The 71,477-nt window shown below is 45.0% G+C and overlaps 1 protein-coding gene across 1 annotated transcript; it reads left to right on the forward strand.

The window, feature by feature from the left end:
* The first annotated feature begins 850 nt into the window (after nt 1-850).
* TBX19 (T-box transcription factor 19) lies at nt 851-29,312 on the forward strand. The gene is made up of 8 exons (XM_074349087.1): nt 851-1,047; nt 9,158-9,422; nt 10,755-10,889; nt 13,750-13,811; nt 15,047-15,108; nt 19,206-19,397; nt 21,628-21,763; nt 24,576-29,312. Exons 1-8 carry the CDS (start codon nt 851-853, stop codon nt 24,859-24,861), a joined length of 1,335 nt encoding a protein of 444 aa, XP_074205188.1. The 3' UTR covers nt 24,862-29,312.
* Nucleotides 29,313-71,477: the final 42,165 nt, after the last annotated feature.

Here is a 71,477-nt window from a genome sequence, read left to right on the forward strand (position 1 = left end):
GAGAACAAGGTTCAGAGCTCGCCTGCTTGTGAGAGGCAGTGAGGGCCCTTGAGATGAGCTGGGTGGGAGTGTGGGACCCCTCAGGAGAGAGGTGGCCGGTAGAGGGTGCCCAGGGAGAAAATGGTCCTTAGCTCTTTCCTCCTGATCTCTGACCCTTGAGTGAGTGGCACACAGAGCATCTTCCTTCATTCTGTGCTACATGTATTCCTTGGCACAGCGCCCCAGGCCTTCTATACATGCCACTCTATTTGGGGCTAGCGGATTGCTGAGGGATTTAGGCTCTCAGCTGCATCAGGAAATCCTGCACTGGCATCAAGTTTGTCAGTTCTCCCTGGGACCTCTTTCCCTATAGGTGCCACATGCCATGATTTATACACAAACATGATTTGCCTGATTGTTGCAGTCTGAGCCTGGAACAATTTTAATTAACGAGAAAATGGTCCTCAATACACCGATTAGACCTCTTCAGGTACAGCAAGATAAAAGCCTGATAATTTGGATGGAGTACTCTTCTTAAACGTCTACTCTGTGCACAGCAGCCAATGGGAAAGCCAGGCTTTCTCCCACCTGATCCAATGAGTAATTAAGAGAGGCCTTTTTCCTCCCCATCTCTCCCCTCCCTCTACCCCGCCTCCCCCCCCCCCCCAAAGCTTAACAGGTTGGTGGTATAATTTGGACTTTCAGGGGTGTCATGCTGGGAGCTGAGGCAGGAGACAGGGCCTCTCCTCTCGAGCTCCCCGGCTCCCCTGTCCAGCTGGGCTGGAAAAGCAGGCAAGTGAGAGCAGGAAAGAGGGGGAAGTAGGTAAAGTAGGTGACATTTCTCAGCAAAGTTTGAGAGGGGCCTGGGGCCATGAGTGAGCTGGACCCTCCGAAGACCAGCGATGGCACTGTTTCTCGCCTGCTCCACGTGGTGGAAAGTGAGCTTCAGGCCGGGAGGGAAAAAGGCGACCCTACAGAGAAGCAACTCCAGATCATCCTGGAGGACGCCCCTCTCTGGCAGAGGTTCAAGGAAGTCACTAATGAAATGATCGTGACCAAGAACGGCAGGTGAGTGTATCTACGACCCTGCTGGGGCTGGCAGGGCTTGGCGAGGAAAGGGAGGCCCCCTGAAAATTGAAGAGGCTGCCGCTCTTGGCTCAGAGGCAGCAGGGTCTGATTAGCTGAAGGACAGTCTCTCATGGCTTTCCCCCAGCCAACTTAATTAACTTCTCAGACATCACCAGAAAAGAGGAGGGTGAAGCCACCTGTCCTGCCCACATTTTAAATGAAGAAATTCTGGGAAATTACTATAAAGGGGCGGCATGTCCCGTGGGTTTGGGGAATGCACTCCAATGTCAGAAAATAATGTTAATTTTTGACTGACTGCCTGTCCTGGAGCAGATGATTATTCTTTGAGCTCCAACTCCATTCAGATAAGGTAAAAGGCAACTTTATTTGGAAGCTGCATGGTTTCCTCTGAAGTACAGCAAACTTGCTAGACACTTCTAACTAGTTGAGGATTCGAAGGCAAAAGGCCAATTTAATCCCACTGCCTAGCCCTACATCTGCTTCCTTCCTCCTGGGTGTCTGTGGTGAGTGTTCACTTGAGATTTTGTGTTTGTGATGACCTGAGAGCTGTTGCAGTAATAGTTAATGAAACCGTAACATACTGCCCGAGGAAAGAGAAGATGACTTCTTTTTTCTCATTGCAACAAATTAGGAATGAACTGAAATGGATCTCTGTTGGCATGTCTTGGATTTGATTAAATTGAGCCCCGCTAAGTGGCTCTCAAGGTAACATTAGGAGCTTCTATTTAGTAAAGGAGAGAAAAATATTTAGAAAGAAAATCTTAGTGCTCCCAGCTTGGCCAAACTGGTCCCGACATTCAGCCGATGTTCGCTGATCTTTCTGTTCACACGGCCACAAAAGTACAAAACGTCGAAAGGCACTTTCAGTATGGTTAGTTTCAGCAGAATTCTAATTGTGACCCTTGAGAGAAATTCCGCTCTCTAATGAGAGAAAAGTCCAGGCTGGCTGAACTTCTGGCAGGCTGTTGTCCTTGTGAAAAATGCTTCCATTCCTAATGTCTTGCTTTCCCATTTCTGAATCAAGTGCACAGTATAGAGAATGAACTGTTCCTTGTCTATCTGGGAAAACGATGAACTTGAGTGCTGCTGTGTGACATTAAAGTGCTCTGTAAGTGACAGGTGTTCCAGAAATAAGGGTGTTTCAATGAAGTGTGACGATGAATCGTAGCAAGAATATCAACCTTGCTGGATGCTCAGATTTTCTCTCTCTAGATGAGTCCCATATTTATATTTATTTCATGTATAGGATTTATTTTTAACATTTATAATTATAATTACACCTGTTCCTATTCTTGACCTATATTGACATATTATTTTTGGTAGAAAGAGATAAGAAAACATGTCTTTAATTTCAAAGAATCACCCCAAATTCCTCATTGGATTTATTTTCTTTCCTTTCAGAGATGAGTGATGATACACTTGTAAAACTTTTATACTGTTTGATAACAGGTAGAACTTTCTATTTGTTTATTGTTTTTTGTAGTTACTGGATAGTAGCTACACCAGCACTTAGCCTCTGTTTGGCTTTCAAAGTGGTCATATACAAAAGTAGAAAAAGTACAATCACCTAATAAAAATAGAGTTCTTCTATCTCAATAAGGAATAAGTAAGTTTCCAAAATCATTGTAAAATTCAATTTAATACTATGTCATATTGGTGTTTACTTCCATCATTTAAGAAGAGCTTTTTCTTGCCTTTTTGCACCTATATAATTTTTATCCACATTTAAAGTTTTAAATTCTTCACTTGTTTGAAGTTATGTCATATTAACTATGTAAAAATTATTCCTTGGAGAAAAAGTGTAATTATGGTCAACTTGGTTATTTTTATTTTCTATGGAGGCCCTGCTGCCCTTTCACCTGCTCAGTGAACTGAATCTTTTCTTAGGATTCTCTTAAGGTCTCTGAACCCTTTGGGGTTAAGATTTGGCAGGAGATAGAAAGTTCCTTTATACTTCAGATAAAGAAGGGAAGACGAATCTCTAAGAAACTGATGTGGCTGAAGATGAATGATCATGGTCTGGATGACCCTCAATCTCTTAGTTTCACAGAATACAATGTTAACAACACTTCCCTGTTCTTGATACAGACACACCTTTCATGTTTCATTGTCTTCTTTACTCTCCTCTTCACCTTTTGTTTTCCCTTCTTTTTCTCCTAACCATCTATTCCTGTATCTCTCCTTTTTACCCATTTCCCTCTGGCTGTAGACCCACTATGTCTCCACCAGATGCCCCGTCTCTGCCGTTCACACCAACTCCTGAGCCTGAAGCAGATGGATTTGAGGCCCTTCTCTGGGGAGAAGAAAATTCCTGGTTGTTAACCCCCAGCCCTAGCCCTTTTCATTTATGTTGCCCACCTGCCCCTGGAGGCAGTTGACTTTCTGACTTTTGTAAAAGCTTCGGGGCTGGGTGGGTGAGTAATCAGCTCCTGTACCCTTGAGCATAATTGTTCTGCGTTAATAGCAAGTTTTGAAGTCGCCTAGGATGGGTGGATGAATTAAAAGACTCATTTTCAAATGGAGACCAATTTATATATATATATTTTTTGTGTATATATATATATGTGTGTATATATATGTGTGTGTGTGTGTGTATATATATATATATATATGACTTGCTTCTGACATTGAGCAGAAGTACCAAAGTGAGATTTTCCCCTGAAAAACACTGCATTATCCCTAGAAAGTGGGATTATGGTGGCCGCCTTCCCTCTGCCTGTCCCTCCCTCCTCCCTCGGTTTTAGTGCTGCTTTTCCCTTTCCTCTTTTTTTTTTTTTCTTCCCTGGTTTTTTATTTACAACGATTGGTTATTCATATTCAACAGTCATTCAGACATAACAATAATAATTATAATACCTCCCTGGAGTGCATTTGAATCATTTCCAGCGCATCCAGCTTGTAAGTACTTCCTTTCATCTACATCCTTTAGGCGAGGAACTAATATTTTAAGTTGCTGAAAAAAAAATTGTTTCAGGTTTCAGCGGCCAATAAATGAAATCTCTTATGCCTTGTATTTTCTCTGCTATAACATCTTCACTTTAGGGGAAGATGTTGTATTTCATGTGTATTTCCATGCAGTTAACTAATTTGACTTAAGTCTGTTTAAATTTGCCTTGAGGAGATTTTAAGAAATTGGAAGGATTTCTAATGTAATTAGGATTTCTATGTAATGTGTGTCTATTTATTATCATAAAGTAAGTGTTGATATCGCTAAGTTGAACTTGCCAATGAAAGGAATGTTGGTGCAGTGAGCTCATGTTCATAGTTTCCAGGGATGGCGGTGCAAGAGGAGAGAAAATCAAGGCTGCACATCAGGAAATAATTTTCCATGCCCCTGTGGTCCATGCGTATTTTTTTTTTTTTTTAAATCTCCGAAGTTTACAGTGGCAGTTCATGAGGATCGTAGGAATTTGTGTGACCTGCCTCTACCTAGGCTGCTTCGGTGTCCAGCCGCCCTTCTCACGCCTGCTCACTGTCTCATAAACCCCAACATCCACACACGCATGCGCACACGCTCCGCAAGCTCGAATGCGTGTTTCCTGATGGGAGGTGGAGAAAGGAGTTTACAAGTGACACTTCCTGAGTTTTGCCTTGAATCGTCTGTACTGTTCTCCCACCTAGAAATTCTGCCTTATCTCTGCCCCCTTTCTTCCCGCAGACATCACTCCTCATAGCCTCCTTCAGCAGTGCGGGCTGTCAAGATCTTCTGTTAGGGAAATAAAAACCGAAACGCTAGCCTTATAGCAAAGCAACACAGATTCGTGGGTCAAGCTCAAGCATCTGGTTCCTCGAGTATGGTTTTGGGGAGTGCTTATCCCCCTGGCACATTTGTTCCTCCGTATCTCCCTGCCTCTCTCTCAGGTATAGAGGCTGATTTACGTATTTCTCAGTTCAAAGAGTTCAAAGGCTCTTGGCTATCTCTGTGGTGAGCCACACCTTGGGAAGAAAAGGGAGAAAAGATCAAATTGATGAGAAGTGCAGTTCATCCCTGAAAACATAGCCTGGTTATGAGTGCTGTCCACAAGTAAATAGACAAGATAACCCAGTCCTGGCGAGGCTGGAGAAAGAGGCAGAGGGGAGGTAGGAGGAACTGAACTTGGGTTAGAGGCAGGGTATGTTCCAGTTCCAGTTACAAAGCTTCTGTAGGTTGACTGACTTTTATTTTTTCCGTTATTTATTTACTTCATTAGAGGACTGACAATACGTAGCATCTCTTAGTTGATTCATCTAGTGATGAAAAAGTTAAAATAATTACAAAATCCTTGGCAGATGAAGTACTAGACAATAAAGCAACAATTGATTCTACCACGTTTTATATGAGCCTGGATGCTATGGCTTCTTCACTTCTTTACTTTCTTTAATTTTTTTTGTTAACAGCTTTATTGTGGTAATTCACATACCATTCAATTCACCCATTTAAATACACAATTCAGTGGTTTTTGGTATGTTCACAGAGTTGCGTGTATAATCCCACAAATAATTTAAGAATATTTTCATTATTCCCCAAGGAAACTTTGCATCCCTTAGCCATCACCCTCTGGTCCTCCATCCTCCCCAGCCCTGGCAACCATAATCTCCTTTCTAGCTCTATAGACATTTCATATGATTGGAAGCATACAATATGTGGTCCTTTGTGACTGCCTTCTTTCACTTAGCATGATGTCTTCAAGGTTTATCCATGCTGTAGCATTTTTATTGACAAATAGTATTTCATTGTATAAACATACCTCATTATGTTTATTCGCTCATCAATGAACATGTGGGTCGTTTCCACTTTTTGGTGATAATGAATAATGCTGCTATGAACATCTATATACAAGTTTTTGTGTGGGTGTGTATCTTCATTTCTCTTGCATATATACCTAGGAATGGAATTGCTGGGTCATCTGGTAACTCTGTCTTTTGACTCACTGAGGAACTGCAAGACTTTTTTTCCGAAGTGGCTGGACCATTTCATATTCCCACCAGCAGTGTATAAGGGTTCCAATTTCTCCACATCCTCACCGACGCTTGCTGTTGTCCACTTAAAAAAAAAAATTGCAGTCATCCTAGTGAGGATGAAACGGTCTCTCACTGCGGTTTTGATTTGCATTTCCCTGATGGCTAACGACACTGAGCATATTTTCACGCGTTCATAGTTTCTTTAGAATATCAGTGTAGAGCTCCCAAAGGTAGCACGAAAGAAGAAAAGCCATTATACATTTTCTATTTTAGGATGCTGCATTCTTTGTGAGACCTAGCAAGATTCAGTTGAGAGAGAGATGAGGGCACGCTATTAGCAGCAGAAATGAAAATCTGAATTTTTGCTTCATTTTCCCTTAGCCACACTGGTCTTCTCTTTCCTCTATAATCCTCAGTCGTCCAGGCTTATATGGTCCTTGGGAGCTTTGGACTTGCTCTTCCTTTAGTGTATAGGTGTGTTCACATCACTCATTTCTGGCATTTGCTCATTTCTTCTCATTATTTAGGTCTTAGTTTAAGTTAGTTCACCCCTGGACCTACCTAAGATCTGTCTAGAATACTTCCTTACTCTTTAATCTCCTTATACACCCATTTTAGTTCCTTCATGGCACTCTTGTGATCTAAAATTATCTTATACATTATAAAAACATCTGTTGATATTTTTGTTGCCTGACTTCTCTGCTAAAACGTAAGCTTCATGGATAGGACACTGGGTCTGCAATTTTTTTTTTTTTTGCCATTGAATCCCCATCTAGAGAAGTTCCTGGCATAGAACAAGCACTCAAAAATAATTTGTTAAATAAATAAATGAATCTTTAATTAGGTATTAAGATTTAGGAAAGCATCGAGGGGGCTTTTCCTTTCAGTGTAGCCCAACCATATTTACTTTCTAGAAGGATCAACAAGGAGAGAGAGAGAGAGAGAAAAAAAAGATGTGGTGAATGTAATAAAAGAGGAGGCAGTGGGGGCGGGGTAAAGGGGCATGGGCTTGTGCTTCCAGAGCCTCAGTGTCCTCATCTGTAAAATGGACATAATAACATTCACCTCCTTGGGGTGAAGTAAGACTTCAATGAGATATACATACATTAGGTATCCGTATCTAATACTTACGTACACACACATAGAGATTCACATACATTAAGTCCTAGGTGCAGAGTAAAACTCAGTCTGTGTTAACTATGATCATTTGGAAGACCATCTTGCATTAAATCATCCCTTGAATCTTGAGTCAGAATTATGTGAAACTTCCTAACATGTCCCATCATGAAGACAACAGCCGTGCTGCCATGCTTGCGTGGCTGTGTCACTGTCCCGGCAGTTCGGCACGTGGGGAAGATGTGCTGCGTGAGCTTTCTCTTCTTTCTTTACTTTCACGTGCACTACATATTTTTACTGAGACTACTATTAAACTTTAACGTGTGAAATGACAATTAGACACATTTCGCTCCTGCGTTTTCCTTTAAAAAAATAAAATGAACGTGACTATTTCAGAAAAAGCACTGGACCAGAAATCAGACCCTCTCTCTGTGTACCTCATACAAATAAGCCAGGCTCCTGGCTCTCAGAACGACCCTATCTGACCCGTAAGATCACTTCTGATGCCTGCTTTAATAATTCTTTGCAAATGGCATTTTGTGCTTTCAGAGAGCTTGTTTTCCACACGTGGCTGCTACTATTAAAATAATTGAAAACGTTGAAGTATTTTGTAAAAGGGAACCATTTAGTCTGATATAAAGAGAAAGGATAGATAAAAAAACTTCTGTCGAAGAAAGAAGAAAAGAATGTGTAACTGGAAGAAGTTAGACGACACGAACAGCCTCCCTAGGGGAGAACTGTCATTTTTTTGTTAACGTTCCCGTCTAATCGTGTCATTAAGGAAGGGGAGCGATGATGTAAGTGATGCAACACTCAGGCAAGACCTGGATTTGGGATGCATCATGTGGTGCACCTTTCCCCTGAAAAGTGTCATTTAATTCACATACTTGTCTTAGCCTTCTATTTAAATTAACTTTCTCTCCTTAAGCACACCCAGACAGAGGGAGGGGAGAAACAGTTCTGCTGGGAGTCAAGGGCTGGAGGAAGCCACCAGATTCTGACTGAGTAGGTCTGGAGTGAGGCCCAAGGTTCTGCATTTCTAATAAATTTCCAGGTGAGACTGATACTGCTGATTCCTGGGCCACTCTGAGTAGCATGTGACTAGACCCTAGATTGTTAGCGTCTCAACTTGGGGATTCAGATTTTTAAAAGATGTATTGACAGACAGGACTGTCTGGTCATGATGAGGGTGTGCCTGGAAATCAGGTCTTTTGAGAAGGTTGGAGCAACTCAGAATGGGGAAGGGAAAATAAACTAAAGAGAGTCAGAAGCTTGGTGAGATAGCTTCTCCAAATATTTGTGAGGGTAAATTTGCTGGTGCCATTCTAGAATGTGGGAGAAGGACCAACACATCCAGATCAGAATGAATAAAGGCATATTTTTTTAACACAAATTCCCACAAAATGCTCAATGAAACGATGGTTCCACTGTTACATTAGTGCAGAGCATGCACAACCCTAGCTCCTTCTCAAAGGCTCATGGTGCACACTGGTGTATTAAAGCCTCTGACAAGTCCTGCAGAAAAGGAAATTTGTATAGTCAAAGGTCCCATTCAGTTACTTTACCACAAAACTACATTTTCCCTATTCACACTATTACCGTTATTCAGAACTGGTGTCCTTTGTGAGACGGAGAAGGGATGCTTTGCGGCATTAGTGCAAGAACCTGATGTTTGCTGGGGGAACCTTTGCAGAAAGTGCTCTGTCAGAACATGGCCTCTGACTATACACCTTAAGCTTCAGTTTCCTCCTCTGTTAAATGACTAGATCAGGGGTTTTCAGACTTTAGAATGGAGCATAATATTTTAAAGTAAAAGTATTTCAATATAAAATACATTGGTAAAAAGAGGCTCTGTTGGAATCGGGGCCCCTGGTCTGGCCCCACTACATTTGGCCTCCCCGGGGCATTTTCGGCACCCCTGAGGCCCTCCATGGACGGTCTCCTCAGAGTGGAAAGATGACCGGACAAGGCAGCAGGTGTCTCTCACACTCGAACATCCTTCCTGTGGCTCAGCGTCTGCCTTTTCTTTTAGACGGATGTTCCCAGTCCTAAAGATCAGCGTCATGGGGCTGGACCCCAATGCCATGTACTCCCTCCTGCTGGACTTTGTCCCAACGGACAGCCACCGCTGGAAGTATGTCAATGGGGAGTGGGTGCCCGCGGGCAAGCCGGAGGTCTCCAGCCACAGCTGTGTCTACATCCACCCCGACTCCCCCAACTTCGGGGCCCACTGGATGAGAGCACCCATCTCCTTCAGCAAAGTGAAGCTGACCAACAAGCTCAACGGAGGTGGGCAGGTACGGCGGGCCGCCCCACTACACCAATCAAGAAATATCAAGGGTGCATTTAGGCAATTAGGGGGTCCTCACCGGCCTCTTCTCTCACGGAAGCCAATTATTCCCTGGAGTCCAAATGTGAACAGGAATAAACAGCTCTTAATTGGTGCTTTCAGTTTTTAATGGACTTCCTGATGTTAAGAGAGAGTGAGAGAGTGCAGTAGTTTACTTAATCATCGGGGCCTTTCAGAGTTTTGTCTTGTGTGTGGTGCTTTTTACCCAGCCCGAGAGGAGGGAGATGTTTGTGGGTACCAGGGTTTTGTTATTTCCTCTCCCCGCTTTTTTTTGGTGTAAGTGGCATGTTGGCAATAGACAACTACCTTAATAAAAAGCTGCTCCTAAATGAAATAATTGCTCCCTCCACTTGGGCATTATGATAATTATCAATAGAATATTGAATCAGCTTAGGGTTTTCAGAAAAAAAAAATCTAAACAAACCTTAAATAAGGAAGGTTTTATTTAAGGTCTCCAATTAGAGTAAACAAGATTTTGAGGCTTTTTATTCTTTTGTTTTCTCCGGTAGGATTGCGAATCCTAGTGAACTGTGTAAAGTTGTTATTTGCTTTATAAAATGGTCACTGTTTTGGGGGGCTTAGCGACACAGCATGGAGGAAGAGGTCTTGTCCCCCAGATTTCACTTTGGTCAGCCTCTTAGCCCTGTCTTTTCGCCCCTTCGCTGATCTCTGTGCTTAGCCAGCTGGGACGTATGGGTTCTGGTTTTAGGGGTGGGAAGTCATCCACCCAAGTCAATTCAGAAGGTTCCAGTTCTTTACTAAGACAGGAACCTACAAAGTAAACTGTTATTCCCTCCCAGGTTTCACAACATGAGGCTTTCCCAGTAAGCCTTTGATTTGAATCACAAAGAGTGGATTATATGTCGCCTGCAGACAGAAGGTAGCATTACTCTCTAGGTAGTCACTTGTGACCTGCAGCCCTTGGCAGCATTTTGAGATATTAAGATTCCTCATAGGAAGAAAAACAGTATGTTTTAAAGGATCAAAATCCACCTTGTTGTGCTGAAAATAGGGAAAGGAAAAAAAAAGGAAGCCAGGATTTGGGCAGACAACCGAACACTCTGCAGACCGACTCCCCCCAGGCCACCCCGCTTCCACCCTTGTACAAGCAGCGCCATAGTACGCTCTCCCCAGTCGTCTCGCGGAGACGGGGGTCCGCGCGTGTGGCCCTCACTGGGGCGGCGCTGAGCTTGGGGCTAACCACAGGCGCGAGGTCAGCTGTCACCTGTGACGCCCCAGGCTTTGCATGTCTTCTCCGTCTCTTCTTCCACCTCAACAGATCATGCTGAACTCTCTGCATAAATATGAACCCCAGGTTCACATAGTGCGCGTTGGAGGCGCCCATCGAATGGTGATGAACTGCTCCTTCCCTGAAACCCAGTTCATAGCCGTGACTGCCTATCAGAACGAGGAGGTGGGCGTGTGTGTGTGTGTGTGTGTGTAACTGTCACCTGGGAGAGTGTGGTGGGACCGGGTGGTGGTGCATTTATTGCCATGACCAAGCTGGGATAAGAGGTAGGTTTTCCAGGATTCAGTTGCACTCAGATACTCGGGGCAGAGATGAAGTTAAACAGTGAGGCAGCTGCTTTCCACGCCCGGCCTTCCCCGCTGCTGGCCAAAGGCCCACCAGCGCCTCCTCTCCTGATGCCAGTGAGGCTTGGTGGTGCCTTGTCACTCAACCTGCACAAACTCAGGAGTCCTGGCTTCCAGGGCCTGGGGCGTCCTTGCCTGCACAGAGCTGGGAGTTCCTCCTGCTCTAAAGCAAGTCCGCGGGAACTGACCCCGCCCTGCACTCCCTTTGGGTTTGTTATGCTATCTGTCCTATTAGTTAGCTTTTTGGGGCACACTTAGGTCTTTTATCCTGTCTCACTTGAGCCACTCTGGTGGTTAGAACCGAGTAGCCAGAATCTGGTCTCTGTCAGCTAGTTGGGAGCGGGATTTTTGGGTCCATTCACATACATGAGGCCTGCTGGTCACCAGAAGCACCTGATGGGTTGGATTATTTTTGATTAAACTTAAAAAAATATTTTAAAGCTAACCTGTGTTTATTAAAAAAACCTCCACAGGATAAACAAATAGTACATGAGTATATACAGTGAAATGAAAAATAAAAGGTAAAAATGTACTCTTTCCCTCCTGTGTTTTGAATCCTACTCCCCAGGGACACTACAAATAATAGCTTAAAGTGTGAGATTTTTTAATACATAGTCTGTGTATATATAAAATATATGAGCATATAGATTTTCTCACGTAAATTGTCTCGCGTTGTACATATTAGTCTACAGTTTCTTTTTCTCCCCTTTTTAACAGTGTCTTGTGAATATCTTTCTGTGAAATTAGATTCAGGCATATCCCCTCTTCTGAAATGCCTGCAGAGGATAGACTGTATTTCAGGCAATCAGCTCTGAACTGATGGACATTTAGGTCATTTCTAGTTGTTTGATTTTCTGTGATGAATAATGCTGCAAAGAATATCTGAGTACATCTACTCCTGCTTGCTTGCATGGGTAGGCACCTAGAAATGGAATCGTTCTGTTGAGGAGCAAGTGTGTATGTTTAGAACTCTGACAGACAAAGCCTCAGTGCCTCCCTCCAAAGAGCATTTCCGTTTACAATCCCCCCACCATTCTCAGCACTGGCGATCACCTACCTTTCTCAGCTTTGATAATCTGATAGGGCAATACAAATGGTATCTTATTATTGCTTTAATCTGCATTTCTTGATTTGGTAGCTTTAGAAGATTTTGGGTTCCCATCCTACCAACTGAGTCAGGTCTCCAAGGATGGTACCCAGAATGTATAGTTTTAAGAGTCTCCTTAAAGAATTCTGATTGTCATCCAGGTTTAGAAACTACTGCCTTAGTGCCTGCAGGTGAAATTAGTTGCAGATTTAACTCACATCACAGATGTACAAGGAAATGTAATTTTTTTTTCTATAGGTAAATCTGGCCTCTTGGCTGAGCCCCTCCAGGAGGCCAGTGGGAACAGAAATTTACGAAATATCTGATCATTTAAACAGGCCCTCAAGTAGTGCCCAGTTTTTGTAGGCTGAAACATTTTGCTCCTCAGTTTGCCCCCCTCTGCTGTGACTCTCTGTAGGACAGAGTGGGGGTCAATGGGGGGAGGGTGTGGCTTTTGCAACTTTGGAAAGTGGGGCTGAGTTGGGGGCCATATCCTGGCCTCCTCTGGTCTCTGGGACGATGCCCCTTGTCTACTCACCTGCTGCCTACTCCTTAGTCTATGTCTGGTGGAACCTGTCATCTGGTTGCCTGCTGGGTAAGTGCTCAGAAACTTCTCCTGGACCCATGCTGGACAGTCCCCTCTGACCCACCAGCCGGGCTAAAAGCCTCCCCTCAGCAAGCACCCAGCCTCTGCCGTATTTCTGGTCTTGAATATTCCCCAGGGGAATCAAGTGCAGGAAAATCTAACTGCAGAGCTTCCCTCTCCTGAAGACGTATCCCTGCCAATTTGATGTAGATGCACCCTGAGAGGAGAGCGGGCACAGGGGTGGGTGAGGGAGCCAAACTCTTCCTCTATCCAGCAAATGTTTGTTGAATATTATTACATACTGTATGTAGCTCCACATGCTGGTAATGCTGCACTGTCCTCAAGGCGCTTACATCCCAGGGGGGAGAGATGAGAACAAAAGATATATGACCTCTATCTACCTCTATCTCCGTATGTCCCTATCTATCTATCTATCTATCTATCTATCTATCTATCTATCTATCAAACGGCTCTGAAGAAAAGTGAAGCAGGCTAAGGCTGAGGGTGGGATGGGGTGGTAAAGAGTGACAGTGGGTGGAAGTGATTGTTAATTTTTTTGTGTGTGTTAACACAGCCCAGTGAGTAAGTGATTATTTAAGAGTTAGGGATATGATGCTCTCACCTGTATACCCTCCACCGTGTCCCAGGGACTAGAAAAGTAACTGACACCTGGCAGGTGCCCAATCACTGTTGAAAAAAAAGAATGAATGAGCAATTGAATGCTAGTTTTGGCACATCAAGCTTTGTGCATTTCTAGTGCTTTGTCCTTTCCTGGCTCACTTTATACTGCATTCACCGTTTTCACCCCATGCAAAAATAACGTGTTCCTTGCTGGACAGCGCAATAGTGATTTCATGCAGAAGTAAGCAAACAGACATGGAAGGGGAGGAAGAAAAGAGAGAGGAGAATTATTCTGATTGTATAGAAACTTACAGGTAAAGGTAAAGGGTTCTGTCTGCTCACACATGTTCTACTTTCACTAACACTTCTTGTCTTTGTAAACACAAGATAACAGCTCTCAAAATCAAGTACAACCCTTTTGCCAAAGCCTTCCTGGATGCCAAGGAAAGGTGAGTATAGAAATTTCAGTGAAATCGTATAATTTCTGTCAAATGTGAGATTTATAATCATCTTGGAAGGAACTAACTAGCAGCACTTGCAATACCTTTGATAGAAAAACGTTTTCAATATTCAATCCAATATCCAACAAAATCAGCAAAACACAACAAACTTGTAATTACCTGTCGCTTATAATAGGGGTCCAGGAGAACCTCAGACTGATAATGTTTTATCAGCTTTTTTTTTTTTTTTACTATAGAGTCTTAAAAGTAGCACAATCATATTAAAAAAATTAGTGATTTGAATTTTTAATAATTCACTCTGCCACAATTATCTCTGAGTAGTATTTCAATTTTTAAAAAACTAGATTTAGCCTAGGAAAGGTGAGTAATTCATATGAATAATTCATAAAGGTGAAAGGTTCATATCTTTCAGATCTGAGAGAAGAGAAGTTGGAGACTTTGAGGGTGTGAATGATTACCTTTGAAGCACTCAGATTTTATTGCCTGTGTTTCAAGTTTGTACAATAACTCCTGTAACTGATCTTAACAGATCCTTTTCATCTTAAAGGCTCTGGATTAATGCACAGATGTTTACAATGTTGTGGCACGGGGGTCTATCCTATCAACATTTGATTTAGTTTTGATGGCGTAGAAGATTCAGCTTTTTCAGATAAGTTATGTAATAAAAAAAAAAATTAGGACTTTGAGCAAGAGATCTTGGATTTGAGTCCTAGCTTGGCCATTTCCTGGCTGTTTGATCTTGGATTTGAGTCCCAGCCTAGCTGCCTATTGGAGCTTGCATAAGTCAGCTGACCTTTCTGAGATCTACTTTTTAAATCGGCAAAATGGGTGCAGTAATATTTCCCTCACAGGATCGCTGGTGGATCTAGCATATCACAGATGGGACTGTGCCCTGAAGTCCTGTGCAAATCTTGACTGTTGGTATTGTTACTTGAATTTTGTCAGGTAGGCGCACTGCCCACCAATCAGCAAGATCAAGCTGATTAAGCATAGCTGTAAATAAGGTAAATTGGAGTATCCATAAAATTGGAGTTCAAAGTGCAATTGCACAAGCAGATAAAGTAGGCGGAGAATGGTGGAAAGATAGTAGCTTTGAGAAAAAAGGTGTTTGATTTTCTTATTCCAAGAAATGGATTGCTCTCCAAAGAGGGTTTGGGGTATACTGTATGCTCGACTTGAATAATCAGCTGCCCAGCCACGGTGCACTTTCCTCACTGTTTCAGGAACCACCTCAAAGATGTTCCGGAAGCCATCTCTGAGAGCCAGCATGTGGCCTACTCTCACTGTGAGTTGGGTGAACACTGGGTGGGAGGCGCCTGGGGCTACACCAGGGGGATCTCCACCACACTCAGGCTTTTTGTTTGTCGTGACTGCTTCAGGCTTGTTCCAAATCTTTTATCATGACCAACAGGTTATGTCTTCCATTCAACACAGGTATAAGCCCTTACAAGAATTCGCAGAGAACCAACGCTCCTTGGGTGGGAGGGGGTTGGGGAGGGCTTAAATAAATCCTAGGTAAGGTACAAATTATAAGGTTGAGTGAAAGAAGCCAGACACAAAGCAGTACCCGCCACATGCAGCTTATACATAAGTTGAAACACAGTGAAGATAAACCAATGGTGTCAGAAGCCAGAACAGTGGCTACTTCAGGGTGGTGGCAGTGATTAGGAGAAATTAGGGAAGGGGTTAAGGATGCTTGTCGTATTTTCTTTCTTTCTTTCTTTTTTTTTTTTTGAAGCATTGTTGATTTACAATGTTGTGTTAGTTTCTGGTGCACAGCTTAGTGAATATTCTATTTCTTTATTTGATAATTGTTGCTTGAGTGTTTTACTTTGTAGAAACACATTGAGATGTGAACTAATAATCTGTGTACTTTTCTGTAATATTTCTAAGTATAATAAATGTTTTTTATTCCAAAAAAATAAATCCTAGACAGGCGATAAGAAGAGTAATGTACTGGGAACTGCTTAGACTCTGTTTTTGTGTCAGTGAGGCTGAAGAGCTCACAGAAGTGCATTCTGGGTATATCTCCTACCCTTACGCTCCACTCTTGTCTCTCTGTTCTGGATTTCTTCTGTTCTTAGTACTTGCTGATTTTCGCATTGGTTCCCGCTGCACTGCCTCAGGAAGGCTGTAGCTTTGTGTGTGAGGAAGAGTGTGCATTTGCTGACTGGGAAGCTGCAGGGAGAGTCGGAGTAATACGTCTGGGATTCTGCGAGTAGGTCGGATGTTCCTGACAGGGTGCCCCTCTCTCTCTATCTCAGATCAGAGAGGGGACCCCATGGTAGGGCAAGTCTTCCAAGCTGCAGCAGTAACCCAAGGTCAGTGGCATCAGAGCATCTGAGATACTCTTTAACTCGCATGAGAGTTGTTTGCTAAGATCCCCTCTGCAGCTTTCCAGCTGTGGAGTTCTTGATTCCCTCCTTCCCCCCAAATCTTGATGCATCTTTCATTGCAGAAGTGTCAGTACAGCCACATAAAGAGAAGGCGCTCTCAGAAAAGCACTTAGAAAAAGTTTTCTCAGGACTTTTTTCTTTTTGTCTAGTTACCACCTGTCACCATTATTGCCTATATTCCCCGTGCTGTACATTTCACCCCCATGGCTGGTTTGTGACTGGTAGTTTGTGCCTTTTCATCTTCCTCACCTATTTATTTTCTCCCACACCCATCTTTTCTCTGGCAACCACTTGTTTGTTCTCTGTGTCAATGAGTCTGTTCTGCTTTGTCGTCTTTGTTCATTTGTTTTGGTTTTAAATTCCACATATAAGTGAAATCACATGATGTTCGTCTTTCTCTCTCTGACTTACTTCACTTAGCATAATACCCTATAGGCCCATCCATGTTGTTGCAAACATCGAGATTGCATTCTTTTTTCTGGCTAATATTCCATATATATATATGTATAATATTATATATCTATATCTATATCTACCACATCTTCCTTATTGATTCATCCATTGATGGACACTTAGGTTACTTCCATATCTTGGCTGTTATAAATAATGCTGCAATAAACATAGGGAGGCACATATCTTTTCCAGTGAGTGTTTTAGTGAGTTTTCCTTTGAAAACTGCTAAGAAGTGGAATTGCTGGATAAAACAGTAGTCCTATTTTTAATTTTTTAAGAAACCTCCATACTGTTTTCCACAGTGGCTACACCAATTTACATTTCTGCCAATAGTGCACAGAGGGTTCCATGTTCTCTACATCCTCACTAACGCTTGTTATTTGTTGATAGTAGCCATTCTGACAGGTGTGAGGTAATATCTCATTGTGGTTTTGACTTGCATTAATCTGATGATTAATGATGTTGAGCATCTTTTTATGTGTCCGTTGGCCATCTGTAGGTCTTCTCTGGAAAAATGTCTTTTCAGGTCCTCTTCCCATTTTTCAACTGGGTTATATATTTTTTTGATGTTGAGTTATATGGGTTTTAAAATATTTTGGATATTAACCAGATATATCATTTGCAAATATCTTCCCTGATTCAGTAGCTAGCCTTTTAGTTTTGTTTTTAGTTTCCTTCACTGTGCAAAAGCTTTTTCATTTGAAGTAGTCCCATTTGTTTATTTTTGCTTTTGTTTCCATTTCCTGAGGATACAGATTCTGAAAAATTATTGCTAAGACCAGCGTCAAAGAGATTACTGCCTATTCTTTTTTCTAGGAGTCTTATGCTTTCTGGTCTTACATGTAAGGATTACTTTTAATCCATTTTGAGTTTATTTTTGCATGAGGTGTGAGAAAGCAGTCCAGTTTTATTCTTTTCCATGTAGCTGTGTAGTTTCCCAGCACACTTATTGAAGAGGCTGTCTTTTCCCATTGTATATTCTTGCCTCCTGTGTCATAGATTAATTGACCAGGTAAGTGTGGGTTCATTTCTGGTCTCTCTGTCCTGTTCCATTGGTCTATGTGTCTGTTTTTGTGCCAGTATCATACTGTTTTGATTACTGTAGTTTTGCAGTATAGTTTGAAACCAGGAAGGGTGATACGTCCAGCTTTGTTCTTCTTTCTCAAGCTTGCTTTGGCTGTTCATGGTCTTTGTGTTTCTGTGCAAATTTTAGAATTATTTGTTTTATTTCTGTGAAAAATGCCTTTGATATTTTGGTAGGGGTTGCACTGAATCTGTAGATTGCCTTGGGTGGTATGGTCATTTTAACAATATTAATTATTCTAATCTATGAACTTGGTGTATCTTTCCATTTGTTTGTGTTGTCTTCAATTTCTTTCATCAAATAGCTTTCCAAGTACAGGTCTTTTACCTCCTTGGCTAGATTTATTCCTGGGTATTTTATTATTTTTGATACAATTGTAAATGGGATTGTTTTTTAAATTTCTCTTTCTGATAGTTCATTGTTAATGTATAGAAACAACAGATTTCTGTATATTAAGTTTGTATCCTGCAACCCTACTGAATTCATTTATTTGTTCTCGTAGTTTTTTGGTGGTGTCTTTCGAATTTTCTTTATATAGTATCATCTGCAAACAGTGGCAGTTTTACTTCTTCCTTGCAATTTGAATTCTTTTTATTTCTCTTTCTAGTCTGATTGCTGTGGCTAGGACTTCCAATCCTATATTGAATAAAAGTGGTGAGAGTGGGCGTCCTTGCTTTGTTCCTGATCTTAGAGGGGATGCTTTCAGCTTTTCACCGTTGAGTATGATGTCGGCTGTGGGCTTGTCATAGATGGCCTTTATTATGTTGATGCAATTTCCTTGTAGTCCTTGTCTGTTGAATGTTTCTATCATACTAGGGTGTTAAATTTTGTCATATGCTTTTTCTGCGTCAGTTGAGATAATCGTTCACAAACACAGTTCTGTGAAATATTTTACAGCTTTCAAAATGCTTTGCAAGACTCTTGTCAAAGTGTCTAGCCAGCTCCCTCTTTTTACTCTCAGAATCCTCTTTGTGGGGTAGTGATGGGAAGCATTAAGTCTCCTTTTGCTTAGAGTGGGAACTAAAGACACCTTCCCACTGGGCAGAAACAGAGAGGCCTTGACTCTTTCTGGGTCACCAAATTCAACATGTTCTAGCAGCTGTAGATCAGTGAGGAACACACGTATCTAACACCTCCTTCTTAGACTGACTTTTAATTTAATCCAATTAAGTCAGAAACAACTTAACTTATAGTTCAAATAGTATTTTATATAGCCAGGATTCCAGTGTTTCTTAAGAGGTTTTCCAGACTTTGATAGGAACTGTCACCCGTCTCCAAAGAAGCCAGCTTTGCTGCTAACATGGAAGGGGAGTGGTGGTGGGGATGGTGGTGCCCAACTCCACATGGGCAGACACGGTGTTGTGCACGGAGAAACACAGCCGTGCAGAGCGACCGGTAACCTGATTTTGGGCGTGGACGTTCACAGAGTCTTCCTCTTGTCTCTCCTAGTGGGAGGCTGGATCTTTTCCAATCCGGATGGAGTGTGCACAGCAGGAAACACCAATTACCAGTATGCTACTCCTTTGCCTCTGTCTGCTCCGCACACCCACCCTGGCTGTGAGCACTACCCCGGCCTCCGAGGACACCACCGGCAGGCGCCCTACCCTTCTGCGTACGTGCACAGAAACCATTCTCCCTCAGGTGTGTGGTTCCGCTAATTAAACCCTTGGGGGTGGGGGTGTGTGGGTGGTGGTGGTGAGAAATGGATAAACAGCTAGCAGATACAAGTAACTGAGGACAGAACCCCTTTCATCCAATGTATGTAATGTTATTGTATATTAGTAGTCTAACGTTTTATTTCATATACGAATAGTTAATTATATAGTTATGGCATTATTAGTGGTTTATAATTGTTTGAAATAATTACAAAAAGTAGGAGACACTCAGTCTCCCAGTTTCTAACGGGTGTGAAAAGCCTCCTTCCAGGGCGCTGGCTCACTGAGCAGTTTCAGGCTGCGTCTCTAAGAAGTTAAGTCGTGGGGAGTCTGAGACACTTGCCATCACGTGGCTCTTCTCTACAGTTTTAGTGCCTGGCTCTGCCCAGGGACTACTGCGCCCAGTGTTGGAGAGCTATGAGGAAGGTCTCTGGGAAGCTGGGTCACTCCACCTCCAGGCTTTGCTTTGATTCAGCTGGAGGCATGTAGACCCAACCTTGATAATTTTTGCAGTCTGATTATTTTTTAAGTTGACACTGTTTTGTGTGTGTACTTTCTTCCTCATTGACTTCTGCCTTGTCTGCCTTGGTCTTGTGTGCAAGCCAACACCTTGCCTGGTTATTAGGTGTGTATGAAGGAAGGGAGATATGAAACCAAGGGTTGATTTCTCATTCAGTTATTCATGCAACAAATATTCGTTGAGAGTTGACTCTGTGTCAGGTTTTGTTCATGAACGAAATAGATTAGTACACTCCCCTCATGGAGATTCTATTCTCATACGGGGAGACTGACATGAAATAAAACACGTAAGTTAAGTTGATGGCATAGGAGATGGAGGAGAGTGTTAAGATTCCAGCCTCAGGGACACTCTGAGCTCTGTATCTGCTGAGGACTTTGCTGATCACCAGCTACCTGTCCCTGTGCCCCATCGCCTGCTACTCCCAGCAATGTTGACAGCTGCTGCCAGGAAGGGAGAAAGTGGAGCTTAATGACATCAGAAAGTGAGCACTGTTCTCATCTAACCGCCTGCTTCTTTCCCCTGGTCGGCACACAAAACACATCTTCTGAGCATCTACTCTGCACCAGGCACCCTGCTGGGCAGTGGGGATGGGAAGGTGATTAAGGTATGGTTTCTTCCCTGGAGGAGCTCAGGGCTACATGAACACATAAATAATTCATCCTAATACAATGTAGTGAGAACTCTAATGTGGTCCTCGGACCTTGCAGCATCACCTGGGAACTCGTTAGACACGTAGACTCTCAGGTTCTCCTTCTGAAAGAGCCTGCAGTTTAACAAGATCCTCAGGCGATTCTTACGCACATTAAAGTTTGAGAAACATTCTGTAAAACACACAAGCCAAGGTGCTATGGGAATGAAGGAAAAAAGAGCAGCCTGATCTACCCAACAGGCTTGGTGTCTAAGCTGAGATGTGAAGAATGACTGGAAACGCGCAGAAGTGGGAGTGGCCAGGGGTGAAGACTGACGGCATGGGACACAGGCAGAGGGGGAGGGCACTCCAGGTGAGAGAGTGGCGTGAGCAAAGACACAGAGGGATGAGAGAATCTGGCTTGTCTGGGGAATGGTTTGGGACCAGAGTGTGGAGGGAGTGGAGAGAGGAGATCATGGAGAGGAGAGACTTGGCCAGGTATCCATGGAATCTTCTTCCTCTTTCTCCTCTTTGCCCCTCCTTCCTCCCTTCCTCCTTTTCCTTCTTCCTCCCTATTATGTATACACTATTTATGCAAATGGAGATTCAAAGACATCAAAGACACTCTTCTTGAATGTTTAAATCTACTTGGGGCTGCTGAGAAAGAGAGGTCCTGGTCCTCAGAAATCTCTGGGGCACTGGTGGTCCTTAGGCTAATCTCAAGGGGATGATGACATGGCCCACTTTACAGGGGAAGTGAGTGTGGAGACGTAAGTTAAATCTGTGTCATGAAGGACACAGCATCCTCCCTCTCTGCACCTCATCTGTGAAATGGAGATAAGAAGTCATTGTTGTGATGATTAAAAAATGAACGGTGTGTGACAGATGGTTGACATTCAGTAAACCTAAGTTCCTCCTTCTTTTCTGTTTCCTTCGGGAAGTACCAACAAACTGTAGGCACAGGCAGCACCGGCCATGGTTGTATTGCGACCTAGGGTAACGTCATTGGTCACCATCTTTGTATGTTTTCCACGCTCCATCAATTGAACTGTTGTTATTTCCCCAAAGTGAATTTGATAGAAACCTCCAGCAATAACCTGCAAGTGTTCTCTGGAGCCGACAGCTGGACTTCCTTGTCCTCCACACCCCACGCCAGCATCCTGTCCGTACCCCACACCAGCGGACCAATGAACCCGGGCCCTAGGTAAGAGCAGCGCCAGTCACTTGCTCACTGGCCTTAGGGGTTTACTTTCACTCTGGGGACTCGAGTTCATTCTTTTTCCTAGGGTGGCTTGGTCCAAGCTAATGTCCTGACTTCTGAGCCCCTAGGAAGTGAAAGTAACAACAGGACCAACCTTTCTCCCCTGGAGGAAGTGGGGTGGGAAAGCACCTGCTCAGTCATGTGCTCTTTCCTTTGTAGCTTTGGTATCTGATTTTTAAAAGGGAAAAGATGTGATGGCCTGGGATTGTTTGTCTTCAACCAGTCAGAAATCTGTGAACCATGGTAGTAGCAGAGGGATACGGAAAAAGGGGGGCCGAAGGGGAAAGTGTAAATGCACACTGAGAATTCAAGAGCCCGGACTGTCTGTATTCTCATCAGCTGCTCATTCTCACAGGGGGACAGATTTGGGGTGCCCAGGCCACCACCAGGCAATAGGGCTGAGTCTAGCATGTAGGACCCGTGATGTAACTCTCACACCGGAGACCTGCATTCAGTTCTGACTTCTGGGAATCAGCGTAGTGGAGCAGAAAGCGAAGGGTCCTGGAGTCTAGAGCTTGGGCCCCAGTTCTACCTCCTATTGACTTTGTGACTTTGTGTAATTTTCTTAGACTCACTGAGCTTCAGCTTTCTCATCTGTAACATGGAAATAATATAAGCTACTCAGTAGAGTTGTGATGAGCATCAAAATTAGAAAAAGCATTAAAATGCTTTGTAAGCAGTAACATTCTATATACACGGCAGCTGATATGTTCAACATAGGTATGCAGAATTTTGAGGTTTAAAAAGAGATTCAAAATTAAAAGATGTCCCATCTTTTTTGGGGGGAGGGTGTTAGATGACATGATTTTTAAAATTTTCTTTTTTTAAATTGACGTATAGTTGATTTACAACGTTAGTGTCAGGTGTACAGCAAAGCAATTCACTTATGCATGTACCTGGGTGTAATACACAGACAGAATTTTGAAGACTTAGTCAAAAAAAAAAGGATAAAAATCTCAACTTTTTTAATACCAAATGTGTGTTGAAATGATAATATTTTGAATAGTTTCGTCACATAAGTGTTATTAACAATAAGTTCATTTTTTTTCTTTTTATCTTTTAAATTTTTAAAAATGTGGCGACTCAAAAATTTAGCCTTGCATTCATTGCTCACATTTGACAGTGCTTGACTGGGGGGTGTCAAGGAAATGCACTGACCGGGGCTGCGGCAGGAAGTGAGAAAAAGAGTCCTTGAAGATACTAAACAATCATGTGCTAAGTTCCATACCAGATGCTTTATGTGTGTCGTTTATAGTTCTCAAAGACATCCACAAGACTATTAAAATCCCTACTTTCCTGATGGAGGAACTAAAGCTCAGAGGCATTAAAAACTTCCTGAAGGTCATACAGTGAGTAACGTTAACTCAGAGCCTGTGGTTTTCCCACCAGCCCAGCAGGCATCAGGGAGGGGCTCCGACTGATATTGTGGAAGAATCTCTTCTGGAAACTGGGGTCAGAATCCCAGCAAGCTGAACTGAAAAGGAAAAAAAAAGGAAAAAAAAAAGGAAAAAAAAAGGGGGGGAAAAAAGGAAAAAAAAGGAGAAAAAAAAAGGAAAAAGAAAGAAAGAAAGAAAAAAAAAAGCCCAATGCCTGGGCTTCGGCAGGTTTCGTATGGTCCAGAGTTGTCTGAAATGTGGCAGTGCAGGGTGACGTTGCTACCTCTGGTTTCCTCCATGTCATGTTTAGCCCACTGCTGACTCTATAAAGATTTTGCTAAGACAAGTGTTCAGCACTGTCATTGGGTAATGAGCCTATTATCAAGCAATGCAATGTCCGGCAATGCAGAGACTCCAAAAAGTCAGAACGGAGTGATGACTAAAGGCCTGGAGGGTATTCTACTTGTTTCAATTGTAGTCATTTTCATCGAGGTCCTGGTGCAAAACTGTCTGCACATTACAATCAAGTGGAAAGCGTTTAAAAGTCCAGGTACCGCATGCCAGACTGAGTAAATCAAAGCTTCTGGGGATAGAACCCAGGCATCGGTGTTTTTTCAAAAACTTGCCATGTGATTCCAATGTACGGCCACGTTTGTGAACCAGTGCTATTGGATGAAAGAAGTCAAGGAAGGTGGTCCAGCTCCTCAGCTGTTCTGCCGGGGACCAGAGCTGACGGTCGGAAACCTGGGATGGAAGAATTGACTGTAACAACCACCGTTTACTGAATGCGATGTGCTAGGCACCACGTACTCATTTTCTTATTTAATCCTCATAGCAGTATCTCTAAGGTATGGATAATTATCACTCCAAATGTTGAAGATGTAGAAACTGAGGCTCATATGTTAAATAATTTGATCAAAGTCACAGAGCTAATTAAGTGGTGGTGCTAGGATTCAAACTTAGGTTTTCTGACCCCCAATGTGTCCTGGTTTTCAGGCCACAGCACCTCTCTTGGTCAGTGAGAGATCTTACTCGCAAGCACCTTGCTGCCCAGATAGCCGCCTTTCACTCCGCTGCCCATTTACACAGGCTGCAGGGGAGGCCTAGAGAAATGATGCTCTGTTCAAAACTGAGCACCTTGCTAGTGGCAAGGCCCGCATCAAGATGCAGGGCTCAGAATGATGCATCGTCTGCTCGTTCTGGTACATCTTGCTGCTGCTTTGCAGCCACAGGGCCAGTCTGTGTCAGAGCTAGAAATAGAGCCGTGGCCAGGTGCCCTCTTCCCAGACCCGTGCCCCTCTCGGGGCTGTGTGCGGGCTTGTCAGGTGTTATCTGGGAGTGCCATCCAGCATCCTCTCCCCCTCTCTCTGTCTCCACAGCCCCTACCCGTGCCTGTGGACCATCAGCAACAGCGGCGGGGGCCCTGCCGGGTCAGGCTCAGAGGTGCACGCCGGCTCCCCGGGAGCGTTTCTGTTGGGTAACCCAGCTGTGACTTCGCCCCTCTCCACCCAGGCGCCCGCTTCGGCCGGTGTGGAGGTTCTGGGGGAGCCCTCGCTGACCAGCATTGCCGTGTCCACCTGGACAGCAGTAGCCTCGCATCCTTTCTCGGGCTGGGGCAGCCCGGGTGGGGGTGGGCGCCATTCTCCCTCCTCGCTGGATAGTTAAGCGGGATCCTAGGGGAGGTGTCAGAGGAGAACCTGCTTTGTGTAGAGCTCGTAGAAATCCCATCTGCCGATCCCAGGGAGTCAGACTGCAGGGTCTCCCCACCCAGTGAGCAGAGGGCTGGGTGGTACCGGAAGCCTCCTGGGAGATGGTCTAGTTTGACGATGCTAATTTTGCCACTTGCATCTCTCCGCCGTTTTCTCTGTGTGCTCCCATTTTCTCTGAAGCGTATCCAGTCTGTGCTTAGGCCACAGAAGTTTGCTGAGACCTTCCTTGTGTCCTGCCCCTTCCTCTCAAATGATTCTAGAAGGCTGCCCTTCCTGTTTTGTGGAGATGATGCAAAGCTGTTAAGTGAGCTCAAAGTTTACCCAGCCTAAAGCCACTGCTCTGTAGCTTTGTGCAGCCCTGAGAAGTACGTGTGGCCACAGAGCTTCTGATTTGAGACCAAGAGAGGGTTCAAGTTCATGGAGTGGAGTTAACAAAAATAGGACTAGTCACTTACGACAGCACTGAGAACTGAGGAAATGGAGATCATGTCACTCCCTCGCTCAGAAACCTTCGATGGCTCACCATTGTCTACAGGATGAAGTTGTATCTCCTTTAAGTCCTCTACTATCTGGCCTCAAACCACTTCTCCAGCTTTTAGCTCCCTGCTACCCCTTTAACATCCTAGACTGCAATCAGAGCAGACCTTCTGCCTCTGTGTATTGACCATTCAGTATACTTTCCCATCTCTGTACCTTCTCCCCTGCGGAGACATCCTACTCTGTTTAGTCCCACCTGAGTGAATCCTGCGCTTCTCCCAGGGACTGGCCCAAGCACCAGCCCCTGCATCAAACATCTGATCGGCTGGGCGCATTTGATCCGGCTCCCTGTCTCCCACTGGTCTTGCCACTGATGTAGAGCTCACCTATTCTGCCTTGTATTTTTATTGCCTGCTCTTGCGTCTCTCTCCCACTAGACTGTGAGCCCCTGGATGGTGAGGCCCACCGAGCCTTCTTGTCTGTTCCCCACGGCCCCCAGTACTGGGCCTTGCCCATAGTAGGTGCCCAGTAAACACTGGCGGAGTCGACTTGGCGTGAAGTGCGTGTGCTAAAAGCCAGAGGTGGAGCTCACGGGGAGGCAGAGCTAAGAGGCACATGGCCTGGGACAGGGCAGCGGGTCAGAGTGGGAGCCGGGAAGCATGCGAGTGTTCCGTCTGAGGTACAGCCCGTGCTCAGTGATGGATGAGATAAGGAGACAGTGTGGACGAGAGCCATTATTCCCAAACACCGCTCCTTGCAGCCCCTGCGCCAGGCTCACCTGGAACACCTGTTAGAAATACAGATTCCTGGGCATACTCCACACCTCTTGGATCAGAATCTTTGAGGCTGGAGTCCAGGAGTCTGCATTTCAAACCAGCGCGCCAGACCCTGGTCACCGCACCAAATTTGGAAACAACTTACCTGAAACAAAGAAATGGAATGATAACTACTCCAGGAACCTCGTTTCCGATAAGAGTTTCAGCCTCTGGCCCAGCTTCGGCCACTGCTGTAGCTAGTGAGCAAAATCACTACGCTGGTATCCTTTTCCTCTCCCATGCACTACTGGATGTGCTGACAACTCTGGGAGTGCGGTTTCCAGACCCGGCTGATGGGCAGTTCTCCCGGCATCGACATCACGCCGCACTGGCCAGGCAGCCTTCTCAGGTCATCAGTGGCGGAGCCTCAGGTTCTGCCCCCGGAGCTGAGCAGTGGCTCAGCCGCTCCCACCCCTAGTCTATCAGTGGAGCCCACGTAATCCCACCATCCTGCTGCGCCGCGCCTTAGCCTGCATCCGTGGCTCTTTCTACAGAGAAGGCTCTTTTAACAGATTGTGCTTAGCACTGCCTGATAACTTCAGTGCCATTCCATTTTGGACCTGGCTCTCTGGAAACAATGCCCCTCCAACCACGTGATGTCCTGGGAGGCCACTCAACCACACTCAGGGTGGCCTGGCCAGAGCTCTGGGTCTCTAATTGGTATGTGAGTGACCGAGGCACAAGGAACCAACACGACTCCTCTTTGAAAATCTCCCTGCTCAGCACGCCACCGAGGCAGAACTATTTTTGGTTCCCTAGTCCCTCTGTGATACCGTTAGGGGCCATTAAGATGTCAGTACACTAGCTTCTCTGCAAGACGGTATTTTGGTAAGTTGTAAAAAAGAGGCAGTTTCTCTTTCTGTTAGATGTTTAGGCCACCAGTCACTGCAGTGGTCAGTCACGCACCAAAAGCCTTAGCAAGTGCAATTAAGTCTATGAAAACCTATCTTTAGTGTCGCCTTCCTGCACTTCCCCCCAAGCCTGGAGGAGCCAGAAGATGTGGCACAGAGCAGAAAGGAGCCAATAACCTGCATTCTTTCTTCCTTTTTCTTGCTCAGGTGAGCTGGGTCCTCCGCAGTGCGATTATGCAAGCGTTAGCTGAGTTTGGGGTGATTGTAACTCACCAGCCTTACAGGATGCTCAGCTCGGAGCCCGCGATGATTTTTAACCACAATGTGATAGCTGGTTCCGCACAGAGGATCTCTGGTGTTTGCAGTGCAGCCAGAATTGTCTAGTTTCTGGTGTTTTCTCCAGATAGTCCAGGTCTAATTTCTGACTGGGAGGAACAAGCACGTAACTGCTTAAGTCTGTTTAATAAGTGACAGAGTCTCTGATGTATTAGACAAACTCTGGAGGCTTTCATACCGTCTCCTTGCTCATGCATTTTCTTTATCTGGTTCATTATACAACAAAAGTGGTGCCCACTTCAGGGTTTTAGGCCTGAAACATGAAATTTAAGAGAAACTGAAATCCCACCTGAATAGAAAGAGTTAAGTCCTTAAGCCAGGCGTAGAGATTGTGACTCTCCCGAGGGCCTGGTTTATGTTAAAGTGTCTCTCCTTGGGGACCTTTATTTGGGCCTGTTTGGCCTCACCAGCTCTCCTCTGTCCTGGTGAGCCAGCCTGGTCACCAAACACCTCTGTCCATCACACCTCGGCCAGAAATCTGCAGGACACTGCTTGTGCCTTTCCTGTCACTCAGTGGGCACCTCCTAGGCCTGGGAGGAAGGTGTGGGGGAAGTGTAACAGGGGAGATGAGAACACTACGTTATTTAGAAAAACCTCAATAAAGGGTGTCTGAAGCCTGGTAGATATTTGCCACTTTTCTCCAGGACCAGAATGAAGCTCGGTGAGTTTCAGCTTGTTAACACGTCACATTTGTGAAGGGTATTAATCCTGTGTTATAGAATAAGAGATTAGTCCAAGTTGGGGCAAGGTGACTGAGACACTCTGGTGGCACTTATTTTAACCCCTTTTCTTTTGTTTTCCCCACCCACCCCCACCTTTTTGAGCCACTTGTGGGCTCCTGGGCAGGCAGGTAACCAGAGAGACTATGGGCATCCTGGACAGACATCAGGGAGGGGGAGATGCGGTGCCAAAAAAAGGCACAGGGGAAGAGCCTCTGTGGTCTGAAGATTCTGAAACTTTTCCATCACCATCGCTGAAGAGACAGCTGTGGTGTCTGCCCAGAACCCCAGCCTTCTGGGTACAGAATCCTACACCCTCTCCCACACTCTTGGGGGAACTGTCCCCCACCCCACCACACGTCTGTAGTGGGGCTGCCCTGCTCACACTCCATCCTGTCGAGCTGGTTTGGAGGGACGTGCTGCCGGAGACCCATCTGTTACAGGAAGAACAAGCCGTCCAACGTGGGCAAACACAGACGGGCTCACAATCCCGAGTCTCACTGTGTTACAGGCCTTGTGAGGCACTGAAAATGCCTTAGCAATGGAAAAAATGGAGTTGACATTTATCGTAAACAAAATGGAATTGGAAATACCTATTAAGGCCAGCGGTTAAAAGCTGTGGCAAGTGGCAAGCTGCATTAACACATATGACTAGTCTGGCCTAGAAAAGTGCCTGGGACAATCCCTTTATTTACTTATTTTTTTCTGTTTTTTGGGGGGCATGGGAGGCAATTAAGTTTATTTATTTATTTGAAGGTACTGGGGATTGAACCCAGGACCTCATGCATGCTAAGCACACACTCTACTGCTGAGCTATACCCTCCCCTGAGATTGAGGTGGGAAACCCCATGAAAAAGACCGGCAGGACCACTACTCTCCTGCCAGCACCATTTGGTTCCCTAGCCCAGCGGCATTATCTTGCTTTTTAAACTCTGAAACGACTTGCTTCTAGGAAAGTGGAACTTACCCCTAAGATTCTATTGATTCCCTGAACTAACTCCTGATTGGTTCATTTCCCTCACTGCTGATTGGTCCATTTCTACAAAGCTTGTTCCTAATTAGTCACTTTTGTTATACCTTATTTGCATATGATGTTGCAAAATGTTGCAAAGTCTAGACTGGTAGCCTATAAAAGCCTGTGTAAACCTACAGACGGTTCCAGAGCTTGGAATGTTAACTCCTCTGGGCCTGCTGGTGTAATAAACCTGAGTTCTCCAACCCTTTGAGTGCTACTTTGTCTCTCGCCCGGATCCAGGTTGCTGTCACAACTGAGCTATAACACTGAGCTGTAACACTGAGCTGTAACACTTCGCTGCAACAAGATGATCCCTTTAGGTAACGTTCCTCTTACAGGGGGACCCAACACATGGTTTCTGCAGGTCTATACTGACTGGATTCTGTGCTGAGCCCAAGTCACACTGCTAATTGGACAAATACCGTTCTCTCTCTGTGTGTCTAGTGGGGACCATTTCCACCAAGTGGGTGGGTCCTTGTTGTGTAGCTGTGATTCTGGTCTCCCTGGCAACACCACAGACATCTTTGTTCTCGGGCTGTGCTCTGGATCTTGGATTGTGATAATAAAAGTGCAGAAGGGGCTACAAGGCAAACCACTGTTACCAAAAGCGAACCCAGATCCTTCTCAGTTGGCAATGGAGGGAGTATGTTCTGTTAGGAGGGGCAGTTAGATTTTGCAGCTTCTAGATTCCTGGGGAATCTCTCAAACTCACTCCAGTCTCCATTGCACTGGGCTGTATCACTGCCTCAGGTGTGGACCCATGATCACCCCACCGCGATGCATAGGCCAAGTTGTAATGTCTTTTTTCTAGAGACTTAGTGCTTATAGAGGGACACTCTATAACATAAAGCATTACATACATCTTCTGAACTTGGTTTTCAAGGTAGAATTTAACCATATTCAATTTATTGGCATCGATTTTTAAAATTTTTGTTTGTATTGAGATGTAACATTTAGTAAGCCCACAGACCTTAAGGGTACAGCTTGATGAATGCTTACACCTGTATGTACTTGTGAAACTTGCAATGAGACCAAGATATAGAACATTTTTAGGACCCCAGAGGGCTCCCTTGTACCCCTTCCCAGGCAGTACTTGCCCCAAGATAAACACAACTCTACTACTATCACCGCATATTAGTTTAACCTGTTCTTGACCTTCATATAAGTGGAATCAAATAGTAGGAATTCTGTCTGTGGCACCCTGTCTAGCTCTCATCTAGTCCTCCATTCAAAAGATCATCTTTTCATTTCTTAGTTGAAATACTCTCAACAGATAATTCAGCTCTTTGATGTTCAAACCAAGAGACAGATGCCCAGAAGAACGTAGGAGTTTCTTTTCTGAGGTTTCCCATCTTCTGTCTGGATGGCTGGCAGAGAGAATGTCTCCCTTCTTGTAGCAGACCCTCCCTTTTCTCCACCTCCACAAGGCAACCACACCAGAAGGCAGCATGGTAAATCCAACCTTTGCACACTTCTAGTAGTTGAAGAATTGTTTTGTCCCAAGGACTTTAGAAAGCATTTACTGCCCATTCCCTGTAGAGATGAGAGAACACTGGTTTAACATTAACCATGAATGGCGTAGGTCACAGCCTACATGACAGAATTTGAAAGACATTGACTTAGGGTCCCCAAAGTCTTTATCTCCTGGTCCCTGACCTACCCTAATTTGGTTTTTCCAATTTGTGTTTCTTTTGGGTTGAAACAAGAGAATCTCTTTTATTATGTACATATTATTTGTGAAGAATGTCTAGTCAACTTGTTAGTTGCCTATATTCCTGCAGATACATAAATGATCATATTATTTATCTAGCAATGAAGTCAGTTCCCAAGAGAATGGCATCAGATAGGTAAGTTTTATTGAGGGGAAGAGTTTACTCGTGACTGCATAAAAATCGGCTGATGTTTGGGAGCCAAGAGACAACGAGAAAGCATTGAGTATATATGGCAGGGCAGAGTGAAGAGAAAATCAGCAGATACGGGAGGCATTTTACAGCAATCACTGTTTTTCAAGGACCTACTGTTTCCCACCTCTCTATAGTTGGTGGTGATGTCAGAGAAGAACAGAGACAAAAGTGGTACCTGAGCAGATAGCCAGCTCCTCATATCTAAATCACTGTGTGAGGATCCAGCAAGCACCTGGAATTGGTTTGAGGACAATAAACTTGGCCGACTTTCTCACTTCAGCTCGGTAGGACTTTTTCATTGACAGGTAGGAGTTTGCACCTGTGTTGAAGATTTTTAAGTTTAATGATATAAAAAGTAAGGATTCTCTGTAGTGAAGATCTTGCAGACCAATACATTGACGCTTCTGATGGATGACAGTCTAAACACTTACAAAGAGCATTGAGAGCAATGGACAGAGAGGAAGAAACCTGAATTTACAGCTCAACTCTGTCACTGGCATTGAGCAAGATACCTCACCTTACTGGACTTCAGTGTCCACATCTATAAAACAATGTTCTAGAGTAGCAGATTTCAAGGTTCCACTGGAGAAACATAACCAGTAAATTATGTTATATATGTGTGCACGGAGTGACTGGCTGCAAGGATTGCAATTGCGGGGACTAAGCGAGCTTGAAATCTGTAGGGCACGCTTAAACAGGAGGGAGCACTTAGGTCCACAGATAGAATCCCTTCTTCCTCCAGGAAACTTCAGTTTTGTTCTTAGGGATTTTCAACAGATTGGATGAGGCCCACTCACATTATTGAGGATAACTGCCTTTATATAAAGTTAATTTATTGTAGATGATGTTAATCACATCTGCAGAACACCTTCAGCCTAGCCACGTTACCCATCAAACTAACCAAAACAACCCCCAAACTTATTTTTCCTCTGAGAGCTGGGGGAACATCCCTGGGGCCCTACTTATGCGGGACAAACAAAATATTGTAAAGGTGCCAGCCCTCTGTGGAGAAAACCCTGCCTTCTGGTCCTTGGAGAGTCAATCTAGGAACTGTTAAAAAGGGTGCTGCTTTTGGTCCCAGGAGTGAAGGCCCAGAGCCCAGAGGCCCCACCCTCTTCTACTGTTCTCACAGCCAGGAAGGCACAGAAGGAGCAGTGTGGGGGCCTCCAGACAACTGAGAGAAAACTGAAATCTGGGCAGCCTGGAGCTCAGCACAATTGTCAGGCCCATGTTAGGACCTGTATAGAATAAAACTGGGACTGGAATGAGATGTTGGTCACATTCTTGTTTTCAATATGCAACAATCTGAAACTGACTTTTTCTCTTCGGGACCACTCTGCTTTGCATTGCCTCCTGCAAGTAACTGGGGGGTGTGTCTACATGCATAGGTGTGCACCTGTGTATTTATTTACAGTTTCCTGTCCCTGGAGAAGAAGTCAGTAAACCTTTGCAACAGACTTTGTTCTGGAAGAGCACTTTTGAGGGGCAGGGTGGTGGGGACGTGACTAATAGGGAGTTCTGCGTGAGCCAGGACTGATTCTGGAGGAGGAGACGTGGTACCCCTCCTGTGTACTCATTAGGTGACTCGGAGTTTGGAGGTTGTTGAACACAAACATAATTAGGAATGTAGTCTAAAAAAAAAGTGACACAAATGAACTTATTTACAAAACAGAAACAGACTTACTGACGTAGAAAACAAACTTATGGCTACCAAGGGGGAAAGAGGGAGGTGGAGGGTTAATTCCCTCTTTATAGATGAGGAGACAGGCTTAGAGAACTGAGACAAGCTTTCCAGTAATCACACGATGACTAAAGGGTGGAATTCCCACCCATCTGATGGTAGCTCTCCCTACCAAAAATCATTGTATGGAGAGGTGATGAGAGTACATAGGTAAAAAAATGTAGGCAGTTACTTAATATAAATATGTCATTTTTGACAGCCTAGAGTCAAGATAGGAGCCTAGGGTTGCTGTAAGAAAGCACCACAAACTAGGTGGCTTAGAATGACAGAAATTTACTCTCTCACGGTTTTGGAAGTAAATGTCTGAAGTCCAGGAGTTGGCTGGGCCATGCTCTCTCTGAAGGCGCCCAGGAAGCATCCTTCCCCGCCTCTTCCTAGCTCGCAGAGGTTGCCAGCAACCATTGGCTTTCCTTGGCCTGTAGATGCCTTGCTCCAGTCTCTGCTTCTGCTGTCACATGGTTTTTTCCCCCTGTGTGTTGGTCTATGTCTCTGTTTTCGCTTCTTATAGACACCAGTCATTGAATTAGAGTCCACCCGAATCTAGTATGATCTCATCCCAATTAATTACATCTGCAAAGGTGTATTATTTCCAGAAAAGCTCATATTCTGAGATTCTGGGTGGACACTCTTCCGCCTAGTAAACAGTTTAAACAAACTATCATCTGCTACTTACAGGAAGTGTTCTTAAAGGAAGAGGGTGAGAAAGTCTTAGCCTTTGACTTTACTTGTTGGCTGGAATGCAGATGTAACCGGAGCTTGAGCAGCTATCTTGAACCATGAGGTGGATGCCACAATTTGAGCGAGATGGAAGAACAAGATAGGAATTTGAGTTCACCATCACATCAGGCCTAGATCTTTTTCTTCTGGACTTGTTTACATATGAAAAAAAAATCTTCCTCTTGTTTAAATCAGTTATTTTGGGTTTTGTGTTATTTGCAGCAACTAAATCTATTCCTAATTTTTACTTAGATTTTTATTAAAAAGTTAAATCCCTTAAAATACACTGATTTTATATGCTCTTCCTGATGGTGATATTATTATCTCAAGTTCTCGAACCCTAATTCTCCAGCCTGAGTCTGCCGGCTTGCACTTAGGATAGAATTATTACTTGTGTATTTATCCTTTTGATTGGCTGGCGTTGTGGGAGTGGCCTTTCAAGAAGGTTTACTTTTGCTTCTTGCTGCGTAACTCACCGTCTCAAGCAGAGTGGCATGAGCAATTACCATGTATAGTGCTTATGGCTTCTGCTGGACAGAAATTCAGAAAGGGAAGGGTAAGGATGTCTGGTCTCTGTTCCGTGGTACCTGGGACCTCACCTAGGAGGAACCAATGGCTGGAGCTGAGTCATCTGAAGGCTTCTTAATCTCATGTCTGCTGGTTGACCCTGGCTGTCGACTGGGACCTCAGCTGGAGCTTTTGGCTGGAATGCCTACAGGTGGCCTCCTCAGGTGGCTACGCGGGCTCTTGGCATGGTGGCTAAGTTCTTAGAGCCAATATCCTGAAGAAAACCATAAAGAAGCCACCTTGCAATAGAAAGAGCTGTGGTTGCCAGGGACTTGGCAGGGAGGGGGACGAATAGGCAGAGCACAGAGGATTTTTTGGGCAGTGAAATTACTCTGTATGATACTATAATGTAGGATTCATGTCCTACATTTGTCCAAACCCAGAGGATGTAAAACACCAGGTGTACAACACCAACACCCCCAGGTGAACTATGGACTCTGGGTGATAATGACGTGTATGTAGGTTCACCAGTTGTAGCAAACATACCATTCTGGTGGGGGGTGTGACAATGGGGGAGGCTCACATGTGCGAAGGCAGGAGGTACATGGGAAATCTCTGTACCATCCTCTCAATTATGCTGTGAATCTAAAACTGCTCTAATAAATAAAGCCTTAAAAAAAATAAAAGCCATCTTGCCTTTTATGACCTAGCTCTGGAAGTCATATAGCATCGCTTCTGTCATAGTCTACACCCACCCAGATTCAAGCGGGAGGGAATGTGGACTCTTCCCTTTGATAGTGGTCAAGCCAGAGTCACACTGGAAGAAGAGCACGTGGGCTGGAAATGTTCTAGCAGCCATTTTTGAAACAAAACAAAACAATTTAAAGACTCTCTGTGATTCGTGGAGACAGAGGCCCGTAGATAGCTGATAAATTAATAATGTGGTGAGTTTAGCATTTACATGATTCTGTATATTTGCAATGCAGCAAGCATAAATATTTCAGCGCAATGCACTTAAAATGTAGCAGGGTAGAAAAGCATCTCCTTGGTTCTGTGGTCCCTAGGGGTGAGTCTTCCCTCTTGTTTCTATCCAAATACTAAAGAAAATACAAATGTCATCCCCTTCCCTCCAATTTATCATGTATGGACATCGAAAGCCCTTTAAAAAGGTGGTGGCCTCCAATAACACGCTAAGTTTAGGTGTAGATGTGTTCCCTTCCATCCTGGCTGAGTGCTGTCAGCTATAATTTCAGCATAGCTGCTGGTCACAGAGCCTTTGATGGTGTAATCTGTGGACCTAAAAAGTGAAGAGTGGGAGATACATGAAGTTACAAGAAAGCAACATAGAAGGTGCATTTAAAATAAAATTTTATGATCCTCAAAGCTGTATTCACCCTTATTTGTGGCGGAGTCTTCTTTTCAATAATTTCCAGTATACGTCCTTCTGCGTAGCACTCCAATGCCTCATAAAATGCTTCCCGTTGGGTCTGACGTGGAGGACTCTGAATTGTTTCATGTTTATGGGGAGAATGTGAGAGTTTTAAAAATTAATTCCCAAACCTCATTTTAGTCATTGGTTTAACCCTTTGCCCCCCTCCCCACCCATCCAACTCTTTTTGTGGGTTGCTTGGTTAAACAGCAAACATTGGCTAATTGCAATTTCAGACCCTTCCTTCTCATATAATAATGTCAGTAATATTAAGAGTAATACCTGGCATTTGTATTGTGCTTGGAAGTTTGCAGTACATTTTCACATTATCTCAACAACTGAGAGACTCACACGGAATTGTCCTGAACGCTGCTCTCATTTAAACACTGGTTACTGTGTTCTTGGCTTGTGGCCACGGGCTCCCCTCCCTGCCTTCCAGGCCATCCTGCACTTGCTGTCAGCACCACCTTCCTAAAGTCCTACTTGGATGTGTCACCCCTCTGCTCAAAACCCTTCAATGACTCACTGTTGGCAACGTAAATATAAAGGCCAAATTCCTTAGCCTGCCATTTAAACTTTCCAAGGTTGAGTCAACAGACTATTCCAGTCTAATTGCCCATTTATTCTTTTACATAAAACTTATGCTCCAACCAATCCCCTATTATCCTTTCCACATCATAGTTTTGGCTCTTATTATAGTTCTTTTCATGTGGAACCATCGTCTTTCATCTTTTCCTGTTAAACATTTACTTAACTTTTAACGTCCAGCCCCAAATCCATCTTCTCCATGGGGCTTTCTCTGATGACCAGATAGCTCTTCCTCTCTTTAGCCTCCTATACCATGTTGTTTGCGTGACCCCGACTTCTGATGAAAACAACTGGTTACCTTAAAATGTCTCTACTTTTCCTTATTACGTTATATAGGTTTATGTCTTAGATAAGGATCCTAGATGCTTCAACAGGTAGAGCCCTGAATCTCAGTATTTGCTATAATAAGATGTCAGTTTTCACTCATGTGACACTGCCATGTGGCTTCCCTGTTGGAAGAAGCCATGTGGCGGCTCTGCTATTTTAAATACAATCTCGCCAGTTTCCTGAGGCCAGTGCCTGGGGCTGTTACTGAGCAGAGATGCTGTACACCCTGCAAGGTGCAGACCGTCCCATGCAGAGACGCACTGTCCTACCCCCAAAACCAGTGTTGGCTCCCTTGAGAAACAATGTGTCACACCAAACTAGAACAGGGCTGCCTTCCTTACGTCCAACCTGGGCTTTCTTCATGAGACCTGTGACTCGTGTGTTTCTGCCTCTCCTTGACCAAACTCTAGCCCTTTCTCTCTGAGCTCTTTCTCAGCAAGGCCTCAACCTTGGTCTATAAAGCTTTAAACAAAACACTAACATGGTTTCTAACAGCTCAAGAACACATCCCTAGGATGGCTAGTCCCCCTTAAAGCTTTTGCCTAAGAAAACTCAAGGCTGCCAAGAGAGTTGACTGTTCCAGCCAACACCTGAAGGTAGAGTCTGTGTCCCAGCCTCTGTGGGATGTAGGAGCTTAACTTCAATAAGCACCAGTTAGCAAACCTGGATGGGATTCACACGGATCAACCTCGCCTTCCATTTTTTTTTTTTTTTGGTGCAATTTTTCACTTCCCTGACTCTACTGAGCCCCTGCTCATCCCCTCCCTCCTTATTCCCTTATTTTCCCATTAAAATGCCCAGTCACCTCTGTACAAATCAAAGTTAAGTTTGCGCTGGACTCTTCCCTATCGCAATAGTATATAACTGATTCAAATTTGTCCCTTGACTAGTCCTTGCTTTTAACTCTCTTTGGCACCTATCAGTGCTGCCGAGACTGTCTTGGCATTTTTGGCAGCATTTACCAGGTGATTAAAAAGCAAAGGTTTCCTGGGGGAGGGTATAGCTCAGGGGCAGAGAGCATACTTGGCATGCATGGGGTCCTGGGTTCAATCCCCAGTACCCTCTCTAAAAAAATAAATAAACCTACCAAAAAAAAGCCCCCACAAAAAACTGCGTAGGTTTCCCCCCCACATCAACTGCTACTAAGCCAAATTTGCACATCCTGTATCTGTGTGGTCAACTTAAAAAAAAATCTACTGGCAGGAACTTAGTCTTATCTCTTATAAGAGAAGTCTGTTGAATTCTAGCCTGTCGAATTATTTTGGGGTGAAATCCTGCCATATAATGCATTATCAATCCTCCCCAGTCTATCCTGTATACGATTTGATCAGTGTGTCTCAAAGTTTTCCTCCTATGTATTAAAAGAAAATATTCAACAGGGCACAGATGAGCTCTGAGATTTGTAACTACCAGAAACCACTTTCTTGGATAAGAGGTGATTTCTTCATTAATTCTCAGTTAACTAGAAAATCGAATTAAACCTTCCAGTCCCTGACCTTTCTTATTAACTGTAAAGTTCACAGCATTGTTGTTAAAGGTTTGAAGAAGTCTTGTTGGACTGTTCCCAATTTGGGGCATACATAATACACGCCAAGTGCTGCTTCTGGGGCTTTGACCTTGCAGATGGACCACAACCAACCATCAGGCATATGAAATTAGCTTGAAGCTATTTTTCCTGAGTGTCTGTTTCCAGTGGATTTGCACGTTCCTCTCTAGCCCATCCTGGTGGAGGCACATACATCATGGTGATAGTTCGCATCTCCAGGAGATTTCAGTGCATGGACTTAAAATTGCTTTCTCTCCCTCAACGGTCCTGGTTTTAGTGCTCAGATGTCTCTGTAGGGGATTGAGGAGCCCAGAGAAAAATCACACTGTTTATGTTTCTCTGCCTGTGCAGTATGTCCACCTCCTCCAGTTACTCACCAGGGGAGGACATGGGGGAGGGACACGAGATTCAGGTGGGAGGGGGACATCACCGGAGGACAACTGGAAAGGTTTGCTGGAAGCAGGAGAAAGTGCTGGTCACACTGACTTTGACCTGGATGGGGTGGGAGAGCCGGTGCCAGCCTCCTGTTTTCTGTCCCTCGGGGTGTGTGTGTGTGTGTGTGTGTGGTCTGCCTCCTTAAATCAGAGCCTAGGAGCTGAAACAGTTCAGAGCCAACCGTGCGACCCAGAACTCTGCACGATCCCCCACCCTCACCGCCTTGCAGGATTAGGCCCAGAAGCCCGCAATTCTTCATCTCTGGCCCACCGACTGTGAACGAACACCCGCTAGCTGTCCTTGCCTCTTTACCGCATCAACTTCGCGGGTTGACACTAGGTGGCAGCAAAGCGCCGATTCACCAACCTCTCTGCGTCCCTGCTGCCTTCTGACGCAGAACTTAAAAAAAAAAAAAAAGTGATACTGCAGGCTTTCCTTTTAGAGAAAGAGCCACCCATGCAAAACTAGCAGTTTTAAAGAGAGCCATGGCAGTAACTGAAAAGTCGTCAGGATGAAAGCTGCCTTCTGAACAGGAGAGGCAAACAACCAAAACAAAAAAACCAACGGAAACCCCTAAACCAAGTCATCACATATGAAACCCCTCTGCGAATACAATGCAGTCTTGCTCCTGCTGCTCCAGGGCTGACAACTGGATGGCAGGTGTGCAAGGAGATAGAGTTTGTGGTTTTCAGAGGCCCTTTCTCCGGGCAGCTTGACGGTTAAAACGTGAAGTTTTCCTGAACGTTGCTGGCTCAGCATGTTTTCCTGACGGCCAGCTTCTGATCCATGCCTGCAGGGTCTGCGGCATCAGGGTCTTGTAGATAATATATGAGTCCCAGGCAGATGTCAGGATGGGGCTTTCTAATTGACAAGGATGAGCTCAGGAGGAAGATGCTGTCTACTTTGAAGGCAGAGCCTTCAGGGAATAGATGATTCAGCCCATCACATGACACAACTTTGCTGCAAGTTGCATCCCAGAGGAAGAAAAAGGACAAATAGGGAGAGAGGAGGCAGTGAAAACAAGAGCATCCTGCTAGGGTCCAGAACACCTGAGTCCTATCTCCCAAAGGCCAAATGGTTCTTAGAATTCAGTAAACCCACCCCCATCATCCCTGCCTCCCACTCCCACCCTCATGAGCTGTTAATTCAACAGAATTTTTCTTGGAGTGCTGTCAAAGTCCTTTAAGAAGTCAGCCTGTTTCAGCTGAGACTGTTACACTTGCAAAAGCAATCTTCTTGCTGAAGACGGGTTTTTTAGCTTGTTTGAAAGCTATTCATGTGGCTCCAGAGATGGCAGGCAAACTCCAAAAGGCCACGGAGAAGCCAGAATCAGAGCAAGGGGTGTAACCCTCAGATACCTCTTCTTTTTCTCTTTCACCATTGTCTAAGTAGCCCTGAATTTTAGTGGCCCTTGAGAACTGTCAGTTTCCAGAGAGTGAGAAACCAACCTTGCCCATGGCCTGCTGAGAGGTGCACAGTGCTCACGGGGGTGGCGGTGGGGGCAGCAGTTCAGAGAACCCAAGAATAGGGAACAGGACAAGGATCCGCAGAAGCCAGGCCACAGGAGTGAGCCCTTGGGGGAAGAAGACACTTACTCAATTCCATCATTAACATATTCAAATGCACATATTTCCCCTGAAGGCAGAGCTGTAGGAAACTGCACTGGCTTGCCAGGCCAGGTCTGGGCAGGCTGGTGTGAGTACCCCTCAGTAAGAGTCACTTGGAAGCCCTGGTCACTACAGAACTCCTGGATCCCCACCAGACAGCATGTCCAAACGGGGACTGACTGTTGCCCATTTGAAGCCATCGCTTCTTAGTGATTTTCAGGGGATAAGGGCTTGGGCTCCCTCCACACTCCACAATGTAGTCTATGCAGGTACTTGGGGCCGGGCCCAGATCCACACGCCTGAGGAACTAGTACCCAAGGCCCACTCAAGGGGTCTGTAGTGTGCACGTGTGTGCAGTGTGGTTCAAGGGAGCCTGGGATCCGGAACAGGGCGAGGTTCCAGAGGGTCTTGGTCTTGGTATCTGGTTCTGACAGCAACCAGGTTTCTGCCTTATACTGAACCCTAGCTCACTCATTGGAGAACGCTCCTCCTTAGGCAGAGCTGGAGGGAAGCTGCTGCCTGGCCAGCTAGCCAGCTTATCCCCCCGTGCTAGAAACCTGGGAGCCCTGTAGGGTTGTTGGGGAGACCTGGGTTCCACCAGGCAGCGAGTCCAAATGGGGACTATCTGTTGTCCATTTCTGGCTGCCGCCTCAGAGTGATTTGCGGGGCATGTGCATCTTTCATCCTGGAGGCTATGAAAGTACTGGGGCCTGGTGATAGCACCACAGACAGACCCTGGGAGCCCTGGCTGCCAAAGGCTTGCTGAAAGGGTGCGTACTGCACATGCGCATTCAGCAAGGGTCAAGGTAGCCAGCGATCTGGCACAGCGCAAGGGTTCGAAGACATCCAGTCAAAGGTGTGAGTTCTTGGGGGAAACAAGGCATCTGCCTAATACCAATCGATAAGCTACTCAAGGGTGCATATTTCCCTCAAGGCAGAGGGAAAAAACCTTGACTGCCTGGCCTGGGCGGGACCTGGCGGCTGGCTGGGGTGTACTCCGCTAAGACACTCCTGGGAGCCCTGGTTGCTGGGGTAGCCTCGGGTCACAGCATGATGCATCAACTACAAATGAGGTCAGACTGTTGCCAATTTGCAGCTGACACCTCTGAGGGATTTGCTAGGGAGGGGCTCCTTCCGCCCTGGAGAAAGGCAGGCTTTGGGGCATGCGTCTAGCACTGACCTGGAAGAACCAGGCTGCCCAAGGCCTTCTGAAGGGATGTGTACTGCGCATGTGCCTGCAGCTCCGGTCGGGGGAGCCAGGGATCTGGAACAGGGTATGAGTCAGGGTAAGTGTTGAGAAAAGCCACGTCTTAGGGGTGGACTCTTGGGTGAATAAGGCATCTACCTAATTCCAATTCCTCAGACACTGAAGCCCAAGCCTTGGTTGGGCGGCTTAAACTGTTCCAAGTTTACCACAGTTAGGTCCTGGGTACACATTCATGATGATAATGGATGGAGATGCTGTGGACCATGGTAAGATAAATTAAAACCCAAATGAAAATTGAGCGGTATGTTGGTTAATTTGCCACTATGTTTTCCCTCACAGTCTCCTCTGTTTCCTGATTTTTAAACATAGTTTTAATTTTTTCCCCGGAATATCAAACTTAGCATGCTTATTGTAGAAAAAAAAGGGAATCTTATTTATGAAAAACCATACAGATGCTCTCATAGTTCAAAAGACACAGTGGAAATGACCGGGGAGACTGGAAAAAAAGAGGAGATTGAGCACAAACCATTGTGGCATGTTTTTCATTTTGGGGGCTCTGAGCAAATTGCTGGGCGCTGCTAAGGACCAAACTCTTCTTCCACCTCCAATTCTCCCTTTGCTGGATGTTGTAAAACCATGTGAGGGGTGCAAAAGGCACCACCGTACTGGGGGCAGGGCAGACCTGGTTTGAAACTCTGGCTCTCTGTTGCTGTAGTGAGCGGTTTGGCATAATTTGTAAAGCTTGCGGAGCCTTTGCCTCCTCTTCTAGAGAGTGGGGGATAATAATGCCTGATCGGCAGGGCTATTGTGAGGTCAAAGGGAGATGATGCTTCATATGCCTGGCACTCTGCAGGGAGTGGCTCTGAAACAAGCAAGTGGACTCCATCTCCTGTCTAATATCAGAGTAGGCGTCAGGATGTTACACAGTTGCCTGGTCCTGGGATCTGTTGGGAGACTCACTGCCCTCCCTCCATCAGAACTCCTAGTGCGTGGGCTGGAGTTGTGGCTCCTCCTCTCCGTGTGAGGCTCACATCTATGCAGTCACTTTGTTACCTGTCCTCCCAGCAGCACAAAGGCTGAGTTGGGAAGAATTCCCTTCCCTCTTCCGTGCTCTTCTCCTGGGCTCCAAGATTTGTACTTACTCTTTCCTCTGGACATGGCACCCTCCATTTGAACTAAGCCTGGCTATTGCCTGTTTAAAAATGTGATTTTTGCATGTGTTTTAGGGAGAAGAAGGCATCTGAGAGCCACAGGAGAGTCACCCAGCTCCCTAAGCCCACGAGATACCCGATCTCAGTGCCCTCTGCCCTGGCACATTGCTCCCTCTCCATGATGTGTCAAACAGGGGCCGCTCCTTTTTGTGACCTTCTGGAGGGGAAGAAGAGATCTGTTAAACTCTTGCAGAACTAACCTAGGAGGGTAAGGTGACCATGTTAGAAAAACAGTAATTGTATTTTCAGAAATAGCATGAGAATCCAGGGGCGAGGTAGATACTCAACATCCATTTTTATTGAGAGATGAAGTCAAGTAATTTTAAGTTTCAAGAAGAAGGAATCTAACTTGGGTGGTTCTGTCTAAGTGATGCTTACGATGTCTGCCACGGGGGCAGCCCCAACCCTTGCACAGGCGGTTTAACCCTCCAAGAGTCATACAAAATGACTTTAAAAATGATCATTGAAATTTAATCCCAAAGAGCTTTACTAACCCTTGTCTTTATAGGCAGTGTAGTTTTCTTTCTGTAAAAAGCACTTCTGGGGTTGGATATAGCTCAGAGGTAGAGCGCAAGCTTAGTGTGCATGAGGTCCCGGGTTCAATCCCCAGCACCTCCATTAAATCAATCAATCAATCAATAAACCTAATTACCTACCCTCCTCCACTTCTGAAGTGGCAAAGAAAATACAACAGGATTAGAGAAAATTTATTAAAATTACAAAAACAGCTTTCAGTCCTCTCACTTTGCTTAACTATTCTTATTTTTCCATAGTATCCTCCTTATGCATACACATATCGATTTAATTGCAATCAACTTGAATATTATTTGGAAATGTAGAAGGTTTCGTTTTACACTGTGCAATCTTCCCCGTATTCTAATAGACTTTCATTATAAATTTGATTTCTATGTAATATTCCATCTTGCTCATGTATCAAAATTTATTAAATCATTATCAGAGTGTTGGATGCATTTGGCTTTTCAACAGATTTTTCTTTGTGCATAATATCTACCTGGGACTGTGCAGGGCTGGCATTTTTCTGTTGCCATAAACAGCTTTCGGCCTAGATGCTTTTTCATTCTCTTTGTTTCCTTAGGGTAGCTTCTGTGGAGTGGGACGACTGGGCTGAAAGTTGTGAAATTTTTCTGACCCTTGCTTTGCATTAATGATCTAAAATGTCCGTACCAGTGTATCTTGTGACAAGCAACAAACGAGCACACTAATTTTGCCCTATGCTGACCAGCATTAAGTATTACCATTTTTTGGACTGTTTTTCCGAAGGCATCATTTCCGACAGCAGAAGTCTAAAATGGTCTGGAGAAAGCAGGGTTTACTGCTAAGTCTCCTGTTTCCAGGCTATGCTTACATAACGACAGTGAGGTCTTAAACAGGTAATTATGCTGCCTTTTATTTATTTATTTTTTTTACTGCAGACTATGTCTTGTTTTTTTTCTCTTGAGGGGAAATGTTCAGCCATTGACTCAGATTCATATCATCCCTTTGCTTTGACACCTCCAACAAGTTCCTTGAGACAGACCATATGAAGGGAGAGGTGAGCTGGTGGTAGGTTTGGGGGTGGTGAGGTGAACTTGCCCAGTGACTCAAAACAGAGCATCACCAAGTCAGGGAGAAGCCAAGTCTGGCACCTGGTGTGGGGGCTTCCGCTGCGGGTCCTCCCACTCAGGTTGCTGCCTGCAGGAGGTGCCTTGAAAGAAAAGGCAAAAATCTTGTTTTCAGTACCTAGAAAAAAAGCACTGTAGGTTGGGCAAGCTTCTCAAAATTGCTGAGCTTGATAGAAAAGGCTTTTAAAATCTTGTTTGGATCCAGAAATCCTCACTCTTCAGAGCAGCTGATTCAAGAGTAAAAAAAAATTAATCTTCTCTTATGATGCTCTTATTACATTTATTCATGCATATTTATCCCCCACCCCACTGTATTTCATAAAGGGTCTGATGCAAGTTGTCTTTTCTCCAGAGGGAGAATGGAAAACTTAAAAAAGAGTCCGGCCGCTCTCAACTCAGGCCAGGCAGCGGTGAGCTCCTCGACGAAAAATGCAGATATGACTTCAGAGTTTTTGCAGAAAACAATGGGAAATCACAGAGAGCTTCGGGCAAATAAGCAAGCTATTGACACAGATCATATTAAAAAACCCACTTCTGAAAGAGACTCAAGACAGGCACACCTCATTTTAGTGTGCTTAGCTTTACTGTGCTTCACAAATGTTGCAGTTTTTGCAGGTTGAAGGTTTGTGGCAACTCTGCGTTGTCGGATGATGGTTAGCATTTTTTAGCAATAAGATATTTTTAAATTGAGGTATGCAGATTGTTTTTAAGACAGAGTGCTACTGTGTACTTAGTAGACTTCAATATAGCATAAACATAATTTTTATATGCAGCGGAAAAACCAAAAAATTTGTGTGACTACCTTATGGTGGCGATCTGGAACTAAACTTTCAGTATCTACGAGGTATGCCTGTATTTTGAAATGGGTACAGTGATAAGTTCGTACAGGAAGGAAATACGAGATGACCACCATTCTCCTTTTCAAAAAAGGGCAATTAATTTGCAAGCTCAGGGAAAGCTGTGGGTATAGTGTATTGCCATGTCTGCTGGCATTTAGGAAAGCATGTTCTGTGCTGTGCCGTTGGAGAAGACTGTAGAATATTTGACTGGATGTACCCAGACTTGCTGGAACAAATAGCACCACTTTGCAGCCTGTGAGACGGTCTCTGGTTGAGGCAGAGGACTCTGTCCTTGACCTTGGCTTTGTCCTGTTCAAGAACATGACTTGACTGAGGGAAGAAGTATTTTGTAATCTAGCAGATGAGACAAAACTCAGAGGAACCAAGTAACAGTGACGGCAGGACAGAGATTTGAACATAATTTTCACAACCTGGAATTAGGCTGAAACTGCAACTAACATGATGAAGCTAAAAACTTCGTAGATTTAAAAAAAGCAGTTGTTCAAATATAGAACAAGAAACGTTCCTGGGAAAAGATCTGGGAGTAATGAGATACAGCAGCCAAAGAGATGATGGGAATTCAGAGACACGCAGGCTCTTGGTAAGTGTGAAGACATGTGCCTGTGGACTCCGGTCCAGCGCATCCAGGCCTGCGGTCCACTGCGGACTGACCATCTGAGGAAGAGACTGAGGGTCAGCAGTGCAGGCAGGGCAGGTCCCCACGAGGGTTAGGAGGCTTGAGAGCAAAAAACCCCACAAAAATAGGGGTGTTGTAAGAAAGAGTGGAGAAGTGTAAAGGGGGACATGAGAGTTACTTTTAAGTCTTGAAAGACATTTCATGTAGAAGTGGGACTGATAGTTGTTGGTGGCATCCTGGGCCAGAGCTGTTTCTCCAAACCTGCTCTAATCCAGTCTTCACCCTCTTGGTTCCCAGCAACTCCATTCGATGAGGCCTCCCCGCGCGCTGACAAAAATACCAGCCCATCATCTTTGTAACCCCGTACTCCTCTCCTGGCTGTGTTTTTCTTCACAGCATGAATTAGCAACTGAACGCTGATATTTACGTGTTTCTGGGCAGTTTCTGAGAGGCAGTAAGACCTTGTGTATGATGCTGTGTGGTAGAGTCTGACTGCCTGGTTCAGATCCTGGTCCTTGATTCTTTCTAAGCATCTTACTTCAGGCATGCTTGTTAACCTTTCTAAACTCCGTCTCCTCACCTACAAATTGAGGGGTAATAATTGTACCTGCTCCGCAGGGTAATTGCAAGCATAAAATCTTCCTGCAAAGAGCTTAGGAGCATGCCTGCATAAGCACCCAGTAACTGTCTTCTGTTCTTGGTTTTTTTTTTTGTTGTTTGTTTTTGTTTTTTTATTATTACCACGTTAAAATGCAAACCTCCAACGCAAAACCTTCCTTTTAAGCAGAAACTCTGCTTCGTTTCAATCCTCTGACAAAGTAGTTGCTCTCTAAAAATTTGATGAGCCAATAGGTTTAATAGGTAGAAGTTTCAAGCAGCCGGACGGTACTTTGTTATAAGTGGGAACTTGCCCCAAATCAAAGCTCTTCAAAATCAGAAAGTCTGTCTGGGAGATAATGGATCCAGGCACGTGAGATGCTGAGAGAGGGGCTGGTGGCCCTTGGTTTGGGGGTGGGGTACAGAGCATCTCTGCTTCGGGTGGGATGGCGGACCTTCAAGGTGCTCTGTAGATTCTGAATGGAGAAGTGACCTGATGAAGGCACAAAAGTCATCATGACTTTGTTGCCAGGTAAGGTTTGTTTGGGTGGAAATAACAGAAAAAAGACTCTGGGCTTATAGCTCGTCGGGAAGCCGGAGAAGTAGGCTTGGTAAACAGGCATGAACCAGGTTGGCCCTGGTGGGTCATGAGATGGGGAGCACATTGCTTTAGTCACAATTCTAAAGGTTCACTGGCTTCTGTAACATGGATGGGGTGGACTCTCTCCTATGAAGACCCACAATGTAGGTAATTCTCCCAAGTAAGAAGTGGGTTGGTTGCTGGGCAGTGTGGCAAATGTCCCCTGTCCCCACCTGCTGAATGTCCACCTTCCCACTGAGCTCTAAGTGTTGGGGGGACAGTCTTGTCCTGCAGGCCCAGATGATACTGTCAATTTGAGCTCAGTTTCCAGTCAGCAGCCTCTCCTTTGCTATTTCTTCTTCTCCCAGTCATCTTGCTTGGCGATGTGCAGCGTGTCTCTTCACGGGCCACAGGTGAGGGCTGGCATGAGGTGACTGGGTCCTCTTTGTGGCCTTAATGGTCTAATAACACTAACAGCGGTCCTAGAGTATTAACAAACATGACTGCTACCGTGTCTGAGAATGCACCAGATGCCAAGCACTGGGCCAGGCCACTGATACGCGATGCGGTATTTCTTTTAATCCTCACATGCTTGAGGAAGTTAATGTTTTTTTCCGTCTCATAAGTGGGGAAACTGAGCTCCGTAAACATAAGGTGACTTTCTTAAGGTCGCAGAGTGAGGAAGTGTGGAGCTTGGATTTGTAAGCCTTTGTCGGACTCTGGAGTCTGCACTCTCTTCTCTCATCATATGGGTGGAAAACCAAAGGGGAAGGCATCTTCCACGCTTATCTCTGCAGAACTCCCAGAGCAGGTCTTTGGACTGGAGCTTGGTCTTCTCTAGCTGACTTCATTAAACAAACATGTTTACTTTTACAGTAGAGGAACTCCGAAACAGTGAAACCAGCATAACCCTGGCCTCTGACCCCGCCACGCAGGTGCACTCAGGTCACAGTGGGCGTGTCTGAACCGCCCTGGTGAAGGAGCAACAGGAGGGCTGGAGGCTCTCAAGTCTCTTCCCGGCCACAGCCTTTCTTCCTCCCCCCCAGGAAGAGCCTGCAGCGTCGGGCTCTTTCACTGTCTTGCCTTGTCTCCATTTTTCTCTCCTCTCCTCTCCTGTCTTTTCCTCTTTCTGCTTCTTCTCTTTTTTCCTTTTGTTGTCTTTTTTCTTCAAGCTTAAGAATATTCCTTTTCTTCCCCACTTTTGCCCAGATCCCTGAAGAAAATTTCCCTCATTGACTAACTTTTTTTTCGTCTCTTCCTTTTTCCCTTTTAATTTGCTTAGTTGATTTGTGGACCAAAAAAAAAAAAAAAAAAAAAAAAAAAGAAATCTTATTATTGATAAATGCACGAATATTGCCACTAATAGATCTGGGTAAAGGAAATGAAAGTTCTAGATCTAAAGGGACAACGAGACAACTGGGACAGTCAGGATCTACAGTCCTGGAAGGCAGTTTGGAACATCCATGCAAGTCTTCAGACTCCTCCTTACCCACCTTTAAGAGACCTGTTTTATTTGCAAGCACAGGAACTCCATGAGCGAAAATGTCCAGTGGTGGGCGGTGAGCTAAGACCTGGAAGGCAGAAAAATAAACAAGAAAAGTTCATGCCCTCAGAGAACTCTCAGTCTAACTTTAATGATGATTTAAAGCCACTTTTTGGTATTCGGTATTCATTTCTTGCATCACAGTCACCACCTCTGCCCAAGTGGTTTCCCTTTTTTTTGCGAAGGTGTGCCATTTCAGATAGTCTTGGGGTGGGAGTTAAGTTTTTGTAGGTGGTTTTGGAACATAGTCATCTTTTACAAAAAATAATTCTATCGGGAAATGCCTTTTGAGTTCACGAAAACTGACTTAGAAACAAACGGGGCACAATCCCTTCATAGGTTGGGGAGGTCTACCCGAATTTTATTGGAGCAATTCTCTAAGCCACTAGACTTACTCGTGGGCAACAGAAGCCTGTATCTGGCACCATCTGGTGTCTGGGCGAAAGGAAGTGCGGTTCTCAGCATTTATTCTAAGACTTGACCTTATCATGCCACTGAGAAAATCCCAAGCTGGAAATGGCACCAGAGACACAGATACAGGTTGCTAAATGGTCCTGTTATTTCCACCAGCCATTCACTTTGATCTTTAGGTTTTAGCTTTCTGCCTGTCCTCCTGTCATGGCCCTCCTCTGCCCCTTTCCTGGCTCCTGTCACTTCATCTGTCCGGGATACTTTCCAGTGAACCACTCTGTCCATAAAAGTCAGGTGGCAGTCTGGGAATGGATGGAGCTGTGGAGGGCTCGGGGAGCAGGGCCACTGGGAATCCTGGTTCTCCACGGACAGCAGAGGGAAGATGCAAGGTGGAATGAGATAAGGGCTGTGAAAGTGCTCTGCTGATTGTGAGGTTATGATGATTATTATTACGCAAGCTTGTGCAAAAGAAGAAGGAGGTGACGGCTTGATTCTTCTATTCCTGGAAGACTCATGGGAAGAGCAGCAACACTGTGTACTTTAGAAGAGACAGAGGGTCCATTTTTGGTAAAAATTAGTCATGAAAAGTAGACTGGGTCCACAAAGCCCGGGGGGGACTTACATCAGGTAAAAGACTCAAAGGGAGGTGGGGCAGTTTGAGGGATGCTCTTCTTGTGCATTTCCTTTCAGATCTGATTTTTTTGGGTAACACCAGTGATGGGGCCAAGGATTTATGGGTGTGGGTCAGGAGATAATAAAGGAGAGTTAAGAACGTGTAGCTCACTTAGTGGAAGGAGACTCAGATCCAGGGAGGTGACTGGGTGGTTACTTGTGAGACTATCAGCCAACTCTGAGGCACCCCAGTTTTTTAAAACACCATCGTGGTTGATAAACCAGAGCTCCTTCAGTATTATCGCTGGCACCTAGCATCATTCCCTGAGCACCCATGATCACTTGGAAGATGTACGATTCACGCAGCAAGTCACTTATTCAACCAGTGTTCACTAAATACTAGTCTTTGGCTAACAGATGTGAGGCAAAATGAGAAGAAAGTGTCAAAAGAAAGAAGACAGGGCCTCTTCCGAGAGAAGCCCGTGTTCCTAATGAGAAGAAAATAGTACTATGTAGCAATTAACAACAGCAAATGTAAGACAATAAGTAATGCAGCGTGAAACCGTGTACAGAGACGTTGAATGTTGGTGAAGAAGGCCAAGGCTGTCCTGGGTTGGGATGACTGGGCAAAGCTTCATGAAGTAGCTTGGTTCTTGAAAAGCAGGAAGGTGTCAGGTTTGCAGAGAGGAAGGAAAGCATGTTGGGGGAAAGGATAACCAGCTAGGAAGGAAATGGACCTGGCTAACTGGTAAAGGGAAGAGTTTGAACTGAATGAGAAGCTGGGAGTTAGACAGGAGAGCACACAGCCCTCTTAGCCAGGGAAGTGTTGATTCTTGGTCCTAAAGGCAGTGGGGGAGCCACTGAAGATGTCTGGCAGGAGGAACGACGTGGCTTGAAGCAAGCCATAGTTAATATTTGAATAGACTCAGGTATTTTTAGAGTTGGAAGAATCCTTGGAGAGCATAGAAGTCAAGCCCCTCACTTTACAGGTGAGGAAACGGAGGCCCAGAGAGGCAGGAAGGCTGTCCAGCAAGTCAGTGGGATGGCCAGGTATCTGATCCCACCCAGTAGTCCAGGGGTCCTTCCCTCCATGTTTCAGGCTGCAGTTTTGAAGATGAGGTTCAAGACTGCTCATTGTTGCCACCTCTTGGTCAGCCAGGCTCAGCCTATGCCCCTTGTCCATCTGGGATTTGGATAATCTTGGAAGAGACGAACTTTCTTCTTGGCACTGACAGCTGTGTTCAAACAATGAGTATTGGGAGGTTGGAAATATGGCTGATGACTGATTGATCAGACAGCTTGGACATTTGTTCTTTCATCAGATATTTATTAAACATCTACTTGGTAAGAAGCACCATGTGACATGCTGAGGAGACGACTGGGTTTTTTAAGCTAGTGGAAAACAAGCAATTAGAATCTAGCCTAGGAAGTGCCAGGCAGGAGGTAAAAACTCGGGAGTCGTGTGTGTGCGCACAGGGAGAGGCCACTAGCCCAGTGCTGGTGGTGGGGGGAGCAGGGTGATGGGCAGTTAGGTCAAGAGCTAGCGAAGGGGAAAACCTTCCAGGCAGAAGAAAAGCTCAAATAAAGGAAGGGGTGGGGAGGGGACAGAGATAGAGATGGGGGCGGGTGGAGGTACACACAGGGTCTTTACTAGGCTCAGTGTCTGAAGCACTGCCTGCTGGCTTGGGGGTGTGGAGGGTGAGACAGGAGAGGTCAGTGGAGCAGACAGTGAAGATATTTTGAGACCATTTAAAGAACTTGGATTTTAAAAACCACTTTTTTTATATGTTTGTTAATGGAGGTACTGGGGATTGAACCCAGGACCTCATGCACGCTAAGCCTATGCGCTACCACTGAGCTACACCCTCTCCATAGGAACTTGGATTTTAAATGGTGGGTAGTGGGGAGCCATTCATCTGTTCAGTAGGAACTTAGGGAAGACTTACTCTGTGCAGATATTGTTCTGTGCCTAATATTAACCTCAGTCACGCTTCCAGGCAATTCTCAAGAGACAGATATTATTGTTATCCCCATTTTACAGGTGAGGAAACCAAAGGCCCAGGGAAGGTAGGTCACTTGCTCAAGGTCACCCAGGTAGTAATGGGAGAGTCAGGATCTGAGACCAGGCAGTCCAGCTTTGGGGCACACGATCTTAACCACTGTGCTCCGTGGCCTCATTTAAGGGTTTGAAGCAGAGACGTGACATGGCCAGAGAAAAGCCTGAGAACGGCCACTCTGCCTGCAGTGCGGAAAGACCTGTTGGTGAGGAAACGGGCCTGAGATGCGGCTTTCCGAGTGAGAGGGTAGTTGCTGCGGGCGGCCGCTCAGAAGTGCTGTCCCTGAACCCGGGGGTCGCAGCTGCCTCCTCCGAGGTGTGGACAGTAGCATCTCCTGACGGTTTCATGACTGTTACCTTGTGAAGTGCTGGAATAGACACACGTTTGTGGGTGTGGAGGGGAGAGCAACAGAGATGACTGAGGAAACAGAGGAAGGGAGATGGTAGTCAGAATTAGCTGTCTGAGCCGAGTGCCTCCCAGAGGGCTTCCCTGGAAAGTCAGGGTAGGAGTCAGGTGGACGGAAAGCAGGTCCCACTCTGCCCAGCTCAGCCCTGCGTTGGGTCCACACAAAGGCTGTGTATCGTTGTCTGCATTTTAGTTCCAGGCTGGCCCCTCACTGGCTGATGGGCTTCTGGGGCAAAGCCTCTCAGGAGAGTAACTCAGGCAGCCGGTGGGCTGGGAGAAGGCAGGAGCTCCTCCCACCTGGCCTGACCTGCCAGGATCCAGCCTTGCCTTTTCATCTGCAGGGCGTCCCTCTTTGCTGCTGTGGGAAGGGAAGATGGAGAAAAATGGCTGAATGAGTCTGACCCAGGAGGATGCTGCTGTGCTGCGACCTTCACAGCCCCAATTCCCTAACACCTGGCACAGCACTTAGCTGCGATCATGCTCAGCAAGCATTGATGAATGGATGGATGAATGCTTGCCATGCATATCAGAAAGTCCGGCAAAGTCCAATTTATAGCTGGGGATATTGAAGCCACCAGAGACTGACAGCTATGAGGGGTCAAGGATGTATCTGGAGTTTTGCATTTTGGAAACCCAGACTGGGGAAGGGTTGGGTGAACATCCTTCCTGCTCTGGAGGGGGACTGTTGCTTCTGAGGCAGACCACTCCCCTCCTTAGAAACCTCTGAGAGACTCATCCTTTAGAAACAGAGAGAAGTGACCTGTTATTTGGGGGTTAAAAGCTCGTTTTGCAAGAACACCCAGCATAGCTGCTGAGTTACGGTGGGGAGGGTGGAGGCTGTCCTGGCTCCCTCCCTGCTGCAGGCTGACTCACTCCCCTCTGCGGCAGACAGATTGCGTCTTGCGTGGGAGCTGCTATGCAGAGCTCAAAGCTGTTCTCTGAGTGTTACAGGAATTACAACCTGCTGAAGGGAACAATTGTTCTAAATATGTTCTTTTAATGATACTTCATTTTTATGAGCATTTCATTAATGCGCTCTTGAGAGGAAACAGCAGGTCCCACTGTCTTCAGAAAATCATTTGCTTTTCTCCTTGGGGGCAATTGGTCTATTGGCTCTGAATTCTAAATCCCGCCGTGTCAGGTCAGGCCTGACTTTTAGTGCCTCTGTGCCTGGCATAAGTCCTGGGCTAAAATCCCTTTCGTAAGGCTGCTGCCTTAGGATCAGACTCTCTGGGTGTTTTCCCCCCCAGCAGATGGCATCACCCAGGGATCTGATGATTTAGCAAGACCCTGAAGAGGCATTATTGGCTTATTATCATCAAAATCTGTCAGAGCAGAGCTGACAGCTGTCAAGGTCTCTAAGGCAACAGGAAGGAGCAGATACTGTGTGCATGATTTCTCCAGGTACCAAGGCTGAAAGTTCACCTCCCCAGGATGGGACCTGGCTGGCAGGGGCCCTCACTGCTTGTGAGCACACCCCTTAACCCTGGATGATGGTTTTTGGTTCTGTTCTATGGGAGACGTGGCAAGAGGGAGATTTCTAACCCCTCTTTGCAAAGCTCCAGGAGTGTCTGGTGGCCCCTTTGATAAGGCAGGTGTCGTTCTTGTCAATTTCCGTTGCGTGAACACGAATGAGAGAGGGCCCAAGACCTATTGTGAATGTTATCAGGAGTCAGGCTGCACGGAATGCCCAACTGGCTTGTTAATCCAGCGCAATTTAACACCAGCCCTTTGCTAGGTGCCTGCTGGGGGCCTGCGGCAGGAAAGTGAAAGATGGGTGTAGCTTCTAGGAGCTCACAGACTAGCAAATGGTTCCCAAAGAATTTGAAAAACAAGTGCCAAGCGCTCAGCTTCCTCGTATATGAAACAGAGGTCATAAAAACCTAATGGTGATGTTGGGAGGGTTTAAAGGAATAATGCCTATAGAGAAAGCACTGTGTACTTTGCCTGGCACGTAGTACGTGCACATTATTTGTTGAAGGAATAAATGAATAAAGATGAATAAAGGGGACACAGGGGAGCAAGCATGCATATTGTGCAGGTAACTATGAAGTCTAAGTTAGCATTTTAAGTTAGCATTTTCCAGGTAGGGAGAAGTGGTAGAGGTTAGTTTGGGAACGGGCTGGCCTATTAGCCAAGTTAGGCAGCATGAAGGCTGGAGGCTGACGGTCAGAACTGGTCACCGAGGGAGTGCTAAGCTGGGCTGGAGACACAAAGTCAAAGGGTCATCAGAACAAGGAGTCCTCAGGTGACTATTGGCATCCAGGGTTTAGTGTCAGTGAGGATCAGAGAGGCAGGGCAGGGTGAGGGGAGTGTGGACAGAACGGGTGAATGCATTTGGAGGCATGAGGCCCCGCCCGCCGGGATATCCCCTCTGTTGGAGATGCGTTTGCATAGGTGGGCCTCGTCTTTGAAAGGCACTGGAGGTAGAGGCTCCCTCCTGAAGCGCTTCCACTTCCCTCTGACCTCTACTTGTTCTGAGCGCAGAGTTAGTGTTAAATTAATGCATGTTGAATTGAATGCTGCTTCCCTTTCCACTGCTGCCCCTGGTTCTTAGCAGAGCGTAATTATTCAGCGCGTGGCCCCCAGGGCCAGGCTGCCTAGGTTTACTCCTGCTTCTGCCCCTTGCTAGGTGTGTAGCCTTGCTGGACAATCTCTCTTGGCCTTAATTTTCTCGTCTGTTGAAGGTGAATTAATACCTCCCAGAGATGCTATGAGGATGAGGTGAGTTAGTATAAGTAAAATGCCAAAACAGTGCCCAACACATTCTAAATTCTCCATAAATTTTAGGCATCATTATTACCACTTTCACCATTGAAATAAAGATCTGTGTGAATCTAGTGGATAACCAAGTCAGAGAGTCCTGATTTGGAAGAAGGACCTTTGGATCTAATCCTACATGGCTGCATCCTAATGACAAGGGCCTGGCACATAGCAGGTGCTCAGCAAATATGTATTGCTTTGAATTGTGTAGACTGGAATTGCTGGGGCAGAGTGGGGATGGGCCCAGGGTCTTTCCAGCAGTTGCCTGACTTTAGAAAGGTGAAGGTCTTCAGGATTGGGACTGGGATGAAGGCACAGCTGGGATCCTTGAGCAAAAGATTTGGGAACTGACCAGAAATGAGAAGCAGGGGAGGCAAGGGAGAGAGGGGAGTGAGAATGACTCTGACTGTGGCCAGCTCCATCCTTGGATGGCAGAAATTCGGGTTTGGGTCTATGCTCAGCTTTTGACTTTGGGTAGGATGGGATTTGCCGGCGGGAGCAAGGAGGCGCTGTCCGTATTTCTCATCATCTGGTGTCTTATCTGTAAAATGAAGTCATGTGTTTCTTTGTGAGAACCCAGTAAGACTGCATCCGTGAGGGTGCTCAATCAGCTAAAAATGCCATGGAAACATTATGACTAGTATAATTGTCTATCTCACTGAAACTTTGATTCTCAAGCAAGCCCTCAACTCTTCCACCTCAGGGATATTTGCATTTTCAGAGACAGTCTAGGAAAAAGTCAAAGGAATGAGTGGTGAATGCTGGAATACCACCTCTATGCAAGAAAGCCCTCTTGTCTGGAGCAAGGAGCTCTGCAAGCCGAGCTGGAAGAGGCAGGTGGAGAGGGTGTCTTAACATGAGTGGCTATAAAATGCTTCCAATTTCCATTACTTCTTTGAATTTCCATGGCCTCTTTCTCTCTCTCTCTTTCTTTCTTTCTTTCTTTCTTTCTTTCTTTCTTTCTTTCTTTCTTTCTTTCTTTCTTTCTTTCTTTCTTTCTTTCTTTCTTTCTTCCTTCCTTCCTTCCTTCCTTCCTTCCTTCCTTCCTTCCTTCCTTCCTTCCTTCCTTTCTTCCTTCCTTCCTTCCTTCCTTCCTTCCTTCCTTCCTTCCTTCCTTCCTTCCTTCCTCCTTCCTTTCTTCCTTCCTTCCTTCTTCCTTCCTCTTCTTCCTTCTTTCCTTCTCTTCCCTTTCCTTCTTCCTTCCTTTCTTTCTTTCTTTCTTTCTTTCTTCTTTCTTTCTTTCCTTTCTCCTTCTTTCTTTCTTTCTTCTTCCTTCTTCCGGTCCTTCTTCCTTTCTCTTTCTTTCTTCTTCTTTCTTTCTTTCCTTCCTTCTTCCTTCCTTTCTTTCTTCCTTCCTTCCTTTCTTTCTTCCTTCCTTTCTTTCTTTCTTCCTTCCTTTCTTTCTTCCTTTCTTTCTTCCTTCCTTCCTTTCTTTCTTCCTTCCTTCCTTTCTTTCTTTCTTCCTTCCTTTCTTTCTTTCTTTCTTTCTTTCTTTCTTTCTTTCTTTCTTCCTTTCTTTCTTCCTTCTTCCTTCCTTCCTTCCTTTCTCTTTCTTTCTTTCTTCCTTCCTTTCTTTCTTCCTTCCTTCCTTCCTTCCTTTCTTTCTTCCTTCCTTCCTTTCTTTCTTCCTTCCTTTCTTTCTTTCTTCCTTCCTTTCTTTCTTCCTTTCTTTCTTCCTTCCTTCCTTTCTTTCTTCCTTCCTTCCTTTCTTTCTTTCTTCCTTCCTTTCTTTCTTTCTTTCTTTCTTTCTTTCTTTCTTTCTTTCTTTCTTTCTTTCTTTCTTTCTTTCTTTCTTTCTTTCTTTCTTTCTTTCTTTCTTCCTTTCTTCCTTTCTTCCTTTCTTCCTTTCTTCCTTTCCTTCTTTCCTTCTTTCCTTCTTTCTTTCTTTCTTTCTTTCTTTCTTTCTTTCTTTCTTTCTTTCTTTCTTTCTTTCTTTCTTTCTTTCTTTCTTTCTTTCTTTCTTTCTTTCTTTCTTTCTTTCTTTCTTTCTTTCCTTTCTTTCCTTTCTTTCCTTTCTTTCCTTTCTTTCCTCTTTCTTTCTCCCCTGTAAGTTGTAAAGTGTCACAGAGGGTCAGAATGAGAACTCTCTCTGGTGAGGCTGAGTAAAGGTGAGAGCAGGAGTCAGCGGAGGGGGATGTGGAGCACACGGCAGGTCAAGTCTGGGTCTGACTGTGAGTGAGGGTGATACTCGGGAGAAGGGAGAGTAGGCTCTGATTTCTTGGGTTGTTGAGCCCTTTCTTTCCTTGGAAAGATGCCAGGAAGGTGATGGGCCCTGAAGAAACAGACTTTGATACAAATGTTTCTGACATTTAGCCACACAGACCTTCGTCCAAACATGGTGAAGTGCACATAACTCTTGGAGGTGCTTTCACCCAAAAGAGGAAAAGTGAACCTTTTGGGAAGTGACATAGACTCACTTTTTAAAAAAAACTGATGAGAGATACACAGCATAAAACAATTACTCCTGAATATAAATCAATAATCTGTTCCCAGAGAGTAAAATTCCTCTCGCTTTCATACAAATGTCATAAATAAATTGAAAGTGTTATAACGTGGAAATAATGAATCCTCATCGTACTTTATGGGGAAATGTTTTTTCATTTCTTCTCTAGGGCACATAAACCTATTTTTTTCAATATTGATCAAAAGACAATTCTTTTGGATTTTCTATACAGATGATCATGTTCTCTGTGAACAAAGGCAGCTTTAATTCTTCCTTCTAGATTTGCTTACCCTTTATTTCCTTTTCTTGTCTTCTTGCATGAGCTGGGACTTCCAGCACAATGTTGAAAAGGAGTGGTAAGAAGGGACAGCCTTACCTTGTTCCTGATCTTAGTGGGAAAGTTTCAAGTTTCTCACCACTAAGTATGATTTTAGCTGTAGATTTTTACTTAGGTATTCTTGAGAAAATTTCTTCTGTTTCTGGTTTACTATCTTGATTTTTTATCATGAATGGGTGCTAGATTCTGTCAGATACTTTTCCTACATTTATTGATATCATTGTGAGATTTTTCTTTTTTTAGCCTGTTGTGATGGATTAAATTAATTGATTTTCAAATGTTGAACCAGCCTTGCATACCTGGGATATATCCCACTTGGCCATGGTGCATAATTCTTTTTATACATAGTGGCTTTGATTTGCTACTATTTTGTTGAGGATTTTTTTGCATCTATATTCATGAGAGATATTAGCTTATAGTTTTCTTTGCTTGTAATGTCTTTGTCCAGTTTTCATATTAGGGTAATACTGTCCTCATCAAATAGAAATATCCCTGCTTCTATCCTCTGAAAGAGATAGTAGAGAATTGGTATAATTTTTTTCTTTAAATGTTTGGTGGAATTCATCAATGAACCTATCTGGGCCTGGTGCTTTCCATTTTTGAAGGTTATGGATTATTAATTAAATTTCTTTAATAGATACCAACACATGTGTAGAAATGAGGATACAGATGCAAATGGTACTTCACTCACAATTTTCGGTTGGGGAGGGCATCTTGAACCCAAATAGTGCTTGTCTTTGGGTACAGACATGGCAGAATGAGGGAAAGGCCTGCCGAGGGGGCTCTTTTAGCACGAGGAAGTGCTTCTCAACCTTCTCCAGTTTATGCTAGATAGTAATGGCTGTAATTATACTATGCATAGAGAATCATAGTAATTGGGCGGCACACTGGGGTTCACTGTGGGGACCGCTGCTTACATGAGGGGTGTAAGTGTGCAACTTAGACTCCCAGTCCCAGCCTAGTGACCCTGGAGACTTCAAGGGCATATCTTCTGGCACACCAGTGACCCATTTGCAGCATGCTGTAGAAAGCTCTGGCTTGAGGAACCAACTTGTCTTGCTCGTGGGAGAGAGAATCAAGTTTTGCAAGCATCATTGAAGAATGATGCCTCGGAGCCAGAGACCAGGGTCAATTTTGAGTGCAGCATTCATCCTGCAGGACTCTTTCTAGCTCAAGGACCACCAGTTAAATGATGCGTATTGACTGCCTATTAAATGCTATGCTCTGTGTAGTGAGCAGAAGACCCTGTGGAACATGCCTGTAACCTGAGGAGGAGGAGGAAAGCTGTCTCTGTAAAATCTCTGAGAGCCCCAGCCCCAAAGTAGGAGGACTTCTGCTGCTCCATTGGGTTAGGACACTGGGCCTCTGGCTGTCCTGGGGTGGTAGGCATTGACCGAATCTATGGCTCTGGCACCAGAGCACCTTCTCGAGGCTGGCACAGCAGACTCAGAAGAAGCAGTGACAGAAGGCAACAGCCGTGGCCAGAGCTGAAGGCCTTTTTCTGGGGACTCTTGAAACTTAGTGCCTTCGCAGCACTTTTGAGAGTTTCAGAGAGCTCACAGTGGGAGCAGGAGTGAAGAAAACTGACTGATGCCAGTTCTGTGAGCATGTGGAGACAGAGAGAAACGATATGGAGACAGGCGAGATACTGGGCTCCTGTTCCAACAAAGGCAGTGTTAAATAATGTTGTTATAAATTGAATGTATCACCACTTCTCCCCACTCCCTCCACCCCTGCCCCTCTTTCATATATGGAAGCCGTAACCTCCAATGTGGTGGTATTTGGAGATAGGACTTTGGGGAGGTAATTAAGGTTCGATGAGGTCATGAGGGTGGGACATTGATCTGATGGGATTAATGTCCTTAGAAGAAGTGACACCAGAGAGCTTGCTGTGTCTCCATGAGCATGCACTGAGGAGAGGTCATGTGAGCACCAAGTGAGAGTGTGTCTGCCTACAAGTCAAGAGAAGAGGTCTCAGAATTAAACCTACCTTGCCAACACCTTGATCTTGGAACTACCAGCCTCCAGGACTGGGAGAAATAAACCTCTGTTGTTTAAGTCACCCAGCCTATGGTAGCCCAAGGAGACTAATACGGTTGTCAAACCGACCATCAGTCTTGATTTGATTCCCAAAATGGTTCAATCTGAGAAACATATACATGTTTGAAAGTAAAGCTTACCTGCCAGGAACAGATACTCTTTAAGCTGCACTGGTCACAATGGGCAGGGAGTGGGGAAGGGATGGATCCCATCTGTGCCTCAGCCAAGTACCTGGTCCTTCACCGATGGTGCCGTTTAATTCTCACGACAGTCCACAAAGTGAGTATCATTATCTCCGTTTTACAGATGAAGAAACCAAGTCTCAGTAATTTGCTAGGAAGTACATTATTCAAATTTGGACCCCTGTTGTTTAACTTACAAGGTCCCATTCTCTTGAGCACAGCTTAAGCTATGAAGTGGAAGAGCTGGTCTTTTATCCAATATCTCGCAATTCAAATTTCATACTCTGCACTCTTTCCGTCTAATTCTCTGTACTCTGGGAATAATGTTTTTCTACTATTTTTAAGTCTCTCTTTCACTCTTAAAAATACACAGATATATATTACACCCTTAAAAATATGTAACTAGGTATGGTTGGAAAGGAAGACCTACATTTTCTGGAGTGAAGATGACATGTCTTCCTTGCTTCTCTAATGAAACTTTGCTTTGGGTGATTTTTACAAGGGAGAAAGGTTCAAAGGAGTGCTGAGATAACTGGACTGGACTCTTCATTGCTTCAAGCAACGGGTCCTAGAAGACTCCACTCCTTGAGGGCTAGGGAAGGCAAATTTGGGAAAGTTAAAGGGGAAATGAAAACCAGATGGCTAGATCAAGTGCATTTATAGGGTCTAACATCTAAGTGAATTTGGTTGGGAGTGAATATGAGTGACATGACATGATCTGGAGTCTGAATGAGGCAATTTGAGGGATGTTTTGGGGAGACCATCTTCGTCTTCATCTTCATCAACACTGACACTTGCTGAGAGCTAGGCAGCATGGTAAGCACTTTATATATATTATTTTACTTAATCGTCACAACAGCTTTGTAAAGTAGGTACTGTTAATACCCACGTTTAACAAGGGAGGAGACTGAGGCTTGGAGATACTGTTTTCCTCTGTGTCACTAATAAGTTAACTGTGAGCAGTAAGGATTTCAATAGAACTGAATGTTGCCCACGTGTAGGGGTTTTATGCTGTTTTGGGGCAGATTGGGCTTGATTTAGTAAGCAGGAGGATGTTAATGAAGGTCTGGGGGCAAGAAGTGATACATTTAGAACAGCATTTTAGGACAATTAGCCAACACGATGTAGGATATATTGAAGCAGGAAGACTGGTGAGCTGAAGACCAGTTAGGAGGGTATCTTGTGGTTCAGAGAAGAGGAGATGTATGTTTGAACTAGGTGGTGTAGGAGGTCTGGGAACAAGGGAATGGATACAAGTGACCCTGAGGCAAGAGCCATGGTCCAAGGTAGAGCCATGGTCCCTGAGTGAACACTGAAGTGGGAGAGGGTGAAGGACTCCAGCGTGATTTCAGGATTTCAGATGCAGGCAATGGGAGAATGATGGGGCCTTCAGCAGAAGTGGGAAGCGAGAAGGTGGACCTGTTCAGCTGGGTTTAGGGGTCCCAGAGAACCTCTGGATGGACTTGTAGAGCAGGTGACAGGAGGTCAGATTCAGGGGTGGAGATCTGGGCACCAGCTCCAAAGTGGTGGCAGGTATAACTCTGGAAGTGTCTGTCCCAGGCGGGGCATCTGAAGCCATAGGGCCCATCCTTGACCCTGGCCTTTGGGGCTCGGCTTGCTCACCTCAGCCCTCTATCCCAGACCTTCCAGCTAGTCTACATTGAAATTTGGTGCAGACTAGAAAAAAGCATCCTTCCCCAAGACACTTTTCTAATATCTTCCAGAAAACATCAAAACATGAATGACATAGAGATCCAATCTTTGGATTCACAGTTCGTTATTTGTCCTACTGGCCTAGGGATCCTCCATTGTACGAGTCCTAGGCAGGGGTGCTTGATCTTAAAAGCAGTCTTAATGTATGATAAAGTGCAACTGTCACGTGTGTGTGTGTTTAATGACTCTTGTATCACTCACCCAACTAATGTGAAACTGAGTTGCAGTTTCTCAACCAAGTCTTCTGCTCCCCAACTTAGTTCTCTGTTGCTATCTTGTGCTCAGATGTTTTTGTAAGCACAGGTTTTCTCTGCTTGATTTGTAGGCATCTGGAGACCAAGTATTGCATCTTATTATTTGCTTTTTATAGCACTTAGCATAATGAAGCAGGCGGATAAGTGCTCATAAGTGGTGTTGGTGACCCCATCGTCTCCCTGTGTAGAGGGTTAAGTGGACTCAAAGACAGCCATCTGTTAGCCTGTAGGTCAATGACAGGGAGCTAATTGGATGGTGGAAGGATACTGGGTGGAGGGAGGTGGGAAGTTCTGCCTCAGGAAAAGCCACGTTACATAAAGGAGTCTAGTAGAAAATGATCGGGAACGCAGTGGTGAATTCACAGCTGTACTTACATGCATATTGCGGAAAATTTCTTTCTGCTAAATCTAACTCCAGCACATTACCAAATCTCAGGAACACCAAAGACACCTTGAAAGGTGATCAAGTTGGCAAGCAGCAGAGCTTTTTAAAAGCAAGTAACTTGAGGCTCAGTTGATGGCTGTTTTGGTAAAAGAACGGTTGCATTAGATGAGGAGAAACCACTGTTCTGAGAACTTAGGAAATGGGTTAATGGTGTTCCCCACTCACTTCCAAAATGATTCTGAGCTCAGTGTAATGAAATGCTGTCACACCAAATTAACTGCTTTTGACTGCCTGCCTGAAAGGGTTTGATGAATAATTTTACGATCAACCTGAATGGTGTAGTGAAACATCCCATGTTATATTTGGTCTTATAGGTGATGTTTTAAATATCGATGCTGAGATTTTTTTTTTTCCATCTTAGTTTTTTAAAAGTCATAAAATACCTTTTCACACTTAACTAGGATATACAACAATGTTAATATAAGCTGATGAGCTGGGCGAGTATGGTAATAGTCACCTTTAAAAATTTATAATGCTTCGCGGGGGAGTAATAGCTTAGTGGTAGAGCGCATGCTTAGCATGCATGAGGTCCTGGGTTCAAGCCCCAGTCCCGCCATTAAAAAAAATTGTAATGCTTTGAAATGTTGTAGTAAGGGGTTGCAGAAGGAAAGTGACAGGTTACTTTGTAGAGTCATTTGTAGGTCTGTTGGTGACGTTGGTCTCCTCCCTCTGGTTTCTCAGTCACCTTTGGTGTATTACGTTTTTCTGAGTGAAAAATACCTTGGCTTAGTAAATCTTAATCATTTTTTGAAGAGTGTCCTGGACCTGAACTCTTTGAGAAGCTCATGAAAGCTACACACTTCCCCCAGAAAAGGGCTGTGTATAATTTTAGGAGGTCCAAGGTACAGACAATAAGTGAAAAACCCTTGACTTATTTCATCTCAAGAACTTAAATGGCCAGCCACATTCTTCTTCTTTTCTTATCTGGGATCCCTTCATTTCCCTCCTAAACCAGCAACAGCATGGAGTGGGGAGTCAGGACACAGCTGAGGGGAGAAAAGCATCCTAGGGTGAGGATGGTTTTCACTGACTCTGCTTCTAGAATATAGTGCTAAATATACGTGTTACATACGTAGTATTTAAGTGTAATATGTACCGAGGGCATGAAGCTGCATTTGATCAGGCCCAGTTAAACCACGAATTCATTTAACAGGTAGCACTTGAGCACGCACTATACACTGGACTTTGCGGTGGATCTGAAAGTGACAGTCTCTGAGACGTGGTCCCTGCCCTCAAGAGACTCAAGTCTAGATTGGCTTAGAAACAAAAGATAAAATGCTGGGTTTTCACTTCTTTACGAGGTCAGATGACATTTTAAATCCTAATCAGCCGCCTCTTATATGCATAATGTTTCTCATTAGGAAAAGAGTGACAGGATTTCACAGGAAAAGTATGTCTTAGCAGCAATGAATGCCTTTGTACAGATTTCTTGACACGTTGCTGAGAGTGAGAGTATTTCTGCTGAGTAGGTTCCTAGAAGTGGACTTGTGAGATCAAAGGGTTTGAAGATTTAAATATGTAATAGAGAGACCCAAACCGCTTTCCTGAAAAGGCTGTGTCAATTTCCTACATCAGGAAAATTCCTGTCATTTATGAATGATGCTACCTGTTCAGTGATGAGTTTTGCAAGAATTAGTGATATTCCATTACACAGACTTCTGTGTGAGTTCTTGTTTCCTTCTGTTAGAGCTTTACTTGTAGTCTTCCCTGGGAGAACCCCGCTGTAGGAATGACTTCGTTCACTGTTGCATCTCCAAAGCATCGTTTTTGGAATTTCACTTGTCTTTATCCTCCCAGTGGCCTGTCCCCCTGTCCTTCTCTTTCATCTGCTGCTCTGGGCCTGGTCTCCTCTGCAGCTGCTTGCTTTGTCCTCATTCTGTTCTTTGGCAGCACATCAGGGTCTCTGGGGGGTGAAACCCAAAGTGGCTTGTTCTAACCCCCTGCAACAGAGAGCATTCCTGTCTTTTCCCTTGCAGGATTTGGCTGACCACAGCTCAGACTCTTGAGTTGGGGAGGAGAAGATGGCTAGGAAGGGAGGAAGGGCAGCAAGTTTTTCTTTCGGCTTGTGGGGGCAAGCTCTCCAGTTTTATGTTGGTTATCCGATTCTTGCTTCTTTGAATGTGACTTCCTGTTGAGGCTGGTTGGAGGGTAAGGACTTTGTGGCATGGCGGTTATGAAAATTAAAGGGGTCAGGTCCACCAGTCGCCCACTGCCTTTATGCTAGGTGTCTGCAGTGCCCCCACGGGTGCAAGGTTAGTCATGAATGGCGCGTTCACACAGACTTTAAAAAGGCGCCAGGTGCCTTTCCTCCAGGTGAACTCAGCTCAGAGCCACCGTGCCCGGTGAAGTGATAAAGGAGCAGGTTGCATTTCGGCCCCCACTCACACCCCTGGCCATGTGCCTTTGTGCATAACCTGCCCACGGTGGTCCTGACAGTGGATTCCACACCTGCTGCTCTAGGGCTTCTGCGTCAGTGACCTGTGGTGTGCTCAAGGAGACACAGACGTGGCTCAAGGCTGGGCAGAGACCTCAGCCCCCACCAACTCATCTTGCTTCCAACCTCCACATCTCTACCTGTTCCTTACTCTTGCTTCTTGCCCAGTGATGTCTCCTGTGTCCTGGATGAAAACAGCCCTGCCGAGGGATTTTGCTGGAGCGTAGCTTACTTCATTTAGGGAAACTTCTCTGTTTAGCTGTGGTTGGTGGCTTTGCATTCTGGACAACAGCTGTGCTGGCTCTTGAGAATCAAGATCCCTGGCTCGAGGCATTGTCTCAGTGGCTTAATCTTGTTGGGGAGAAGGCTGGGTAAGTTAATGCTAGCTGCTCTAACAGAGAAACGCTGAGAATCCAGCCGCCTAACCCAAGAGATTTTTATTTCTGTCTTACAAAGCAGTCCGATGACTGTGTTCAGTATGTGATTTGGGGACCCAGGCTCCTTCTACCCCCTTGCTCTGCCACCTTGACCTTGAGGCAGGACAAGGGGCAAGAGAGGATGGAGATGGCCTCATTTTGACCTGTGAATGACCCACATCAGCTCTGCTCCTCTTCTATTGGTAGGAACTGGTCACCTGGGGCCAAGATGCAGGATTCCCTGGGAAATACATCCTTGGCTGGGGAGCTACTCCTCAAAACAGCTTTACATCATGGTAGAAGAGCACTGAACTTTGGTGGACAGTGAGCCGTGTCTGCCCAGGGGCTGAGCTGAGAATGGCATAGGGGATTTCCAACTTTCTCTCCCTTTTACTCTGTGGGGAGAAGTCCTTATACTTTATTGGGCAATGGATTCTGCTCAGAGATGATGTGAATGTTAATTGAGGCTCCACATCGGAACAGGTGGGGAGAACAGGGCTTTAACCGTTTTTGATTAGATTGACCTCTGTTCCTGCTCTGCTTGGTGACAGGACTGCTCCCTAGCATCTCTCTGGATGCATCCCCTTTTCCTCAATCTCAAAGGAAAGTCACAGATACATTTCCCAAGCAACCCTTCAGGAGCCCCCTCCGTGATTCCCCCTCCCAGTTTGTTTGTTTGTTTGTTTGTTTGCTTGTTTTTGATGCTTCTGGTCGGAGGGTGACTACGGATTGAAATAATGTCTGCTTCTTTTCTTGTGTTTGCTGAAGTGGGTAGGGGTGGGAGGATAGCTCTTAGAGTTCTGGAGAAACTCAGGGAATTAATAACCCGTAACAAAGGCCAGCCAGGTGCTGGTCCGGAGGCAGAGTCCTCGTTCCCGCTGAGGTGTCCTCCAGTGATGTGGGAAGCTGCTCCCGTTGCCTTGGCAACTTCACCCGCTCCTTAAGCCTTGGGAACACATGCTGATTGCAGGGCTCTCTTCTCGATGACGAGGAGCTAAAAATGAATCTCACTGTCCCTCAAAATGCAACTTAATCATAGGGAGACGCTATCCAGTGCTCATGCAAGTTGTAGGTAAAAATAGCTCAAGAGAGCGGATAATGTTGGAATAATCTGAAGGACACGTGGAGGGGTGGGGGGTGGGGCAAGAACGCTTTCTTTTCACACAAACCTTTATGTTTCAGAAAAAGGAAACTGCTGATCAGAAAAGTCCCATTGAATCATGCTGTCCCTTACCCGTGAGTGCTGCTGCAGGGCTGGAGGGTTCTGGAAATATTGCAGAGGTGGGCACCGTGACGTGCCAGCGTGCTAGAGAAGGGGCAAAGCACCTACTCAAAGCCTAAAAATTCTCAGCTACCCACTTTCAACAAATACATTCTTTTTCTTAGCATGCTTACTTCCTGAGTGGCTGAGAAGTTTAACGACGCCTGGCACAACAACTAGTGAATGAAGGTGAGGCAGAATTTCGTTTGTGTCACACTGACCCAGGGGTTCTGCCTCTTCCTAGCTGTGCAATATTGACCCAGTCACTTGACCTCTCTGAACTTCAATACCTTTGTCTGTAAAATGATGCCAATATTTGGCCTGTGGCGTTTTAAGGAATAAATAACACATGTAAAATTCCTAGCATGTAACAGGTATTCATATAAAACATCGGTTTTTTTCTTATTTAGGTTATTTCTGAAAATGTTCCTAGTCCGTGGCTGACAATAGCACATATTAAATCTTTGTACAATTTTTTTTTTTTTTTTCAAAATACCTCCTCTGGCAGACAGGTTGAAGCAGGAAGAAGGTTCCCCCTCCCCTATCCCGCCTCTGCTGCAGCCCTGGGCAGCTCCAGAAGCTGACGGCTTGGCCAGAGAAGCATAACTTTCACATCTGCTTGCAGCAGCCCTGGCTCCCACCTCCCACTTCTCTCTTTCCTCAGCAAGTTTCCTGGAAAGGATTCTGGAAAGGTTAAGTCTCATAGAAATATTAAAAGATTCAAAATAACCACAGCTTTAACCACAGGAAGTCAGGATGACACCACTGAAGTCAGTGATGCTGGTCTGATCTCTCTTCCTAGGAGTGAGCTCTCTGCCCTCACAGTCTGCCTTCTGTCTGTTACGAGGTGCGAGTAGCATTCATTGCTTGGTTTTTTTTTTTTTTTCCTTCTTGTTGTTGTTGTTGTTGTTGTTATTATTATTATTATTATTATTATTATTATTATTATTATTATTATTATTATTATTATTATTATTATTATTATTATTGTTATTTTAAAAGTTGGTTGGCTGTCAGCTGGCCCTGGAGGAGGTGTAGACTTCTTGCAGGTGCTGTAGGATTTAGGAGAGTCTCGTGTTGGCTCCGAAGCCCCTGCTCAGTGCTAGCTCTTCTCTCCACTGACGTGCAGCCATGATGGGCATTAACATCCGTCACTCACTGTGTGTTTGCAGATCACCTGTCATGCACCACCGCCTGGGATGAGGCCTGGGCGACCACACACTGGACATAGTCCCCTTCTCAGGGGACTCACATTCTGGCAGGGGAAGCACAAAGAAAATAAGTGATCACAGTCTTGCATATTGATATGTCTTGTAATCGTGAATGCTGGACGATTTAGATAAGAAGTAACAGAAGCTCTGTGATGTTAACTTTGTCTGGAGAGAATTTATTTCTGCTCTGGCAGGCTGTTACACTGGGAGCATAGCTCCTTAATCGCATTTGGGGTTGAGATGATTCAGAGCTGTGTTTCAGTTCTGTGCAGACTGGTTATTTCGTATTCAGCTTTACTTCTAGGAGATAGCCTTTCAAGGGTGTGCTGGTGGAAGAAGGCCCTCTCATCCTCCAAAGATGTATATTATGTTATAATATATTAGTTAGGTGGTAAAGTGGAATGAAGGTTGCAGACAGAATTAAATTGCTAATCAGTTGATCTTAAAATAGGGTGATTATCTTGGATTTTCTAGGCGGTCCCAGTGTAATCACAAGGGTCCTTAGAAGTGGAAGAGGGAGGCAGAAGAGGAGGTCAAAGGATGTCTGATGAGAAGGACTTGATCTGCTGTTGATGGCAGTTGAAAATGGAAAAAAGGGGTCACAAGCAAAGAATGAGTGCATCTTCTAGAAGGTGGAAAAAGGAAGGACACAGACTGTCCCTTAGAGCCTCCAGAAGGAATGCATTTGATTTGAGCCTAGTGAGACCTGTGTCAGACTTCTAGCCTACGGAACTATAAAATAACAAACCTGTTGTTTTAAGCCGTTACATTTGTGGCAATCTGTTACAAAAGGAAACTAACACAAGGAGTCTCCGCTGAAGTCTTGAGTGTTTCCCAGAGCTGCTTCTGGATGGGCTGCAGGCTCCATGTTCTGTCCCCCCAGCACGGTGAGACTGCTGACATCTTTGCCTTGTGTATCAGCCTCTTGCCCAATGGTTTCTGCTTACAAGCCAGCAGCAGCCTGGAGAGTAAGAGGAGTCCAGAGTTCAGAATCACTTCTCTGCCCTTTTTTTTCTCTTAGGGATCTGCTCCCCCAGACTTGGGCTGTTTTGGTGGCTCTGAACTCGAATTTTTTTCTCTCTAGCCACGTAGTACTGGTCAACTTCTCTGCATTGGGCCCCATGCTGCTTATGGATCAGCAGATATATGTAGTAATAAACAAATGGTAGCTATTGTGTTACTGTTACCATGTACAGAGTTTATGAAACCTGGGTGCTGGTCCTGGCTCAGCCTAATGGCCTTGGGCATGTCATTGCCTCCTTCGGGTCTCTTTTCCTTCCTCTGTTTAATGAAGGTTTCAGATGAAGTGGTCTCTAGGATCTTTCCTATCTCTTGTCATCTCTAATTCTGGAGTCACCTCTGTGTGCAGGAGGGGCACTGTGCTGATTGGTTTTGCAGGGGTCAAAGAGGTAGAATCCTTGCCCAGAAGGTGCTCCCAGTATCATTATCATATTGGTGAATTAAAGTCTATTTATGTAGAAAAAAATTAGAGAACTGAGTAGCATATTACCAAAGGACAAGACAATTCAGAGAGGCAGAGAGCAGAGATTTCCATTTGGATCTAATGAAATGACACAGCCCGATGTTACGAGTTCTTGTCTCTAGAAAAATAACCACCTGAAGCCTCAATTCTTTCTTGTCAGCACAGCTTGGTTAATTAATCTGTGATTAATCAGAAAGGTTAATTGAATTCGTAGAACTTAACAAACTACCATCACGATGGAATGGATTTAGGATCCCAATGGAGCTGCAAGCTACGTAACTGGTTATTTGCACAAACTGTGATTCAGACCTGACAGTTGAGGTTTTTGTAAGCAGCATGGCAGTTAAATGGATGGGAAGTTGTGTCCAGATTAAATAGGATGGAATTAGGTGGTATTCTGCAGGCTGTGAAATTCAATTTGCTTTTTGGGAAGGGAGTCAAAAAAAAAAAAAAAAAAAGCAATAAAAACCCTTGGTTATGTAAGCATTGGGCCAAAGCTGGGGCTCCCCCAGGGGTTCTTACTATTATTATTCATCTTTGCCTCCCCAGTGCCCTAGCGTAGTGCCTGGTGCATAGTCAATGATTAACTAACTAACTAACTAACTAAATGGATGAATAGATGATTCCTCCATCCATCTATGCAATAAATGTTCAATACACTACCCTGCAGTAGGCCCTGTGGAAGGTACTGGGAAACAAGCCACAGTCCCTGCCCTGGGAGGGTGCCCAGTCTACTCAGGATGACTTTCCCCCAACAGGCAATTACACACAACTTGATGTAGTAACAGATGAGTGAAAAGACTGGGAAAGGCTGGGAAACTCCAGATGGAGGGACAGAATGAAGGTTCTAAGGGAGTTTAGAAGGATTTCACAGGGGAAGCGACATTTGAGCCAAGTCTTCAGGTATGAATAGATGTTTTCCAGACAGAGGACTTGGGAAGCCACATTCTACAGAGAAGGGTGGTGCGTGTGAGGGATGGAGGTGTGAGAGCAGAGAGCCTGTGATGAATGGGGTGTGGCTTCGTGTCACCGGAGCATATGGAAGGGAGCAGGGGATGGGACTGGAAGGGTGTGATGAGGAAAGTTTGGGAAAAGTCTAGAATGCTAGTTTAGAGAATCTTGACTTTATTTGGACCTAACAGGGAATCTTTGAAGGATCTCAGTATGTGAGTGACATGCCCAGATTTACGATTTAGGAAGGAATTCTTAAAAGAGGTTGGCAGATGTGTTGGAGGAGAGAGGGACTCAGCAGAGATGCTGGTCAGAAGTGGGTAGCGATTGGCACGGTAAGAAGGCAGCAGGGAAGGGGGCCACGGGGTGGGGAGAGGAAGGCAAAAGTGCTGTGCAAATCATCTGCTCTGGGCATCTTCAATTTCCCTTATGGCTAAAATGGGAAAAGTGATTTCCATCTCGTGGAGTTATTTTAAGGTTTACATGAGAAATTGCATGCAAAAACTGAAGTGTCTATTGCCTAGTGTATAACAAGCACTCAGTAAATGTTAGTTGTTTATTCTTTACCTGAGGAGACATGACAAGAGCCCTGGCTCAGTCAGCAGCTGTCAGGATTGAGCGGAGGAAGATGGAAACGAAAGACAGGAGGCCTGAATTCTGAGTCCTGTTGGCTTGCCCTAGAGCTGAAAGGCAGTTTTATGCTGACTCTTGCTGCAGCAGGATCTGCCCTGTTGGCTTCATTATAAAGCCACGAATGCGGTTTGGAGTTTCTGACTGTGGGCTCTCCTGGGCTCTCAGGTAGTGCCAGCAAAACCAAGAGCTGGTCACCAGCAAGAGAATCTGGTTGAAGGTGGAGACACAGCAGAGGCACCGTGATTATCTGCTTGAATGCTCCTGTTCCTGCAGGTGTCCAGGCACGTCCTGCTTCTGCCCCCTGGTGCAGGATGGTCAGCTTCAGATTCCTGAGCAGGAGAGCCTGGGTGGAGGGCCCTCTGTGCGGAGCAGCGGACACAGTCAGTGTTGGGAAGGAGGCCCAGATGCGGAGAAAGGCTTTTGGGAGCCCCAAGCGGGTGTTACTTACAGGGAGAGCTTGAGGGTATCATGAAGGATGCCTGCCCACTGATTTTCTCTTGGTCTGAAGCCCCACCATTAGGAACTGAATTGTTTGGTTTTAAAGGCTCCTTGTCTCCTGCTGAATGAAAAGTATTCCAGGGGAATGTAGTATCATTAAGGGAAGGGATAACCGGCATGATGGAAAACAATAATGATAATGGTAGCAATCAGTATCTATGGAGAACTGCTTAGTGTGATACATATCTTTTACTCATTGCCTCATTTAATTGTTCTGATAGTCCTATTATGTGAATATTGTTACATATGAGTTCACGGAAGCCCAGAGAAGTTAAGAAACTTGCTTAGAAACACAGCGCTTACCTCTCTGAGAGCATTATGACAGACAGCGAGGACAAGGGCGAGAGTGGGAGGAGGTGATGCTGGGTAAGGGACTTGGCAGATGTCTTTGAAGAAGAGAGAAAAGGAGTGATGAGAGGGTAGAGAAGAAGCTAAATTCTGGCCAGGACTGGCCCCGTTTGCCTCATAATCATTGGATTCTTACATTTGCCTTTGTCCCTGCTTCTCTCAGTTCTTATCTTAGCTTGGAGGCTCAGAGATGACCATGGGACTTCTACAACGGGGTGGGTTAGAGTTAAGGACTCCAAATAGGACTGCCTGTTTGTTTTTTTTTTTTTATAACTTTAGTTTTTTTTGTTTTAATTGAAGTGTAGTTGATTTACAATGTTGTGTTAGCTTCTGGTGTACAGCATAGTGATTCGGTTATACACATATATTCTTTTTCATATTCTTTTTCTTTATAGGTTATTATAAGATATTGACTGTAGCTCCCT

The sequence above is a fragment of the Camelus bactrianus genome, chromosome 21, assembly GCF_048773025.1.
Source record: "Camelus bactrianus isolate YW-2024 breed Bactrian camel chromosome 21, ASM4877302v1, whole genome shotgun sequence".
Lineage (NCBI taxonomy): Eukaryota > Metazoa > Chordata > Mammalia > Artiodactyla > Camelidae > Camelus > Camelus bactrianus.

Bases quoted from the DNA above. Each gene is read 5' to 3' on its own strand.
- TBX19 (XM_074349087.1), top strand. From the start codon at position 851: ATGAGTGAGCTGGACCCTCCGAAGACCAGCGATGGCACTGTTTCTCGC. The intron at 10,890-13,749 runs GTGGGCGTGTGT...TGTAAACACAAG, and splicing joins CTGCCTATCAGAACGAGGAG to ATAACAGCTCTCAAAATCAA. The intron at 21,764-24,575 runs GTAAGAGCAGCG...CTGTCTCCACAG, and splicing joins CCAATGAACCCGGGCCCTAG to CCCCTACCCGTGCCTGTGGA.